At 40.6% G+C, this 71391-nt stretch overlaps 9 protein-coding genes across 10 annotated transcripts in view; 4 read left to right on the top strand and 5 right to left on the bottom strand.

Moving 5' to 3' along the window:
- Window positions 1-530: 530 nt before the first annotated feature.
- On the top strand, window positions 531-905 carry LOC308366845 (histone H2B 1/2-like; the record flags this gene model as incomplete). Its single annotated transcript, XM_080840607.1, has 1 exon — window positions 531-905. The coding sequence occupies one exon, from the start codon at window positions 531-533 to the stop codon at window positions 903-905; it is 375 nt and encodes a 124-aa protein (XP_080696733.1).
- Window positions 906-1600: 695 nt separating this feature from the next.
- Window positions 1601-2101, bottom strand: LOC308366869 (histone H3.2; the record flags this gene model as incomplete). The annotated part of the gene is made up of 1 exon (XM_080840647.1): window positions 1601-2101. The coding sequence occupies exon 1, from the start codon at window positions 2009-2011 to the stop codon at window positions 1601-1603; it is 411 nt and encodes a 136-aa protein (XP_080696773.1). The 5' UTR covers window positions 2012-2101.
- Window positions 2102-2793: 692 nt separating this feature from the next.
- LOC308366826 (histone H2A-like) lies at window positions 2794-3171 on the bottom strand (the record flags this gene model as incomplete). The annotated part of the gene is made up of 1 exon (XM_080840583.1): window positions 2794-3171. One exon carries the CDS (start codon window positions 3169-3171, stop codon window positions 2794-2796), a length of 378 nt encoding a protein of 125 aa, XP_080696709.1.
- Window positions 3172-4779: 1608 nt separating this feature from the next.
- On the top strand, window positions 4780-5091 carry LOC308366853 (histone H4; the record flags this gene model as incomplete). The annotated part of the gene is made up of 1 exon (XM_080840625.1): window positions 4780-5091. The coding sequence occupies one exon, from the start codon at window positions 4780-4782 to the stop codon at window positions 5089-5091; it is 312 nt and encodes a 103-aa protein (XP_080696751.1).
- An 899-nt stretch (window positions 5092-5990) lies between these two features.
- On the top strand, window positions 5991-6365 carry LOC308366833 (histone H2B 1/2-like; the record flags this gene model as incomplete). Its single annotated transcript, XM_080840594.1, has 1 exon — window positions 5991-6365. One exon carries the CDS (start codon window positions 5991-5993, stop codon window positions 6363-6365), a length of 375 nt encoding a protein of 124 aa, XP_080696720.1.
- Window positions 6366-9756: 3391 nt separating this feature from the next.
- Window positions 9757-18046, top strand: npm1a (nucleophosmin 1a). Of its 2 annotated transcripts, none has more exons than XM_080840535.1 (11): window positions 9757-9827; window positions 11148-11227; window positions 11447-11566; window positions 13999-14092; window positions 14298-14401; window positions 14850-14893; window positions 15226-15295; window positions 15464-15544; window positions 15702-15827; window positions 16976-17050; window positions 17423-18046. In XM_080840535.1, exons 1-11 carry the CDS (start codon window positions 9788-9790, stop codon window positions 17471-17473), a joined length of 885 nt encoding a protein of 294 aa, XP_080696661.1. In that variant the 5' UTR covers window positions 9757-9787; the 3' UTR covers window positions 17474-18046. The 2 variants fall into 2 exon arrangements, with proteins under 2 accessions (XP_080696661.1, XP_080696662.1); XM_080840536.1 differs by having other exon boundaries at window positions 15705-15827.
- A 3687-nt stretch (window positions 18047-21733) lies between these two features.
- LOC308366757 (cytochrome P450 3A30-like) lies at window positions 21734-28491 on the bottom strand (the record flags this gene model as incomplete). The annotated part of the gene is made up of 13 exons (XM_080840500.1): window positions 21734-21838; window positions 22113-22275; window positions 22466-22692; window positions 23054-23214; window positions 23368-23452; window positions 24527-24654; window positions 24851-24999; window positions 25349-25437; window positions 26007-26120; window positions 26828-26927; window positions 27996-28048; window positions 28158-28251; window positions 28418-28491. 13 exons carry the CDS (start codon window positions 28489-28491, stop codon window positions 21734-21736), a joined length of 1542 nt encoding a protein of 513 aa, XP_080696626.1.
- Window positions 28492-31758: 3267 nt separating this feature from the next.
- On the bottom strand, window positions 31759-48938 carry LOC308366737 (cytochrome P450 3A30-like; the record flags this gene model as incomplete). Its single annotated transcript, XM_080840477.1, has 13 exons — window positions 31759-31869; window positions 34642-34804; window positions 34999-35225; window positions 35596-35756; window positions 36043-36127; window positions 44318-44445; window positions 44664-44812; window positions 45193-45281; window positions 46089-46202; window positions 46873-46972; window positions 48477-48529; window positions 48684-48777; window positions 48865-48938. The coding sequence occupies 13 exons, from the start codon at window positions 48936-48938 to the stop codon at window positions 31759-31761; spliced, it is 1548 nt and encodes a 515-aa protein (XP_080696603.1).
- Window positions 48939-53230: 4292 nt separating this feature from the next.
- Window positions 53231-71391, bottom strand: part of LOC308366745 (cytochrome P450 3A30-like) — a gene marked incomplete at both ends in the record, with an annotated part of 19993 nt that continues 1832 nt past the window's right edge. The window contains 10 exons of the mRNA XM_080840488.1: window positions 53231-53335; window positions 53541-53703; window positions 66470-66696; window positions 67144-67304; window positions 67450-67534; window positions 68372-68499; window positions 68689-68837; window positions 69062-69150; window positions 69857-69970; window positions 70362-70461. Coding sequence (XP_080696614.1) covers window positions 53231-53335; window positions 53541-53703; window positions 66470-66696; window positions 67144-67304; window positions 67450-67534; window positions 68372-68499; window positions 68689-68837; window positions 69062-69150; window positions 69857-69970; window positions 70362-70461 — 1321 coding nt within the window. The remainder of the gene's footprint in view (window positions 53336-53540; window positions 53704-66469; window positions 66697-67143; window positions 67305-67449; window positions 67535-68371; window positions 68500-68688; window positions 68838-69061; window positions 69151-69856; window positions 69971-70361; window positions 70462-71391) is intronic.

A 71391-nucleotide genomic window follows, 5' to 3' on the forward strand; every position in this document is an offset into this window, starting at 1 on the left:
TTAAAAGCAAGCCACCTCACCTCGCCCGGCTGCGTACGGTGCGACGGCATTGTTGCCATCGTAAATAAATGTTGTCTTTGGACCGAACTTTTGTGAACGTATAATACTTGGTGTAACATTGGGCTTATACCACAACTCACATTTATATGTCCGTAAAAATGGCAGACTCTCCAGAAACAAGTAATTGATTACGCAATCTAAGGCTAGTTTATATGTATATCTATGTTGCATTTATTTCGTAGGATGTAATCCATTTCTACGAAAAGTGCGGGGAATGAGACAAAAGAGATAGGGGGAGGGGGTCGGGTAACTGCTGATCTGTGGGAGGGGCTGGAGTTGTTCATTGACCGTCCCCTTTGCTACAAATTGACCAACTGTGCCTGGGCGATTGGTGTTGGAGGGAAATGACAGAGAATTCTGGACACAGGAATTCTGGAGTGACGCAGTCAGTCATTTGCATAGAACTTTGTATAAAAACGTCACAACCTCACTCAGGCAGCTATATTCTGTTTGCCATACAGTGATACATCATGCCTGAAGTAGCGAAGCCAGCACCCAAGAAGGGATCAAAGAAAGCAGTGACAAAAGCTGCAGGAAAAGGAGGCAAGAAGCGCCGAAAGACCAGGAAGGAGAGCTATGCCATCTACGTGTACAAGGTGCTGAAGCAGGTCCACCCCGATACCGGGATCTCCTCTAAGGCCATGGGAATCATGAACTCTTTCGTGAACGACATCTTCGAGCGCATCGCTGGAGAGTCTTCCCGTCTGGCTCACTACAACAAGCGTTCCACCATCACCTCCAGGGAGATCCAGACCGCAGTGCGTCTGCTTCTGCCCGGTGAGCTTGCCAAGCACGCCGTGTCTGAGGGAACCAAGGCCGTCACCAAGTACACCAGCTCCAAGTAAAAAGTTATCTTTACGCACACCATCCCAAAGGCTCTTTCAAGAGCCACCCACCTTTTCCTTGAAAAGTCATTCCAATGCTTTATGTTTCCTGTAAACCGTTTAATTTTCTCCACACTTCCCCTTACAATAATACAAGAATAGGGTGAGTTTGACTAAAAAGGTCATGGTTTCTTTGCGAATGAATGTGAATGGCGACCCCAAGCGTCGCTGTTGTGATTCAGTGGAATGTGTCCAAAAAGCTTGTATTTTCTTAGCCAGTGGTGAAACATTTTAGTGGTGTATAATCCTCAATAAAAATACGCACTCAACTCTCACAGTGGAACTGTTGCTTTGATACACCATGAAATTGAATGTTGAGCACGTACGCCACCAAAGAGTCATGCTTAAAAATGTTGCTAGTAGGCAAATGTTGCATTAGCATATCTGGAGTGTTCCACACATATAAAAGGATTTTAAACGTGCTTGTGAATTAAGCACGTTGCCCATGGATGCAAAGTTTTATATTCAAGACCTGGCAAGCGTGATGACTGTAACTTGTGAAAGTAAAAAGGTGCATATGCTGCTTAATATTCATTAAACACGTTTTGAAAGGTCACAAAATGTAACTAGAATTTAGTGCAGAACGAAATAGAGCTTTGATCGACAGTTTGGTGGCTCTTAAAAGAGCCTTTTGATTTCTGGAGTGAAGAATGAACTTAAGCACGCTCCCCACGGATGCGACGGGCCAGCTGGATGTCCTTGGGCATGATGGTGACCCTCTTGGCGTGGATGGCGCACAGGTTGGTGTCCTCGAACAGACCAACGAGGTAAGCCTCGCTAGCCTCCTGAAGAGCCATGACGGCAGAACTCTGGAAACGCAGGTCGGTCTTGAAGTCCTGAGCGATTTCTCTGACCAGACGTTGGAAAGGCAGCTTGCGGATCAGCAGCTCAGTGGACTTCTGGTAACGGCGGATCTCTCTCAGAGCCACGGTACCGGGCCTGTAACGATGGGGCTTCTTCACGCCACCGGTAGCTGGTGCGCTTTTACGCGCAGCCTTGGTGGCGAGCTGCTTCCTCGGCGCCTTGCCTCCGGTGGATTTGCGAGCAGTCTGCTTTGTTCTTGCCATGGTAAAGTCTTCTTCGGTTTGAAGTGTATCACAGAGCGGAAAGCGGGATTTTTAAGGGCCTACAATCCAAGCCTGCCCCATGTCTCCGCTGATTGGACATCGTAAGAGCTTCAGAGCGGTGTCAGCAATTCAAAAATACAGAGACCACCCCCCTGGTATATAGTTGCCTTTGTCACTTAAAAAATTCAGTGTAGGTCCAAAATAAAACACTTATACATACTAATACACTAAAATATGCCATAAGTCGGTTACACGTAAAAATAACCACGAATAGAAAATGCTGGACACAAAATACTCACCATACTTTATTTTACGAATTCACAATGTATTTTCGTAAGCAGGACATCGTCCATACTTTCATTAAATGGTATTAGTGTTTGAATAATGCGTTTTAAAGACCGCCCATATCACATTATGGGTACGGCACACAATTAACCCATGGTTTGTCTTTTGCCCACACTGGCGAAAGATCCCGCAGCCTTGCTACGTACACTACTATAATGAAAGTTCCCTCAGTCTTACTAAACACATACTTGTAATGCATCTACTCCTATGCAATATAGGTACTCTTATGGTTGGTCATAGTTCTCCTTATAATTTTGACTTGGATCATAATCGTTTCACTGCAAACATGAGGGTCGGATTTTACCGTTTACATTTCACCACTGAACGACATGTTAAGGGGAGGGGAAGTGGCCTTCTCAACAGCTTGGAATGTACTTTTAAAAATGAATTGGGTGGCTCTGAAAAGAGCCTTTGTTTAATATTTTAGGGGCAGAGATTTACTTGGATTTCTCGGTCTTCTTGGGCAGAAGCACAGCCTGGATGTTGGGCAGCACACCACCCTGAGCGATGGTCACTCCGCCGAGCAGTTTGTTCAACTCCTCGTCGTTGCGCACAGCCAGCTGCAGATGGCGGGGAATGATACGACTCTTCTTGTTGTCACGGGCAGCGTTCCCGGCCAACTCGAGGATCTCAGCAGTCAGATATTCGAGAACGGCGGCCATATAGACTGGAGCACCAGCTCCTACACGATGGGCATAGTTGCCCTTGCGGAGCAGCCTGTGGACACGGCCCACGGGGAACTGGAGTCCAGCCCTGGAAGAGCGAGTCTTGGCCTTAGCTCTAGCCTTTCCTCCGGTTTTGCCTCTTCCGCTCATATTTTCGAATAGGTTTTCTAAAGACTGAAGGGTGGGGAACCACAGAGGGTTGTGAATTTATACACCTCAAGCTCAGTGCTGCTCAGAGCCTCAGTGGTTAAGGATAGAATGCTGGGAGCCAATCAACGTGTAGGTTTGTGCGGGAAACCAAAGGCACTTCAGTTTGGCGCCTGCTTTGTTGTGATTCTCCTTGTTTACTGTTTTGGGTGTATGGAGAGAATGACTGTAAACACTTTTGATTAGTATCCATTGAGGTATTATTATAATACTCATACCGGTATGCCTTTAGGTTTCATAGATTTAGAGTTTAACAGATAACTGTATGTGCCATCTATAAATCTGTAACTCTGTGCTTCTGAAACAAAAAAATAAGAGCTTACAGCTTTGCTGAAATGTTAAATGTTTCCGCAGACAAACATCAGAGTTTTCAGATGAAAGCCCAGGTGTCTTAGTAGGCAACTTTACCATACTGTAATGCCACTTACTTATAAAGTAACTATTCAACATATATGTAATTAAATGTAATTATTTTTACTTGGAATTATTCTGGGAATAAACTGTACAAGAATAGGGTGCAGTCTGTGCATCCAAAACCCCAGCAGAATCGAACAGGTAAGTCCCATTTGGTGCAGTCAAAGAAGAATATGTCACAATGCATATTTCCAAAAACTCACACCTTGCAGGACATTTTCACCCAGAGATAAACAACCTGGCTTGGTCTTGGCATAGTAGGCCGTTTCCGCCAACCATATTTGTTGCCCAACGTTGAAGACTGCAGTATTACGTAAAGATTTAGCTTTGAATGCATTGAACGTTTCAGCAAAAAATGTGTTATCATGACCTATATATATTTTGAAATTGGTAATAATGGTCAGTAGTCGATTGCTTTTGTCCATGGAAGATGGAAGATGTGGGGAGATCAGTTACCTACACTGTTTCAGTTCAGTTCAGTCTGCAGACTTGAGTCTGCCAGGTATTCTCAACTGCCAAGACCAAGCACACTGTTCCCATATGTCCATTGGCAGAGACCTATGTATCCAGTGTTTCAGAAGAAAAATCACATTCTGTATTTTGTATAGATGTATTTGAAAACAATAATTCTAAAAGCACAAACAAAAAAATGCAGGAATTTAAAATCATTGCAGTGTTTATAAGGAAGGTAGATACAATGTGATATATTTGTAAGCCTGTGTGAGAGTTTGAGTCAGTCATAAATAGTAGTAGCCTAATTAACAAAGTCAGTGAGAAAAAAAAAGGTCTCTACAAACACCAAAACACATTTGGCTTAATCTGTTCAAAGCAGGTATCATGGACACTCGTAGTGAATTAATAAAATCATAAAAACACTTTCTGAAATGTATCGAAAAGTATTACAATGTATCTATTTCAGCGCTACTATGTTTAGTCTCAACGCATGTGGATGGGCATGTCACAATGACGTAGTGTTTGCTGCATGTTCGCGCCAATATCATCAAGAAAAATAGGAGGGACAGACGAGGAGGAATGCTTATATAGTCTTCAAATAGGTCCGCCTAGTGAGTACAATTACACATGCTGGCCACAGTGTGGACATTCGTGATTGATCTGCTTAAAGCTTAAACTTTGAAAATGAGTGGAAGAGGTAAGGGCGGAAAGGGACTCGGCAAAGGGGGTGCCAAACGTCATCGCAAGGTTCTTCGTGACAACATCCAGGGCATCACCAAGCCCGCAATCCGTCGTCTGGCTCGTCGTGGCGGTGTGAAGCGTATCTCTGGCCTCATCTACGAGGAGACCCGTGGTGTGCTGAAGGTGTTCCTGGAGAACGTCATCCGTGATGCCGTCACCTACACCGAGCATGCCAAGAGAAAGACCGTCACTGCCATGGACGTCGTTTATGCTCTCAAACGCCAAGGTCGTACTCTGTACGGATTTGGTGGTTAAGAATAAGTTATCCCATCAAACAAACCAAAGGCTCTTTTAAGAGCCACCCACATTATAATTGAAAGATTTTTCCAATGTTACTTAAGTTAAACTTTGAAGAGGTTAAATTGTGTGGATGTAAATTAAACTGTATGTAATTAAATCAGACGCATGTGTCTTGGCAGCCGATATGAAAATTAATCGACTGCTAATTATATAAAATATTGTATAACTCCTGATAGGCCTGCACCATGCCAAGAACATTGGCATCAGATGCACTGTTCTGTAAGGAATTCAATGTTAAACAGCCCAATATGTGCGGCTTCTACAGGCTGTTAAATGCTTAACCATTGAGCGCATTTCCGGCGGTAGTATAATGAGTAGTCTTGCAATTATGTATCTGGAAAAGGTTACGCGCATACCACCATATAAGCATACACTACAGCTCCATTCCTTATTGTGAGCATTTAACTCCGCTGTTTGGTAAAACATGAGAAATTGTCTTATAAGAAGTTAAAGACGTCTGTAACATAATGGCGCAAATGAATGGAACCATTGTGGTGCAAGTAATCTTTGAATGATTACTAAATCATTACTTCGTATAAGGCTACATTTATGTGGGGGTCTTATAAACACCTTAATTGCAACCATTCACGTCAACTCAAAAAGTGCGGGAAGATGAGAAAAGAAAGCTCGTAGTGCATAGTGGGCTAAACTAACCTACTCTGGGCGGAGCCGGTTTAGCAGATGGGCTGTCTCCTACGCTTCAAAGTAACCAACCCTCGCCTGTTTGTTTTTGGAGGGAGATGACTCGGGATTCTGTGTCGTTGCCGGCTTGAGTGACGTGTTAGGGCGTTGTATATATTGGTGGCGCCTGGTCAGCAGGTACTTCCAGTTTGAGTATTCAGATTGAATACATCATGCCTGAACCAGCCAAGCCTGCCCCGAAGAAGGGCTCCAAGAAAGCCGTGGTCAAGTCCACCGCCAAAGGAGGCAAGAAGCGCAGAAAGACCAGGAAGGAGAGCTATGCAATTTACGTTTACAAGGTCCTGAAGCAGGTCCATCCCGATACCGGTATTTCCTCCAAAGCTATGGGCATCATGAACTCTTTCGTGAATGACATCTTTGAGCGCATCGCTGGAGAGTCTTCCCGTTTGGCTCACTACAACAAGCGCTCCACCATCACCTCCAGGGAGATCCAGACTGCAGTGCGTCTGCTTCTGCCCGGTGAGCTTGCTAAGCACGCCGTGTCTGAGGGAACCAAGGCAGTCACCAAGTATACCAGTTCCAAGTAAAGTGTCTATCAAACACACCCAACGGCTCTTTTAAGAGCCACTCACATTGTCTTTGAAAAAGCAGTTCTAATGTTTTCACATGTCGTTCTCGTCTAAAGTGTCGGCTCGGTGGCTGCGTCTGGCTTAAATGTTACGTTACTGTTAAAGGTGTTATATTCTGCAACAAGCGAGTTCGAATGTTTCAGAACAAGAATTGTATTGCCGTTTCAATGTGTTCAGTACACAAGATAGTCGATGTAATGTTCTTACCTATCGTACACCTGCCATAATGATTCGGTTGTTGAACGTTGAAGGCAACTTGCCAAATGTAGGCCTATGGCATGTAGGCTAATGTAGCTTGGACTTGTGTGAAGGATATGGAACCAGGGGGAGCTGGACAGATGGTGTGTTGGGAACCATTCAACCATGTCTGACTAAAATTATTTCTGCTCTTGGATGACAAATAAGTACTGTAGCTTGTCGAAACGGCGAGCACTGAACATATAGTAAAGCGCGATTTAAAAACAGCGGCGCGCGCCTAAAGTGACGTTATTTTTGCTAGCGTTTCAGCTGGCGCACACCTCCGTGTCTAAATTCGTCACTATGATCTATCGGTGCGGGACCACTGATTCCCAGATGGCACAGAATTGGGAAAGCTAATACATTACTAACATTACCCTTATGAAGACCTGAAGGTCAAACGTTTTGCATTTAGGCCAAAACATGAATAATGGTGACCCAGTTAAACTGTCATGTTTCACTGTGCTCTACCACACACAGGACACAGGTATTCTCCTGAAGAAAATAGCTGGACAAAAAAAGCCACTTCTCCATAATGCAGTTGAGAGCATCTTTTGTTACCATTACAACTCATATTAATCTATAGTTAGTGAGCAGGCTAGTTTTCCTGGCAAACTAGCAATAAACAGAACCAGAAACTTTAAGAACCCTTCCAGCTTAATCCACAAGTGAATTAAGGTGATACAGTTCAATTATCATGTCATATAGCCAAGGCTATTTCACCGCACTCTAGTTAGCGCAGTACCTCTTCTTATTGATGCTTCCAGTGGTTAATGCAGAAATGTATGGTGATGCAGTTAACTGTCATGTATACTTCAACTTGCTGTTTGCACTAACAGAAATATTATATCAGAGATATTGCAATATACTTGTTACTCTCACACTGTATTTGTCTGCAGGTTAGTATAGGTGTATTAGGTTAGCATAGTTTGTTATATGTGCATTATATGTTCTAAGTATATATGTCAGTATTATATGTATAGGTTTTTATAGGTTTAGTATACTGTATTGTATATTTATCTGTATAGGTTATTATATGTTTAATACATGTAGATTATGTCCAGAGTTCTTGTATGTTATGTTATTCTATGTTATGTTATGGTAGGTTGTTGTGTGGTGCCTTGTCATAAGAATTGCAGTGCCCAGTCTGACCCTGTGTCATTCTGTGCATCTGACAATAAAATACTTGTAACTGTTTTTTGTAACTGTTTTAAGAGTCGGGGGGTTTGGAAGAAGCTATCTTGTGTGGAGGCGGCTCTGCCAGGAACCTCACTGCTTTCTTTGCATGTGGTGCCCATTTCAGCAGAAATTAATGCCTGTCTGCGTGCTCAGCTGCGTGTCACTGCTGAATCAAAGGACCCATTCTTTGGGGTGCTGCGAGGAGGGGGCTTGTCAGTGAGAAGCTACTGCCTACCACCTATTAAAGCTGCTGCCTCGCCGCCTATTGAGGCTGCTGCCTCGCCACTCATTAAAGCTGCTGCCTCGCCACACTATTGAAGCTGCTGACTCGCCACCTATTGAAGCTACTGACTCGCCACCTATTAAAGCTGCTGCCTTGCAACAATTGGTGTAGTGGTCCCTGGAGAAGTGGGTATACTCTTAATTAGCAATTTTTGAAAGCAGCACATACAGCACAGGATAAACGCCCTGTTGTAGAAGTGGGTATACGCAATGCTGACTGAAAAATAAGTGGGTATACTCCGTATACCTTCGTATACCCTGGACTACACCACTGCTCGCCACCTATTGAGGCTGCTGCCTCACCGCCTTTTGAAGCTGCTGCCTTGCCACCTATTGAGGCTGCTGGGGGGGTTACTTTTGAGTTGGTCAGTCTCTAGGTGAACATCAGGCTTGAATTTGATATTGACAGCAGCAGAGATTTACAGAAGCATGACGTCTTCGTTTTGGCTGATGGAAAATGAGGCTTGCTGCTGCATTTTGCGTCATCAGATGAGGGATGATTGTTCTGATGATTGATCAGATTCTGATGACTGATCTGATGGTTGATAATCAGCAGCCCATAGCATGGGAGAGAATTGGTGTGTGCCTGCACAAGGAGTTGGTGGGCACGTTACGGAAGATAAATTCACTTATGTCACAGAGGACGAATCTGCATGATTACACCGCCATGATGTCCATTCAGAGAATACTGCACTAGCGTTCTCGTATAGCTAGCGCATGGGTCTAGTTGTTGTTGCATGAGGTGGTGCCATGAAGCATTACATAGTTCTCGCAAGATGTCTTACGGCCTGTACCCTTACATAGTGCACTACCAGCCGTGCTGTGGCAGAGGCACAGACACCATTCTACGTATTATAAGTCATTGAACCATCAAAAGGAGTTTGAAGCTGTTTTACATTTTTTAAAGGCACCCAGTGCAACTTTATGTAAACATTCAATGAAAAATAAACATTCAATTTCTAGTCTATTACACGTAGTAAGTTTCAATAACTCCATATCATTACATATCGACATTCAAGGAGCAAAGATGAGACGTCGTTGTGTGGTGAGAACTGATAGAAAATCGTAAACAACAACAATCGCCGGTGGGGAGAAGCCATTTTTCCATTGACTGGAAGCCTGCTTTATTTATTGTAGGTTACAAAAAACAAAGAAAATGGCGGTGATTGTTGTTGTTATCGATTTTCAATCAGTTCTCAGCACACAACGACGTGTCATCTTTACTGCTTGAATGTCGGTATGTAATGGTATGGAGTTATTGAAACTTACTACGTGTAAAAAAGACTAGAAATTGAATGTTTATTTTTAAGCCTCGAAAGTTGCACTGGGTGCCTTTAAGGTAAAATTGCTACACAATGTCACCTTAAGAAGATGACATTGTCACATATGGTTGTATTTTTTACATTAGAAGAATTACACACCGTGTCACACACTACATGTAATTACACGGTCAAGATCCTTCTTGAATAAATCTATAATTAATGTTACCAAATATGTTTTTATTGTAAAAACTTACAATGTGTGTGTGTCCCTGATACAATGTGGCAGACGAACAATCCGAATCTCCCTCCCCCAAATTTGACGTCCGTCTTCCTACGGAGGCGTGGCTACAGTCAGCATCCTCTCACTCAGGGAATTTACTACACTTTCTCGAAGGGTCACATCAGCACACACCGGAAAAAATGGATATGGGTGAAGCAGGACCACAGACGTATCTCTATGGTAACTATGAACATCCCTGATGGAAATGTGTTGATTATTTATTTCAAATCAATATAATAATAGTATTCCCTCAGCTCTGCTGTACCAGCTTATCTGTTAAAAGGAAACTACTTGGTGAGGTATGTTAGCTGCTAGCTATGTTAACTTACTTACCGGGCAGTAAAGGATGAACTAGATTCGGACTACGGTTATAAATGGTATTGTTCTATTAATTAAGTTAGTCGGTGCATTAGTGAGTCTCTCAAAACGCTGGTTTTACAGGTTTACGATTGCTCACTGGGTAGCAGCTGCTAATACTCGGAGCTAGAAATCATGGTCACAGTTTGCTACCCAAGTGCGTTATTGATACAATGCAGAAGTTGGCACTTGCTATGAAGTTTCACAATATGAAAAGGGCATAGTAACGTTATTTAATAAAAAGGTTATCTAAACGTTAACATTCACAAACGTTATCTGCTCAAAATTTGAGAGATGCTGGAGGTAGTGGGGGAGAGATTTTTCAGGTCTCATGTCACCCGCATTCAGTGGCTCTCAAATTACCAGACACGTGTGTCCAGGCCTCCACGTTTTAGCTAGGCTAGCCTGCTAGCTATCGACTAATAGCATGAATCGTAGCTTGGAAGACAGTTATCAGCTAAACAAGTTTATTGGTTACATACATTGTAAGCTAGTCACGTATACTAAGTTGACTTGTATAAAACGTTTAAAAAAGCTGACTAACTATATAAAATGGTAAGTTGTGGTTCACGTGGAAACGTAGCGTTAGCCTGCCGGCATGAACCATGCTTTACGGTAAGGTCACGTCACAGAAAACGTTTTAAGCTGGTTAGCTCCAAGATAACCCTTAAAAAACTTTCCTGGCTATTAGTTCTTAGTGATGTGCAGTTTTTAATGTTCGCTTGTAAGAGGAAATATCTTTAATATGATGTGTTAACAGAAATGCAGTCAACAGTGTGTTAGCTTGCTAATTAGGTTAATTCGCCACCTAGCCGCATAAACGTAAGTTTATAAACTGTCTCTCTGTAAGAGTAATATTGTTACTGTGAATGTTCTGATGTCTTAAATATTGTACTGCAAGTGCGTAGTACGGAACATTCGCTATGTATCCAAAGCGTAATTTCCTTGGGCCAGCTCTCGGTTTCCCCCGTTATGTTCAGGCATGTCTCACACCACGTGGGTTGAGATGGGCTAAGGTTACTGAGCCCTGGTTACCTTAGTTAACCCCGGTGCTATTCGGAGTTAACTGTTGACTCGAAATTGCCTCGTTTGATTCACATGAGCACTTAATATGTTTTTATTCAACATTTTTCTTCTCATTAGGATGCGAACTCGTAGCCGGAAAAGAAGTGAAGTTCATCCCAGAAGATGAGGATGTGGAGCATCAGTTGTCCATTAGAATGGTACGTTCAGTACACCTCTGTATGAGATAAAGGTCAAGACCACAAAAGAGTTTTGAACCTGGGCCCTACTTTAATCTCTTTTGGGCTCCAGCATTTTGCTAGTGCCACTTAATGATTGAAATCAGTCCAGTGTTAAAATTTCTTCTAATATAGAAACACGTAAGCAACAAAGAAGTGGCTGTGTTTTAGTCTTACGAAACATGTTATCTGCCCGCTCAGGTGTGTGTTGACCCTACCACAAAAGATGAGCTGCAGCTTGTGGAGGTGGAAGGAATCGGTGCAGAGGGAACTAAAGTCACAGCAGTGCTGGCGGCCCTTAAGCCGTCCACAACACCCAGTGTAAGTCATTTGGTTGCCTTCAGAGTACACATACCCTACCGACTCGTCCACACTAGTCAAGGCCAGTCAGCTTTTATTGTCCATTTCCACATATGTATGTTGTCGTGTAAAAGACCGATATCCTGAGAAAGAACAAACATTTTGAAATAGGTGTATAAATAAAACAAATACAAAATGTCCCCAGAGGGTTATTCACATTTTCTCACTAAAAGGCTGGAAACAATCTAATTATACAGAGAGTAAACATGGTTAAGACTGGCCACTTGTAAATATTGAGCTTTAAAAACTAGGAATTTAAGTGTTACCGTCTTCTCTCAGGGAAAATTCAGCAACTGCTTTCCACAGGGTACCCGCGAGGTCTTAAAAACTTGAAAAAGTCTTAAATTTAGTATTGATAATTTAAGGCCTTGAAAAGGTATTATATTTTGTGAACCGGTCTTAAATTTCGTCAACAGGTCTTAAATTTCGTTCATCAAGTCCACATTTGTTTATTGTTCGTTGTGACAACGAATCTTAGTACACCCAAACGTCGCATCCAAAATACCAGGCAACCTGTATATGACTCTGAACTGGCTGAGATGCTGACACGATATAGGATAAAACTAGCTGCGCTAGCTAGCTAGACAGTTATCTAGGACACTGCCCTGTCAGGGACAGGGTAATGCTAGTTAATAAGCATCTGCTATCACAGGCAACAGTGGAGCGGGGCTTTTGGGTGATTAAAGAAATTGAAACGTCTAACATTTAAGAACACACTGTTGTACAGGGATGCAAGAACAGTTTCAGCGACTCCCGTTTTTTTCACGGCAGTTTGGGTGACTTGATTATAATTTCATCAACACTAATTCTGGATTGACTCCACCAAACATCAAATCAGCAGCGATTATTTCCCAAACCCTCGAAAGCTGTTGCAATTGAGATTTTAACTTACTTTCTGTTTGAAGATAAGGTATCATAGTGTTGAAGAATGGGTTAGTTGAAATTGGACAACTTTAAATTCATATATGAGATTGAACAACATAAACCCCTATACAGATAAAATAAATGAACAAGGATAGCAAAACCGATTGAAAACGGCAGAAAGGCGTGCATGACAGGACGTCAGATCAGTGACACAGGCAGTTTTTTCCCCATTATATGTGAAGGCTGAGATATTCATAACACTTTATTCAGTCTTACTGGTGGTCCTTTTGTAATACCAACAGGTGCACTTCGTTGTTGCTATGTACTGTTCTCACTACGTGTTTAGCATTACATCGCATAACTATGTTTCTTGATAACAGCTGTTGCCATTTCCACGAGAGGAACATTTGAATGATGTCAAAGTAAAAGTCCAATACTAAACGGTGTTTGTTTCCATAACAACAATACAAGTAATATACATTTAACAGCCTATTTTGCTACATTTTTGCTACATCTTTTATTTGGCATGTTGGTGAGGTTATTATTTTAGAGGACCATTTCTCAATGGTTATGTTATTTAATGAATGTTTGTTTATTAATAACTTATTTTTAACAAATAACTCAATTATAATTACAAAGAGGGAAATTCGCAACTCTATCACAACTTCCACTTGCTTCCGCAATTTAATTGCAACAAACACCTCAAAAACACAGCAACTTTAATGGAAAAGCTCCCACTATAATAAGTTGGCTGAACTCATCATACTGGATGAACAGATTGCTGCCAAAAGCGCAGAGCTCCAAAGGCTGTAGGATCTGTTGTATTACAACCGCACACAGGTTCACCCACAGACGTATCCAGACACGCATGCACACACACACATGTACACAAACACACACTCACACGTCCACCCCTCATAGTTATTGTTTTAAATGGTTGTCTTATGATTACATTTATTTTTTTTTTTTTCATAAAATTATGCATATCAGGAAAGGTGTGATGTTGGTCTTAAATTTCATCTAAAGTGGTCTTGAAAAGGTCTTAAAAAGTCTTAAATTTGAGATGAAAAATCCTGGGGGTACCCTGTTTCCAGTATGTTTGGCAAATTTCCCGCCGCTGCCTGTAGAATGGCGAAATTGACACTAGGGGGAATGCTAACATTGTTCCACAGCAGCCACACTGACATGGCTGCCTGCAGTCTGCAGAATTATTTTTATAATCGGCCTTGTGAGCGCAGATAATCTAAATCGGCCAGCCAATTAATCAGTTGACCACTAATGATGATGTACATACAGGGGAATGAGCTTTAACTTCTCAAGAACCACAGTGCAACATAACACAATATAGGAATATAATTATAGCTTTGTGTCCGTGTCTCCTGCCTGCTTGTTCTTTGAGGCTCCTCCTTGGGACTTTTGTCATCAACTTCTTGCCAATGTTTTTTTTTTTTCATATTTATTTATTATATATATTTTGATTGAAAAGTACTTATTTTGGACATGTCTCTCTCTCTCTCTCTCTCTTGTAGGTGTGTGTGGGTGGCCTTGAAATTACACCCCCAGTTATATTCAGGTTGAGGTCTGGGGCAGGTCCTGTTCACATCAGCGGACAGCACCTAGTCAGTGAGTACCTGTTCTGCTTAAATGTACAACTTTTTAGTTTTATTTTCAGAATTACTTGACTAAATGTCACTGAATCCAGTTATTTGAAGTGCTTTGTTTTGCTGCTGCAGTTTTACTGCTTTTAAGTGTCCAGTCCAACTCTGAAATTTGATAGATTAATGCCCTGGTAAATATTTGTTCTCATCTACGTTTTTCCTGTCACCAGTGATGCCAAGCTTTGATGATGATGAGATGGGGGAGGAGGAGGAAGATGAGGAGGAAGCCATCACCAGCCTGAAGCGAATGGCACCAGCTGGAATGAGGCCTATGGTATGTTTGTTTTGCAGGGATCAATGTAGCGGACCTAAAGCGAATTCCATTTACATTTAGTCATAAAGAGGAAGCTTTTGTCCAAAGCGACGTACAAGGGAGAGAGCTTCAAGCTACGATTAATATAGAGCCCTAGTGTAACAATAAACAAATACTATTTTACAAAAGAAATAGAATCAAAAGTGTAACCATGTAACAGCTATAAAGGCAAGTTAAGTTCTAGTAGAATTGCAAGAAAGGATGTGCTCTCTGAAGAGTTGGGTCTTCAAGAGCTTTTTAAAGGTAGAGCGGGACGCCCCTGCTCTGGTAGTGCTAGGCAACTCGTTCCACCAACGTCTTCAGCCCTGTGAAGGCATTGTCAAGGAGCCAAATGTGGCAGACCTGTATCAGCAGCACTATCCCATAATGCAACTGTCTCTGAATTTGACCACTTGGTTCCTCTTTACAGAAAAAGATGAAGATGGACGTGGATGAAGATGATGATGACGACAGGTGAGTGTTTTTGGTGTTGCACAGTGCCTGAACCGATGTGGAGGCCACTAGATATCTTTTCACAAGAAAACTGGCTTCATTCAAGTACTTAAAAAGTACCAGAGAGAAAAATAATGTTCTTCCCAACCCTTCTGCGAAGAAAAATTGTTGTGAAAAGAGAGTGTGTAACTACTTTGTAACATAGTATATAGTCAGCGCATGCTCCAGATTTTCTGTTGTCTTTTGCAAGTGGAGTGACTGATTTGAATAGGACTGAAATAGATGTTTAAGCTTATATCAAGAGGAATGGCACGTAGTTATATTGACATGGTATATGTGCTTTACTACTCCAGTGATGAAGATGACGATGATGACGACGACGATGATGACGACGAGGAAGAGGAAGAAGAGTCTCCTGTGAAGGTGTGTGTGAGAAGCATTTTATCCCCCCCCCCCCCTTCTTTCCTCCCCCTTGGCAGGTGGTACACCCAAAAGGAGTATACCACACATCTTTCCCCCTGGATTCGTTGTCACTTGTGGCAGTCTCCTGCTTGGTGTTAATCAATAAATGGCCAAATGTGTTTGTTTCAGCCAAAGAAGGCACCGTCCAAACCACAGACACCCGTAGCACAGAATGGCAAGTCACACAAGCCCGGCACACCAGCCAAACAGGTGAGACATCCGGCCTCATCGATGAGCTCACGTGCTTAGTCACATTCCTTTGTTGCTCGTCACTCTTAAAGCTTGAAGCAAACATGAAATTCAATCACGTGTCCAAAGGGAACTCACGTGAACCGAGCCTAAATCGACGATCCGTTTTGCTTTGCAGCAGAAGACCCCAGACAATAAGAAGAAGGACAACAAGAAGCTACAGTCCCCCAAAACCCCCCAGACACCACGTGTCCCCCCAACCGTGGCGGAAATGAAGGTCAAGATGATGGCCTCTGTGCAGAAGGTTTGTATCCCCTGACTTTGCCACTGTGGTTGTTATAGGTGTGGAGCATTCAACTCACACAAGGGTACCTCACATTGGACTGCATTCAGAGATGTGTGTGTGTGTGTGTGTGTGTGTGTGTGTGTGTTGAATGGTACTGATGTGAAGTGACTAACTTAGGTGAGAAGTATTAAGTCTCTTCCCCCAGAGCCAGTTGGGCTGCAGGTATAAGTTTCAGTAGAAGTCGGTGTCTTTGAATAACTGGATAGAGAATAGTCCTGAAATAATGCCAGCCATAGTTTCTGTAAACCATTAATTACTGGTTTTTACCATCTTTAAAATGGTAAACATAATTTTTGTTTCATTTGCAATACTTAAAGGGTGCCCCTTCCCGTATCAGCAGCCTGACATCTCATTGATGCTTAGCCTGCCTAACTAGATGTTGTTGCATTGATGATGGTGCACCGCGGTTATGGGGGTCTAACTTCATAACAGCTTGCAAAGTGCTTATTTGTGACTTCATCAAGATTTACCAGACTTGGCTATACTGGCTTAATGGCCTGTGAGTGCCCTTGTCAAGCACGCCAGATGGGGGTGGGGGGGGGGGGGGGGGGGGCTACTCTCTGCAGAAACATATTCAGATGGTGCTGAGTTGTCAGGAGGAAGAGTGTGAATTTTGACACTTCAACTTTCAAATCCTGTATGGAAACGCTTGAAATCTGCATGAAGGCAAAATAAGATTTTGTTTTCAATGCAAAGCAGTATTTTGTATTGGGCCTCCATTTTTAACATCTAATGTTGAGGTTTTACTCAATCATTCCTGTTTGTTTTGCTTAATTATTACGATTTATTGAATAGTCAAACTGATATGAGGGCATTCTGTGTGTCATATTTGCCTCAGTTACATAGACTGTTATTGAAACATGACTGGTGAGTTTCAGATTTGTCCAGTAAAATACATTATTTCCAGACACAGTGCCAGCAAGGTAAAATCCTTGTACCAAATTTGTTGACAGTCTCTGCTAGTTTGTTTTTTACCTGGTGTTTAATAGTCATTTAAGGACAAACTCAGTCAAAGTGGAGAGGATGGATACTAGTGTGACTCAGTACATCCTTACCTGTTGGACAAACTGGTTTTACATCATACTTTTTTTCTTTCCTGTCTGCAGGGGATCTCGCTACCTAAACTCCAGCCCAAGTTTGAAAACTACATGAAGAACACTTTTAAAGTGGCCGAGGCCAAGGTATTTGTCCAGTTGAATTACAAATGTTGTATGCATGTAACTTTGACATTTCAAACCCGGCCCCAACTAAATTCAACTTTCAGTATTCTTCAATGTTCAGAGAATTTGTGCAAGACTGACTTTGACATTGAGTTGTCGTAGAAGCCCTCTTCAATGTTTTTTTTTATGTGGAAATATCCGATACTCTGCATTAGTAGTAGTACATAGTAAATGTACTCATTAGCTTTTAACCCTTAAAATGGTAAGGCACATGTACACCAAATTTTCAGTTTAAAAAGGATTTGGCTTTATGATTCAAGAAATGATAACAAAAGATCAGTACACAGTTTTTGAATTGGAATCTAACGTGTTGTCCTCCTGGATTCTCCCTAGACCATCGATGAGCTGTGGAAGTGGAGGCAGACCGTGGACGAAAGCAAATGATCAGTCCTCTGCAGAATTGTTCGGTTGTCATTGTTTTGATAAATTATTATTGTTTCTCACCCCCTCCCCCACTTTTTTTTTTTTTTTTTTTTTTTTTTTTTAATTCACCCCCAAGTTCGAGCCGTGATTACGTATTCTCACTGCTATATTCTCAGCCTGCCTCAGAACGAGATTACTGTCTACATGTCCAAGTGGATTTGACCTTTCACCCTGCCATCAGCCTTATTCACCTGAGGACTAACCTGAAAGAGGAGGAAGGGGAATCGCGTCCAGTATTTGTTATTTTTTTTAGTTTTTTTTTTAATTAATTGTTGTTTTGAGTCATTTGTGTGAATGGAGTTAAATCAACATTTATGTCAAGGGGGGTCTTCAGTGTTCCTGTACTGTTGTACTTGAGTTTGAAGCCTTTATTGCTCCCCTTCACATCATGTTTGTTTGTTTGGTTGGCTAATTATGCTTTTCTTCGCTATCCGGTCCATGTTCGCTGAATGAGGTTTTATATGTGCCCTGTTGGGTGCCAGGACCCCTCGGGGTTACTAGGGGATTGGGGAGGGACATGAATAAATAATTCCACTGAAATTGTGATTTAGTTTGACTGATTCTTTCAATTGGTGCATCTTTAAAATACATGATAAGATACACACACACACATATATATATATATATATATACGTATATGTATCTCATTTTGCTCCATTAGGCTGAAATGTGTCTTGGAAATACAATCGCAGACACTTTCCTGGGAGAGGCCATTCTCTTTATTTTCATGCCAAGGTTGTCAGTCACATGGATTGAACAAAACTCTAACCTTCCCATGTCTCCTCATTCATAGGCTGTATCGCCAATGAGAAATGATTAACTGCTACTGTTATTACAGGCCATGTTGATGAGACCACGCCCTTTTGCAATGAATACAGTAGGGTGTGAGAAGTAACAATCAAGTTACAGCTTCTGCTGTTACATTTGCCTTTAATTGTCTTTGCATGTAGTCAACTATACCTGGTATTTATCTGAAGATAACATTGACTACATTTGTGTCAAAACAAATTCCCTAGTAGTGTGAAGGTTTTTCCAAATCAGGCCCTTCAGAGGCTGGTGCTGCAGCATTTGAGAGTTTGAGTCAGAGCAGATGAGGGGTACAGACAGCTGTATCTAAAGCTGGAGTCTCTCATCGAGGAACTGGGCGAGAAGGGGAACAGTCTTTCAGAGGCGTAGAAGAGGGAGAGTGCATATCTGCACACTCTTTTCATGTCTGCCATGACTAGTTACAAAGTGACAGTTCAGCTATCCATGTCATTAAATGTTTCAAAAGGGATGTGAATGTGTGTCTGTCAGACTCAATACTTTGACTGAGGAAGTGCAGCATCTGAGGAAACGGCTGAAGACAAATGAGTCTCAACTCTTGATTATGAGTCTTGATCATCAAATGAAAGTGAGACTCATTCATCATGGGCGGAGGCAGTCTTCATCCTCAGCATTAAACACAGCATCATATTGGGGCCCATTTCTGTAAAAGAGTGCAATCTAATGCGTGCGCTAGTGTTGATATTAGTTCATCACATTTCACAACCTGCTATTGATTGAACAACACTAAATCCTGTAATGTTTATATGTCTGATGAAGACATTTATCTTACTTGAAGCCTAATTACTAACACAGCATTGTGTGGGATACTATTTTATTTACTCATACATTCATAAAATATCAAATGTCAGCTGAAACCCTTTAACTAATCCAGCATATTACAAAATGGTAACAGTTCTTTGTGCCTTGACACTGGCCAGAGCTGTAGCCTACAGTTGGTCTTCTTCCTGTCCAGTATTATAGTTTATTGTATTACTACACATAATTGAGTCTTATAGAAGTTACAGCATAGATAATAGTTGTAATTCATATTGCATTTATATCCTGTTTGAGAAGGTTGTATGGCCAAAAAGCATAGAGAGGAAACAAGAGATTCACGCAGGAGGCAATCTTATTTATTACAATTTGCTGCTTGTCCTATGAACGTCATACAAGAGCAGGATTTACATATGAATACTTCTCGCTTGATAAATGTTCCGTTCAGTGTTGTAGTGCTCTGGCACAGAGACCTTTATACAGACCCAGGTTAATCATTTCTAACAAGGAGCCATTTGCTGCTTGCCCTTTGACTTGCTGATTTTTGGCAAAGATTGTTCATTTACTTGCATTAACCAACCTTCCAATTTTCTTTACATTGTTTTTTTTTTTCTGAACCATGCACAGTAACTCTTTTTTTATTTACATTAAAATCCATCCTCTGCATGGCTTTGTACAAGTGTAGGAAAATATGTATCAGTATTTGGTGGGGAAAGGAGTTTTGTTTTTGGTTGGGAAAAGAGTTTTGTTCTAAATTAAAGTCGATGATGTCCTTACTCCAAAAAAAAACGGGTTGCACCACATCTGACTACCTACACACTGACCACTGATCAAAATCATCCTGAGTCATCCTGGCATATCATCTGCAGTCACGTGGTCTGGCTACACACACTCATGCGCGTGCAAACACACACACACACACGCACACGCACACGCACACACACACACACTTAATTGCTACAGCTGTGGAACCTTTGTACACAGTAGCTGGACTCTTACTACTGTAAAAAAAAAAAATCAGTTTGCACACTTGCATATGGTTATGAAGTCTCCAGAAAAGTAACGCTAACAGAGGGTTTTTTTGTCGTATACAGTGACATTTCATCGTTCCTGTAGGTCCTGACAGTCGTGCTCTGTAAATGAGAAATGGGAATAGTTGGGACCGAATGCCAAAAGAGGGCACTCATGCGCCAACATCGCTTCAGGGGCAGGGGAGGGAGGGGTGTATTTGATTGGTTCTTGAGCTCAAATATCAACAACAGCTTTTGACCACTACACACAACATATTCATTCCAAGGACAATAACAGACATGCATAAATCAGAGGACAGACACAAAAGGTGAAGAAAAAAGTCAGTGTATTTAAGAAAAACTATTAACAAAATTAACAAATTAAAATGTGCAAAAAAAATGCCAAGCAATCCCTCACATACAAACATGAACATTGAGAACACAGAGCTGTATAAATAACATTAGTAAGAAAATATGTTTTAGATTAATATAGCCCTAAGATGTCAACAAGCATCATAAGTGCCTTGATAAGCCTTCCATGGGGTCGAGAGGACATTGATAGCCCCCAAGACCAGAGCAAAGGTTAGATGATTCAATCATGTCAGCTAGAGTTCTTTAATCAAGATCTGCCAAGTTTGTTGTTGAGTGAGTGTGTGTGTGTGTGTGTGTGTCTGATTCTGTGTGTGTGTGTGTGTGTGTGTGTGTGTGTGTCGGTGTCTGAGTGTGAGTGTGAGTGTCTGATTCTGTGTGTGTGTGCTTCTGTCTCTGTGTGTGTGTCTGTGTTTGTCTGTGTTTGTGTCTGTGAAGACTCACATCACTCAACTTGTGAAGAAAGGTCAGCAGCGACTGTTTTTCCTCAGGCAGCTGAGAGGTCTACAGGTCAGCCCCCCCATCATGGTGCAGTTTTACAGTGCTATCATTGATAGTGTGCTTACATTCTCTCAATCGGTCTGGTCTGACTCTGCCTCCTCTAAGGCCAGGTTTGAAAGAGTCGTACGGGCACCAGAGTGCATCAATGGCTTCCCCCTTCCCTCCATCAAGGACCTTCACAGCTCCAGATCCCTCAGGAAAGCAGTGAAAATCACGGCAGACCCCTCACATCCTGCCAAAAGTCTCTTTAATCGCCTACCTTCTGGACGGCGATACAGGGCCATCATGACAAAAACTCCCCAAGCAATAGCCCTCATTAAAAGCTCTTGCACATGAGCTTTATGGCACTTTATTTAACATTACCATTGTTGCACTATCTCCATTCTTATTGTTCTGCTCATACTGGTACTATCTTGTATTGTTGTTCTGTTTTGTCCTGTTGTTCTATTTGTGATGCTCCAGCCTGCATGGAGAATACCAAACCAAATTCCTAGTATCTGTATACATGGCGAAATAAAGTTGAATTGAATTGAATTGAGCTAGACGAACCGATATAAACATGAGTAGCAACCATACCAAACACTGAATAATTGAAGCAAGAGCAAGACAAAATGTGTTCAATTATTTATCAAGGGCAAAGACACTGGGTCCGGGTCTTGCTAATTATGTGTGTGAAACCACTGTTTAAATTTTTCCATTTGGGTGAATCAAGTGGCTGATGAGTGACAGGTCTGATGGGACATCCGGTGCGTGTGGTCGTTCAGCCTCTGGGGTTCAGCTGCGCCCCAGATGACCGAGGGACCAGCTGCAGCTTGATGGGTCTCTTTGGAGACATGAGACCCAAGGAGTCCAACTCCAGTGGAATCTGTGGGATGATTGGGGGAAACAATAATCAATCCTGAGTATCACATCAAGAGTTAAAGAGACTTACATCCAGCAGATTTGCCTTGTAAACACCCTGATAAAAGCTAGTTAGAAGACAAACTTTTTTTCAAAAATGTTGTGGGTATATTTATTCGCAGTTTGCAACCCCGACATAGAGAATAGCCGTGGCCGCTGGTGGTTGAAGGGTGGGTAACCGTCCTGTCAAACAAGTAAGCAAATCAATGATTAATGTCAAATGAAGGTGTTCCTCTCACCTCAGTCTCAGCACAGGTAGTGATGGTAAATCTCTGCAGCAGCTCCACGATGGCCAGCTTTATGCTAACGAGAGCGAAGCGCATCCCGATGCAGTTCCTTGGGCCAATTCCGAACGGCATGTACGAGTATGGATCAATGGTGTCCTTGTTCTCCTTATTGAACCTGAGGGAATGACATGAGACAGTAGCAAAATACATACAAATCTTCAACTACTGTTATAAAGTGAAGTGGCCAATTTGACCTGTATGTTATCTTGATATATAACAATTGTTTGTATTCTTTAAGCAATCCGCAGGAAAGCTGTAAAGTCAGTTCAGTAGATGAGCTATCTCTCTCCCCCTCTCTCATGTACCTCTCTGGTTTGAAGTTCTCAGGTTCGGTCCAGAGTTCTGGGTCTCTGTGAAGGGCATAGGTGGGCACCATGACAACCATTCCCTTGGGGATGATGACACCGCAGATCTCTACCGTCTTCTTGCAGACCCTCTCGAGGCGAGCAGCAGGAGGGTACAGGCGCAGCGTCTCGTTGATCACGCAGTCCAGGTACTCCATCTGCATCAGAGCTTCATACTTGACTTCAGCCTGGAGAACAACAAGAGCACAAGCGGTTCTCACAGCAACTCAACCTAGAACATCAGCATCTGGCAGGGTATCTTGCACTGGTAATCTTGTACATATCTTGCACAGTCCAACTAGCTTATGCCACTGTTTCAGGGTTTTCTATAAAGTCTAAACCAACAAGAACAGTTGTGCGGTCAGTGCAGGTCCTCAAATACAAGCTAATCATTATTACTGGCTTTGTTTGTGTGATACAAAAAAATCATCCTCATTACCATTTATCTTCACCATTACTTCCAATTACCAATGATTACACCACTATGAAATGCTTATTTTGTTTATCGAAAAATCTAATATCTCCCTGGCTCAGAGGCAGAAAGGTGACCTTGTCTGGGAAGACTTCATCAATCTCGTCGTGGAGAATCTTCAGGGTATCTGGGTTTGTGGCCAGAAGGTAGAACAGGAAATTCATAGTTGCACTGCTTGTCTCGTAGCCGGCAAAGATGAAGATCATTGCTTGAGACAGAATCTCATGGTCACTCAGTCCTAGGTGAAGGACACAGATGGTCATGAGAAAAGTTATTGAAAGTAAATTAACAGTAAGTAGCACATGGATACTAATGATCTGAAATATCTCTGGTCAGAGAATTTGGAGGGGTATTTTCTTTGTCACTGCCATTCAGAGAGAGGGGGCGATGCCTTTGTTAGTTACGTCCCCGTGTCCATGGTCCTCTTTCTGTGGAGCCTGGGAGTCCACCATCAGCTGTAGAAAGTCCACCCGGTTCTGCAGACATTAAAAGGCATGCAGGCACAAGGATGAACTTCACCTTCAGCAAATGGAGCAATGGAACAGAGACTTGGCAAAGTATAGTAGTGATTGCCTAACTGAGAAAGCATTCAAAAATGCTTTCTTTCATCATCCACTTTATATCTCTTTATATAACGGGCCTGCCGGCATGCGTGGTAAAACCACTACAGATGATCCAGAACGCGGCGGCGCGTCTGGTGTTCAACCACCCAAAGAGGGCACATGTCACCCCGCTACTCACTGAGCTCCACTGGCTGCCAGTAGCTGCTCGCATCAAATTCAAGTCACTTATGCTTGCCTACAAAGTACTTACTGGATCTGCTCCCACCTACCTAAATGCTCTTGTAAGGGCAAATGTTACACCCAGGACGCTGCGCTCATCCAGTGAGCGTCGTCTGGCACTGCCCCCGGTGCAAGCAAGGCAATCCAGACTATTCTCAGTTGTAGTTCCACGTTGGTGGAACGACCTGCCTAGCACTACCAGAGCAGGAGCGTCCCTCTCTACCTTTAAGAAGCTCTTGAAGACTCAACTCTTCAGAGAGCTCCTCCCCTCCTAACTGGCACCTTGGCTTAACCTGCACTTAAGCAGTAACAGGCCCGCACTTCTTTTTTATTCTTTCTATGTCGTCTTCTATTTTTTTGAAAAAAAAAATAATAAGCAGTATTTATTGTTACACCAGGTTTTTAATGCTCTTAGCTTGATCGTTCTCTCCCTTGTACGTCGCTTTGGACAAAAGCGTCTGCTAAATGACTAAATGTAAATGTAAATGTAAATGTATATATACGTATATGTCCTCCAGTCAGAAGTACTTGGAAACACAAGAGCACATACATTCTTATATGTATGTGTGTATGTGTGTCTGTGTGTGTATGTACAGTATATCTACTTGTGTGTGTTTATATATACTGTATATTAAATCAAGACGGGATAAACAGTGTGTTTGTATATGTATACATGTACGGACTGTATATCAGTCATATATTAGTGGAGTATGTATGTATACATGTACGTGTATCAGTCATATATCAGTCATCCAGACTACCACTGACCTTGCTAGAGTTGGTCACCCTCTCAGCCTTAATGGTCTGCAGTGCAGCGTAGAAGAAGTCCGTCACAGAAATGGGGAAAAGTGCAAAGTTCATTTTGTCCAAGATAGGTGCCATGAAGGGGAAGAAAGCTGAAGGGAGACAGAGAACAGCACATGTGACCACAGACCACATTGATTCATTTCCCTAAAGACACTGCAGCACAAACTAGCTTATTTACAGACATTCCTTTTCAGTTCTGAAACTCCAACTCATTCATTCACATCCGTATACGTATATCTGGGTTAGGTTAAAAACACAAGATTGGGTTTGTGTGGCTAGACATACCCACAATCAGGAAGAGGGGGTTCAACAAGTCAAACTTCAGCATTTTCTTGATGTTGGTGACAAAGGGGTCTTTAGGGTTGTTCAGGGAGTCGATGTCCACACTGAAAGATGTGCTGGTCACCACATCCATGCTGTAAGCCCCAAAGTACCTGAAAACAGGATGTTATGCTTCAAATTCTGTAAGATTGTGTTTCTATAGAACTCCATGTCTCTCTCGCTCTCTCAGCCTCCCTCTTCTGTTCAATAATTCCTCTCCCCCTATATCTGTCTGTCAAGAATATTTCTAGCAGGAGTGACATATCCATGAATACGAAACGGATTGGTCCTTACTTCACAATGATTTATTCTTCACCTTAAAGCTATGGTCATTAATAAATAAATAATGTGAAGAGTTCCAAAGAAACCTTGGCTTCGTAATAATGTTGAAGCCTCACTTATTGTGACAACACGTCATATTCCCCCTGGAATTCCGCCCAATTAGTCCACAGAAACACTCACTCTTTAGTGTCTGATGCCTTGGCCAGATCTGCATCCTTCTTCATGCTGTTCACCAGGTTGTGCGAGTGTGTCTTTATGATCCCAAACATCTGATAAGTGAGAAACAGACACACATGTGTTGGTCTCTTCTGACCCTGTACGTATGGCATTATCAGATATAAACCACTACTTGAGTTTTACAGTATATTGCATTATCAAATGTTTTAGGCTGGTCATACCCAAACTATATTTATCAGTAACTGTGTGTGATGCCCATCTTCTGCTCTATGATTTAAAAAATATTCTGAGAATTTTAAATTTTGACCACGGAATTATTATAGGGGCTGTCAAGGGTGCCGCTAATTGATCAAAAGTTATCACCAAGGAGGACAGTGGAGGAGGAGCGAATAAGAAAGAGAGTGTTACAGAAGAGACCAAGAAACCTTTAAGTGGCCACTGGTGAAAGAGGAAGGCATTGTAGAAAAATAATGAATAGTGGCTGACATATTAACAGAAGGGTTACACGTGTGCATGAGAAATGTATTAAATGTGTTAATATTTTCTGAGAATTGTAACGTCTTTGAATCATGAAAGGGAGGAGAGAGAGAGAAAGAGGGAGGGAGAGAGAGAGAGGGAGCGAGAGAGAGAAAGAGGCAGGGAGAGAGAGAGAGAGAAATACCTCCTTCAAGCGGCCACTGGTGAAAGATGGAGACAGCACGCTACGAATCCTTTTCCAGTCTTCATCCTCAGCATTGAACAGAGAATCATACATGGGTCCATTGAGGCCAAAATCCTGTAATAGAGCACATTCTAATTCAGATTAAGATTCACTTAATTTGTCCTTATTTGTCATCTGCCTGATTACCTGCACCTGTCCCGCCCTCCGCCAATATACAAACTCCTCATTCCCTTCACTCCTTTGTCTGGCCACTTGGATACAAGGCCTTAATTCCGTAAAGTAACAAGTTCCTGACTACGTCTCCCCTGATCGTCCCTGCTCCCTGTTTTGACTTCCAGGTCTTCCGTTTATCTCCTGTCTTGTTCCGATCCCCTGTGCTCTTGCTTTCCCATGTTTGATTTCCTCTTTGCGTGTTAATTTAGTTTGCCTCCGTTTGCTCTTTGGACATTTATCTTCTGAGCGTTATACCCTGTTTTCACATGTATCCCCCTGTTCTCTGGCTGTTTCCAACTAAAGATTCCCTGTGAAATCCCCTATCCGAGTCCTGACATCCGTTATACTACACTTCAGATTTACAGGACATGGATACTATCATTTTATCTACGGAAGATAATGGCTGAACGCTGCAATTGATGTAGCTCTGAATTACAGCTTTTGGTTTTGACACTAGTTGCAAGATGCTGTGTGAAGCTAGGCAAGCATTTACACCTTACATTTACTTTTAGGCAGAGACAGATATTTTTTAAGGATTTAGTATATTTGAGAAGTGCAGAAGATGTTGTGGAAGAGAGGTGTCCTTCTGAGCTCCCACACAACCATACCCGTCTATTGGTGAAAATCGAGTAGCACTCCTTGACGAGAATGGTTTTGATCAGCTCTGTGTTGGTGATGCAAAGAACAGGCTGCCGGCTATCATAAATTCTAGGGAAAGAACAAGACACAAAAACGTATTCCTAGGCAAAAAAAAGGTATGGTACAAGATATTCTTTGTACAAGATATGATTTGTAGGGCTGGGCAGATATGTCCCAGCAACTTAAATTGTTAGATGTCTGTTGCTGCCTCTACTGTCTCTTTTTTTTGTGATAATGACAAAACAAAACAAATTACTTTGAACTTTAAATTATTAGCTGTCTTGCTATGTCTTGTGTTGCACTTGCTTGATGTTTGGCTGTCTTAGGGAAGTTGACAACTCGCTAGCTTTTCCATCATAGACATCCATACCACTGTTATTTACATAGGCTGTGACCTTATTGGGGTCATCCCTGTCTCACGGAGATTTGTATATTTTCCAAATGCTCAAAGTCATCGACCTGTCCTGTCTCAGGCTAGCATCCAAATAAATTAATCTCATGTCCACTTCTTTTGGCTTCCGCCTTTGTTTTTGCCGGTTCCATATCCTTCAGCTTAACACGTGTCCCACTGTCCATGATTACAGGATGTCGACGCGCAATTTGTATTGAGGACAGTGGCCTCGCGCGTAATGGGGCTTTAAGTGGTCATTGCTCTGCCTTTCTTTGTGACATCTTATCTTATAAGTCAAGGGCAGGTGCAGCTGTGCTGTAACACAATATCTATGAAGCTCGCATATTCATAGTTGGGTAATGGCCCAGACACACCAAACCAGACAATAACGATCTGACTGTGACTGCGATAGGCGTCGTCTGTGTCTGGGCCAAACAGTTGCGCTTGAACACACCTGAAGACCACATCCGAGGGCCAACTAGCACGTTCTGCGATATTTCTTTGCAGTTGTGTTTCAGTGCAAATAATTACTCCCTACTTGCATATATGGTAGTGTGACAGACGCAGTTACTTTTCACCACGTTAGCTTGTAAAGAGGATTTGATGTAAAAAAAAAATAATTCACATATATAACATCGGCTATGTCAGTTAATTTCATGATTTAACTTGATTTAACAATGTGCATTCTTAGAAAGCTTTTAAGACAGTTATGTCTTTTTAAAAACTGTGATTAATAACTTTCTTACCCCCAAATCTTTCCATACTTCTGGAAACACTCCCAGTCAAAATTGTGGAATCCCTGAAGGTAAAGCATTGATAAACACATTTGTATTGTATTTACATCTATATCTAAACTGTTAGCCAGTGTGTGTGGCGACATTTTGATTCAATATAGAACACAAACCAACCTTTGTGTAGTTCAGCATATTTCCAAAAAATAGCACGGGCTTTGGACCGGGTATCCCCAATTTCTTGAAGACTCCATATGGCCAGTATCCGTACCTATGGCAACAGTGATAACTTTTTTCTATTTTTTGCTAATATTGGATAGTTTTTCTTCGAATTTGACTACCTTTTTGGTCTCAGTAATTTACAACACACTGTATGCTACTAGCATTTGTATGACCAATTCGATGTTCTGTATACTTAACAAATTAATTTCACTTACACCACAAGCAGGCCCAGGAATAGCAGGAGCAGTGACCATGTCTGCGTTGATAAAAAGGACAGATAACTCAACATCTTCGAAACCTGAAGAGCTGGATTTCCGAGACTGTATGAGTGTCCCCAGTGTGCTGAATATCACGCTCAGTGCTGTGGCGCTTTGACACAAATACCTGCCGATGCTGGTAAATCATTAACACAACGAGATGTAATTTGCTGCTTGTCCAATGAAAATCATATAGGAGGGAGTCTCTTTATCCCTGTCTTTTTTGTCATTTAAAAAAGTCCCAAAGTCCTTGTAGAACCTGATAATGTAATAATTTCCTGATAACGTAATAACCCTGATAATGTAATAAAAAATCCCTCATAAGTCCCTAAAAGATGTAATAAAACCTGATAATGTAATAATATCCCAATAATGTAATAAAGTGCATTTCCCAATAATGTAACAATCGCCATACCAATAATGTAATAAAATGTTACATTAATGGGAAGTTATTACATTATCAGGTTAGCCTCAATTTTTTTCAAAGAACCTGATAATGTAATAAATTCTTGATATTGTAAAAACTTTGGTCAGTGCTGAAATGTTGTGACACCAGTTATTCAGACCAAGTAGTGATGCTGTGTAGACAACCACCCACTATTGTTTTGCTCGTATTTTGATCCCAATGGTATAGGCCTTTGGGCCTCATTTATAAAACGTACTTACGCACAGAATTTATCTTAGACTGTGCGTGCGATCAAATCCACGTCTAAGTACAGATTTATAAAAACCGTCTTAGACGTAGAAAAGGACGTATCTCTACGTCTGGTTTTAGTTCGTGTAAGTACATTTCCTTGTGGCAATACTGGAGTACTGCAGGAATTTAGAACTCAAAGCGCCGACACGCAGTTTCATTATCATCATCGTGCACCACCGTCACCATTAGGGCGAATGTTTCGCTCAATAAAATCAATTAAACTATTAGAACAATTCACACATGAATGAGATTCACGTCTAATAGGTATTCCGTTTTTATTTCACAAGTGTAAAACATTTCGCTCAATCTATAGCCTATAGAAAGTCTAATAGTGGCTTAGTTTTCATTAGGAGATATAGCTGCATTGGCGTTGTTAGAGGATATTGCCAACTGCGCAATAAGGAGAGAAAGGGTTTTTTCGTGATCGCGCACACTTTTTGACACAAGATGATGTATGCCCGATGTTCTTCGCAGTATTATCACTTTATATGCCCGTAATGTATTAGATTTCCATACAGTGCCCAGGAAAAGCAATATGTGTAAGAGGATTTCCTGCGTAAAACAGGGTTCCCAATGTATTTTCATCCAGATTGCGCACACTCAAACAGCCTAGGAAGACCACTTTAATACAGCACATGCCCGTGCGCGGTTGGTAGTGGAGCACAGCAAAGGCATGCCTAAGGGAAGGTGGCGATGGCCAGCGAGACTCCGATGCTGGAGCAGCAGTGCGACAGTTGCGGCCGCTGGTGCTTCGGAGACGTGCCTTCTACATGACAAATACTTTGCTTTTGCCATTACGCCACCAGACAGGCTTTTCTAACGATGTTTTGGCCCGCATCTGCTGTTCCATCAGCAGAACGTCGATGTCAGCCTCACTTTAATTCTTCTGTTTACATGTTTCTTTCTTGCTTGCCACTGTCACAGAGAGTTTGTGCATTGAGGATGCGCTCTGTTTGTGCATTGATAATATGCTGATTAGATTAAATAGGGGCGTTTTGAGGGCGGAGATTCAGTTGCGCACAATTTCACGACCATTTGTGATTTATAACCGAAGGATTGGCGTACACGTGTTTTTTGTGTGTACGTCTGTTTACTGTGGATCTCACTTACGCTCATTTCAGGAAATGTCTTAGACAAAATGTAGGATGGTTTCTACGCAACGTTTTATAAATGAGGCCCTTAGCCTCGCAAGCCAAACCTGTACAGCAAGAAGCTGTACAAGGGTCTGGCACAACACGATTTTCAGTGTGGGCGGGATTAACGGTTGTCTGTTAAATTGCCTCTGCACGCAATGCCACGCAATAGGAATGGCGCTACAACCAATCCAATCTATAACATACCAAAATGTTCTTATCTTTTCTCTATTAGTTGATTACCACTGAATATCCCTTTCACCATTGTAAAAATTGTGCATTCGCAATCATATAAAATATATACTGTATCTGCTAATAGTGAAGCAGAAGGTCTCTGGACAGCTTCACTGTTTGGACCTCTGAAACTGGAGACCTGATGCTACAGCACCAACCAAAGTTATTACAATATCAGGTAATTATTACATTATCAGGTTCTGCAAAATTGAGGCTAACCTGCACTTTATTACATTATCAGGGTATTATTACATTATCAGGTTTTATTACATGTTTTAGGGACTTATGAAGGAATTTGTATTACATTATCGGGAGTTATTACATTATCGGGAAATTATTACATTATCAGGTTCTACAGTCCTCGATTATAATGTATTACTTTTTGTCGAATACAGTGAAATTGCTTCACGTTCCTCTGGGTCCTCACAGTCTAGCTCTTTGAATGAAAGCAAAGTAGTATGGACAAATCGCCAATAGAGGGCACTCATGCGCCAACATCGCTTCAGGGGCACGGGAGGGAGGGGTGTATTTGATTGGCTCTTGAGCTCAAATATCAACAACCTTTAGCCAGGATCAAAGATTGCACCGTTGAACCACTACACACATCAGATTCATCCCAAGGACAATAACATACAGGCATAATAAGTTAACAGACACAAAATCTGAGGGAAAAAGTCTGTGTATTTCACAAAAGAACTAACAAAATGACCAAATTAAAATTAACCAAACCAGAGACAATGCTGGCATGCAATCACTCACATACAAACTTGTACATTAAGAATACAGAGCCTTAAAGAACCACACTAGTAAGAGCATTTGTTTTTATTAATGTAGCCCTAAGATGACATAAGATGTCTACAAGCGTCATAAGTGCCTTGATTAGCCTTCCATGGGGGTGAGAGGACATTATTAACCCACAAGATCAGAGCAAAGGTTAGATCATTCAAGCATGTCTGCTGAGAGTGATAGCTAGAGTTCTGTAAACAACATCTGATTAGATAAGTCCCTGTCAATTAGTTATAAAAAGCTTACATACAGATTTCATACTAAAATGGCATAATGCCCACCAAACTGCAAGGTAGGTCATATATAAAACGTATACTTTTCAAATGTTACTTCATATCAGAGGGGCCATAGTTATGTGTGTGAAACCACTGTTTAAGTTTTTTCCATTTGGGTGAATCAACTGGCTGATGACTGACAGGTCTGATGGGACATCCGGTGCGTGTGGTCGTTCAGCCTCTGGGGTTCGGCTGCGCCCCAGATGACCGAGGGACCAGCTGCAGCTTGATGGGTCTCTTTGGAGACATGAGACCCAAGTTGTCCGAGGCCAACTCCAGTGGAATCTTAAAGATGATTGGGGAAATGAATAATCAATAATAATAACAACAATAATAATAATAATAATAATAATAAATCCTGAGTATTACATCAAGAGTTAAAGAGACTCGCATCCAGCAGATTTGCTTTGCAAACACCAACAACAGTACAGTTGCCCCTGATAAAAGCTAATTAGAAGATAAATATGGTAAATGTTTTTTGTTTTTATTTTACAATCAAAGTATTTATTGGTTTTTCATGTGAGAAACATGCAACTTACACCTCACATTTTACCTCTCATTTTACACTGTACACACACACTACACAATAAATCAGGGCAATAAAGACTGAGAAAAAAAAAATACAATTGAAATAAATAAATAAAATGAAATAGAAAAAACCGGGGATGTTGGTTAGATCGAATAATACTTGAAAGTAGTTAATTATGGGGCATTAGTCAGTTGAAATTGAATTAAATGTGGGAAGTCAGACCAGACCTGGTAGAATTTACCCCTACCATCATTCAATCTTGCAATTAGATCTTCAAAGGAGGCTGTATCCGTCATTAGCTTCAGCCAGTCTGTAAAACTAGGCCTTATTTGGCTCTTCCAGTGTCTAAGGACAATTCGTACTGCAGTGATAAACCCAGCTAGTGCCAGGGCAGATTCAGCTTTAAAACACCTCTGGTGGTAGAAGGGACCTATCTCCAAGCAGCCACAGTCGTGGAGAAAGCTGTAGTTAACCACTCTCCAATAGTTTGAATGATTTGTTGTCCAAAAAGGAAAAACTAGAAGACATATATTGTCTTTTATTAATCCCAATCTATGAACCTTAACTGGTGTATAATAGTATCTGTGGATAACCTTATAGTGTGTACATTTACTAATTGCACAGGCCATCCTGCATTGAAAACCACCTTTTCCCATGCCTATTCCTCAATGTCTGAGTTCAAGTCCCTCTCCCAGATTTGCCTTAAGGGATCACAGTGACCATACATACTATCTGCCATGATCTTATAAAAAGCAGAGGCTGTACGAACAAGCTCCGGCACCTTAAAATAACAGAGCAGCTTATTTGTGTCTTCATCAAGTGAGACTTTCAGACTTGTTACACAGCTCCTCAGTTGTAAATACTTCCAAAAATCTGCTTCATCCCTTAGATTGAATTTTTGTTTGGGTTCCTCAAATGACTGGAACAGGCCATCAGCTTAGCCTATTAATGTTTTGGTTCAGCCAGGTGGTCCCTGCAAAAGGTTTCCTCCCTACTTTAATTGAGGGAATTTTCCAAATGGATGAATACATTTGTGAAAAAATTTGGACTCTGTTTCATCTGTTTCTGTTTTGACGTGCCATGTGTTTTTGTTGTGGAAGCCATGTGCTACCATGTGCTCCGCCCCTTGTCCTGTCTTTGTTCTGTTTTCCACCTGTTCTGCTCCTCACCTGTGCCCAGTGATTACCCTGCCTATTTAAGCCTGTTCTGCTCCTCACCTGTGCCCAGTGATTACCCTGCCTATTTAAGCCTGTCTGGCCTCATGTTCCCTGTCGGATTGTCGCTTCTGTTGTGCTACCCTGTTCCGTGAGTTGTCTGTTTTTTGGGAAAGTAACTTTGCCTGCCTGCTTAAGTCTCCTTGAAGAGATACTTTTTGAACTGTTAGCTTAGCTTTTTGTGTTTTTCGGCATGGAAGCATACAGTGGTCGTGTGCCCTGTTTTTGTGTTTGCCTTTTTGATCCTCTGTGTTTTTTGTGGAATAAATCCTGCTTTAATCGATCTGCGTTTGGGTCCTCGTTTGAATCCTGACACATTTGCTTATACTGGGATATGTGCAGTTGCTTCTGTACTTTTGCCCATGTCTTCCTGCAGACCTGCAGGATTGGGTTTGGATGGGCCTTTTCTTTAACGCTTCAATTTTTGTTTTTATTGTTGTCAAAACTCTTTGAGTTTATGTCCTAGAGACATATAAAGAAAACCCACATGAACCTTGAACCCTTACTTTTAAAATATATACACTTCGAAAATAAAATATAAATAAGCACTTTGAAAGGAGAATAGAGCTGATCTCTTGCACATTTCAGTCTGTGAGTGAGGTTTCTGCTCCTAAGGACCCACCCATTAGCAAATGCCAGCTATTCATATGGTGAGTAATGGTGATTCGGTGATCTCTATTGGCTATGGTGTGGCGAGAAAGACACACACATTTTGGAGAGGCACAGGTCCCTCAGCTATTATAAATATGTAGTAGTGAAGCCACATACACTTTCTGAATGCTAAACTCACATATGTATAGCCAACACCTATGTTTACAAAGTTCAGAGTTCAAAAGTCTTGGTCCGAAATCTTTACAATGTTTTTTTGTACAAATTCTGAGCAGCTCTGAATGGTTTCAAGGTTTTCGTAAGGGTGGTTTTACATTTAATTTAAATACAATTTGATTTTTTCTTTTACTCGAATGTTGTTATTGCTGATGTCTTCTATAACATCATCCTAAATGCCACTTGCGCATCAATACTTTTAGCTAGGGGAAATATACAAAAACATCAAGGCATGTGAGACTTCCTAAAAAAGTCAAACAGGCCTCTGTCCCTGAAGGGTTTAGAGCTTGTGACATAGACTCTATGTGGATATATTATGTGCGGGTTGCAGATAGAGAATAGCCAGGACAGGTGGATCTCCCGCTTGCCCATCACCCATAAAATCAAGGTTTATCGCCACAATGATCACCAATGTGGCAGTTTAAATCTAATGCTTTAACACAAGTCAGCAAATCGATGATTAATGTCAAATGAAGGTGTTCCTCTCACCTCAGTCTCAGCACAGGTAGTGATGGTAAATCTCTGCAGCAGCTCCACAATGCCCAGCTTCATGCTGATGAGAGCGAAACGCATCCCGATGCAGTTCCTGGGGCCCATTCCGAACGGCATGTACGAGTACGGATCAATGGTGTCCTTGTTCTCCTTATTGAACCTGAGGGAATGATACGAGACAGTAGCAAAATACATGAGAATAGAAAACAAATCTTCAACTACTGTTATAAAGTAAAGTGGCCAATTTGACCTGTATGTTATCTTGATATGTAACAATTGTTTGTATTCTGTGTGCAATCCTCAGGAATACTGTAAACTTAATTCAGTAGATCTCCCCCCCCATCTTGCATGTACCTCTCTGGTTTGAAGTTCTCAGGTTCAGTCCAGAGTTCTGGGTCTCTGTGAAGGGCATATGTGGGCACCGTGACAACCATTCCCTTGGGGATGATGACACCGCTGATCTCTACCGTCTTCTTGCAGACCCTCTCGAGGCGAGAAGCAGGAGGGTACAGGCGCAGGGTCTCGTTGATCACGCAGTCCAGATACTCCATCTGCATCAGAGCTTCATACTTGACTTCAGCCTGGAGAACAACAAGAGCACAAGCGGTTCTCACAGCAACTCAACCTAGAACATCAGCATCAGGCAGGGTCGGGGGGCCCTTGCACATATCTGGCACTGGTAATCCTGCACATATCTTGCACTGGTAATCGTGCACACATCAAGCAAAGGTAATCTTGCACAGTCTAACTATCTTACGCCACTGGTTCAGGTTTCCCTATGAGGTCGTAGACCATCAAGAACATAACAGTGCAAGTCCTGATTTGCAAGCTAACCATTATTTCTGTCTTTTTTTTGTGTGAAAAAAAACATCCTCATTATCATTTATCTTCACCATTACTTCCAATTACCAACGATTCCACCACTATGAAATACAGAGACAGAAAGGTGACCTTGTCTGGGAAGACTTCATCAATCTCGTCGTGGAGAATCTTCAGGGTATCTGGGTTTGTGGCCAGACTGTAGAACAGGAAATTCATAGTTGAACTGCTTGTCTCGTAGCCGGCAAAGATGAAGATCATTGCTTGAGACAGAATCTCATGGTCACTCAGTCCTAGGTGAAAGACACACGGTCACAAGAACGGCAGTGCACCTGTATGCCAAGATTATATTTCATAAGATTACACTGCCGAGCTTTTTATTTCAAGACCCTTTAATACTTTATCAGCTTTATTATGTTTCTCAGACTTTTACAAAATATACATGTTGGACCTCTCAAAAAGTTCTTGAAAGTAAATTAACAGTTAGTGGCACATGGATACTAGAGATCTGAAATGTCTCTGGTCAGAGAATATGGAGGGGTTGCTTTGTCACTGACATTGAGAGAGAGGGGGCGATACCTTTGTTAGTTACGTCCCCGTGTCCATGTTCCTCTTTCTGAGGAGCCTGGGAGTCCACCATCAGCTGTAGAAAGTCCACTCTGTTCTGCAGACATTAAAAGGCATGCAGGCACAAGGATGAACTTCACCTTCAGCAAATGGAGTATAGTAGTGATTGCCAAACAGAGTAAGCGTTTAAAAAATGGTGTGGGTTGGACACAGACAACCGTATTTTTCATCATCCACTTTATATATATACTGTATATATAAACACACACACATATAGTATATACTGTATATATAGAGACCACTTCAAAATTATCAGTTTCTCTGGTTTTACTTTTTATTGGTATGAGTTAAAGTAAAGTTAACATTTTAGTTTTATTCTATAAATTACTGACAACATTTCTACCAAATTTCAAATAAAAATATTGTCATTTAGAGCATTTATTTGCCAAAAAATGACACTTGGTCAAAATAGCAAAATAAATGGAATGTTTTCAGATCTCGAATAATGCAAAGAAAACAAGTTCATATAGATTCTTAAACTACACAATAGGCCTACTAATGCTTAAACTTAGGAAGAGATCAGAAATCAATATCTGGAAAAACCGCATCTTTTTTGTTATTTTGACCAATTGTCATTTTTCTGCAAAAAATGCTCTAAAAGACAGTATTTTTATTTGAAATTCAGTAGATATGTACACTGTAAAAAAACAACCTAATTTTACAGTTAATAACTCTACATTTTTACAGTGGTTTTCTGTTTTTTGAAATTGTATACAAAACTACATATAATAATGGAGGTTAACTATAAATTAAAAACACGACTCCTATTTTAAGGATAATGCCAATAATGACAAATTACATGGATTTCAATTTTTTTTACAGAAAATAACTGTATTATTTATACATACATTTTCCATTTTTCTGAAATACATGCAAATGTAAATAAAATTACACTGATAATCTGTAATTTAATATGTAGCTCATTATATTATGGTTTATGTACATACTAACAATTTAGCATGATTCTATGTAAATTTACAGTGAATTCTTCACTAATTCAGCATAAACATTTTTGCAAACCCATTTTCATTTAACCTGTTATGGCCGGTTCACACTACACGATTTCAGCCCGATTTTGCCCCGATTTCTTCGTCGCCGACGAATTTGCAGGATCGGGCCCGATTTTGAAAAGTCTGCGACGAGGTGAGGTCTTGTAGTGTGACATGCTTGCGACCTGCGATGTTTTCGTCTGCGACGTTCGAAAACCCCACGACGAAAAGTCTGGCATGTCAGAATTTTTGGGGGAATCGCAAGGACGTATCCATTGTTGACATAGCGTAAACCTAGCATAAACCTCACTCTGGCCTGTATAACGAATGTCCAGCCTGATAAACTGTTATTATTGTAAATGTAGGTTACAAAATGTTGGTTTTAAAGTAGTCTATTTCCAGTCTTACCCGGAAATTTACGTTTGATAGCCTACCTCAAAAGTTTACGTAGCCTATCTAAAGTAGCTAGCTGTTACCTAGGCAATAAGATACAAAGATTCATGATCTTGTAGTGTGGCCAGTCTTCCGACGAAGACGAAGCCCGAAGTCGTGGCTCGGTAATCGCATAGTGTGACATGGTAGATCGTGAGGGAATGTTCAACAATCGTGTAGTGTGAACCGGCCATTAGAACCTTGATGTTTTTTCCTAAATGACCTAAAAATTCCATGCCCAAATGTAAAGGCTTACTTTTGAGTTTTAGGCACAGTATGGTGGAAAATTTCAATTTGATGTTACAGAGTACCCGTCAAGCTATGAGTACCATATATGATATCTGAAATTTTAGAAAGATGTCGATAACCTTCCCAAAATGTAGGCGCTCCCTATTTTTTTTCATTTACATCTAGATTACTGTGGATGTAAGTAGGAAAATGAATAGAAATGCCCAGTTTTGTCATATAATTGTGTGCCCCCAAGGGTATGCCATCACTTGAACAAATTTGGAACTGATATCTCATCCCAATCAAAAGTTAGAAGATAAATAATCGGTGATCTCTCCATATACTCTTCCGTGACTTTTGCTGCTTTCTGATTCTACCAGACTCTATTTCAATCTTCTCGTCATCCAACCGTTGAAGCTCTTCCAATACTACTGTTACCCCATAAAAACATCTTTTTGGGGGCTGGCTCTCTGTTTTATTTTTAGAAGCCATGATGATGTAGAATAAATGTGTTTTGTTGTGCACCTGCATTACGTTATAGAACTGTCAAAACTTGCGTGGCTAAACGGCAAAACAAATGCACGTGAATTACTGATTACATCCCACCTTCTCTGTTGTGCACTCGGATATCTTTGCATCTCATTGGTCTACAGTCATGATTGACACATGTGTGGACCAGTCAAGGAAAGTATTAGTTTATGTTTTTCACGCACAGACTTAGCAGAGTTTACCATAGCAACCATGGACATATGATAGCAACAAAATAGTCTTGGGTGCGCGCATTGTGTCAGACTGACAGGTCAGTCAACCTATGATATTAGTTACAGGTTCCCGTATCTTGCTGGCTGATTGGGTTATCCTGATAAGATAAGACTCTGTAAAAGGTCGGGATAGCCTTCACGCTTAGAGCAAGATGTTACTCATAAGAGGACTCAGGAGGTTGAAGATGTTAGAAAGATGGGTATTTTTATTAACCCAAATAAGGCACAAAGGCAGTTAAAACACTGACAATACTAAATCAATATAAAAAATACAGTTTTCACTAAGGACAAATGCATGAAGCCACCAACAAATAAGCAATTCACATAAGACCACATGTATAAAAAGGACCATTAACTGGTCAGTGAGAGTCCTTATTAAACACGATCACTCTCACTACGAAACAAAACAAAAGCAAATAAAAGGACCAAGGTAACTAGCCCATCGTGAGAGCTCCAAGGACTTACGTCCTATTAAACTGGCAACTTTCCTGAACAAAGAACAAAGGTAAGTTTAAGTAGCCTTGACAAGCACCTTGAATTGGCTCATACCAATCATTGATTTCAGGTGTGTCAATCAGCAAGGCACCAACACCTGTGGCTCACAGCAGCCATACCTAAACAATCAAACTCCCAATCAACTAGGAAACACAGACTACACATGGTAGCAATTAGGCTTGGTGCCGGCATAGCCGACACATAATAAAGCAGCCAAATCTCATTAAACATAAACTCCATATATCGCGCCATCTTCACAACACAAACTTAGACACTAAACACCGGTTGACAAACGGTATGATATATGACAATATGATTATTGTTAAACTAAATAAACAGAAAATTTCAGAGACAAGACATTGAATGTGTGCTGATTTTAACTGAACAAAGATCAAACATGTAACACACACACACACCAAAACACCTTCACCCAGTCCACAAAAGCAGCAGCCTACAGGCTGCAGTGGTGGGTCACACAGGTGCCCCGTCACAGACTCACTTTGTTCATTCGGTTAAAATCAAGCCACCCCTGAACTAAACACCACTATACATATTTGGGACCCATTCTAACGGCATCGGCAAGCCTGGTCTAGTCACACAAGAGCATTGTCCAAATTCCCTAATGCTGAATGGGCACTAAATCCAACAGACCCACTCCAAAATCTTGTGGAAAGACTTCCTATAAGAGAGGCAACTGTTATAGAGTAGTTTTGGAATGAGATGTGCGTGAAACTCATATATGTGTGATGATCAGGTGTCCCAATACTTTTGACCTGACCTAACCTTGGATCTGGCTGGCCCAGAGCAATGCAGAACAATAAAGACGAGACAAGGGGGAAATTACTTTGCAATGGACTGACTCACTCCATGTAGTTTAATATGAGTCTGAAGTCAAATGTTTTAACTTTTGTGGGTAGAGGCTATTGTGATGTTCCTGCTGAGCTCCGCTCCGGCCACGCCCCCTTCAATCACACAAGCACATACACCTGTTTCACTCTCACTCATGCTCTCAGCTGCATGTCATCAGTATCATTCACCATCCCAGCTGCACTGCATTCAGGTCCCAAATCACATGATCACACACACCTGATTCACTCCTATATATAACCTGCACTCCCCTCACTCCGTGTTTGGTCTCGTCGCTACAAGGGTGAAACCTTTGCCCAAGTCTTCTAAATCTGTGGCCCACTCTACGTCCCTGGGATTCCGCCTTCCGGCCACCGGCAACTACAACCCCATTGTCAGCTGGCTTCCAGCCCAGCAAGCTCTCTGTCCGTGGGCGTCCAGCCCCGCAAGCTCCCTGTCTGCTGGCTTCCGAGTCAGCCATTTCGGTGCCGGCAGACTTTTAGGACTGCATTATCCAGAGTGCCGTGCATACGGCACCGGGAGTAATGTGACTGTCTTGTCCGGCCTGTAGCCATGTACCTCTGTTCTTTGCCCTTGCGCACAGTAGCCAGAGTGAGACTCTGTGCGATCTTTAGTTCATGTTCCTAGATCTTTGTGTTAGAACTCTGTCTGTTAACCCTTTCGTTGATTTGTATACTCTGTTTGTGTCCTGTTCCCTGTCTGTACTCCATCAATAAACTCTGCATCACCTGAAACTCTTCAATCACAAACCCTGCAAGTCAATGTTTGAAATAATTGTCTTCCAAAATAAAACCATCATTTTACAATCTTGAGCATGTGTCAGCACTTTATTGAATGTGTTTGATCATAAAAATGTAGGAGCAATCTGGAAAATTACAGTTTCTCTGCTAAATGTGAATTGCCGTCACTTAATTGAAGGTGTTTCATTGTAATAAATGAGGGAAAATCTGTAAAATACCAGTGTTTCTCTGCAAAACTGTTAGGGCTGCCACTTTATTGAAGGTGTTTAATCTTAATTAAAGAAGCCTGACTTAATGAATGGTGTTTGTTCGTAATAAATTAGGAAGAATCTGTAAAATAACAGCATTTTTTGCTAAACTTGTAGTACTGTCACCTTATTGAAAGTGTTCGATATTAATAACAGATACAAAAATCTGTAAAATAACAGTTTTTCTCTGCTGAACTGTTAGGGCTGCCACTTTATTGAAGGTTTTTAATCTTAAATATCGAGGAAAACATTGTAAAATAACAGTGTTTCTCTGCTATACTTTTAGTACCCTAACTTAATAAAAGGTGTTTGCTCGTAATAAATTAGGAAGAATCTGTACAATAACAGTTTTTCTCTGCTAAACTGTTAGGGATGTAACTTTATTAATGGTGTTTGATTGTATTAATTGAGGAAAAATCTATAAAAAAAACAGTTTTTCTCTGCAAATCCTTAAATGGAAATATCTGTAAATATAGGGTTTTTGCACTTTATTTGAATTAGGATGTTTTACTTTAATTTTGCGGTTTTTGTTTGGCAGCCGTAGCTGCCAGTAATTTACTGTTTTTTTACAGATTTTTTTTTTACAGTGTAGCTAACGAAAGCTAACGTTAGCATTTTCGTGACCGATCTCCTATTCACATTTAATTAAGTTAACAATGAACAGTATTCATATGACCAATTATCACGATGAGAACATTTAGCAGACAGACTGCTATTGTCTTGTTCTCCAGACACATGCAAAGTGATGGTGGGGGTATACCGTTAAGTGCATATGCATCCTCAACAGCTGGATAATGACCAGCCTGATTTCAAAACCACCTTGTAATGTCATTTTCGTTTCTTTTCATGGCACTTTGGGGTAGGCTATTTGTAACCCTTTTCTGAAGTCCTTGAAAACGTTTAATTGTGTATTTTGTGTGGAAGCGAGTTTTCTAGCGTCTCAGTGGAAGAGATATACGAGACCAATTTCTTAGTTACAATGCGTTCTGCAGCCAAGCGATCTCTGAATCGCCAGAGCCTAAGATTAACTAAATAGTACAGGTGTTCATCAGCCCTTTGGGCCAGACATAAGGCATGCTTGTTTAACTTCCCCCACGGTGTTCGTACACCGAATTGTATTCAACCCGTGCGGGGGAGACCCCAGATCTCACCCTAGGCAGAGCGGTGGCAGTTTTAGGTTATAACTATTGAATAATCAGCGGGCCAGCAGCAGTTGCCAGCAAGCTAGCGCTGATTGGCTAGTCAGTAGAGGATACAATGTGTTGATTGGCGCTTTAGAAAATCTGCCAAAAGCTCTGATTGGCTCTTTAGAAAGGCAGTAAAGACATTGCCAAAAAGATTTTGTAATTCGTAACAGAAATCCGTATCCCTATCCGTAATGCGTAACTGAAATCCGTATCTGCAAATAGATTTTGAAAGTGAAGATAGTTTTTGAAAGTGTAAATAGTTGTTGAAAGTGTAGATAGTTTTTGAAAGTGTAGATACATTTCGTATTTGAAATCTGTATCTGTAAATACATTTTGAAAGTGAAGATAGGTTTTGAAAGTGTAGATGGTTTCACAGATACTAAATCTATGTTACATATACAAAATCTATATTACAGATTACAAAATATTTATGGCATTGATCTGATTCCATAGATATGTTGTCAGTAGTTTGAAGAATGAAACAAAAGTGTTAATTTTACTCAAACACATACCAATAAATAGTAAAAAAAAGAAAAACTGATAATTTTTTAAAAGTGGTCTCTTAATTTTTTCCGCGGCTGTATATAGATACATAAGACATTGTATAGCCTGCCAGTCAGTATTGGAAAATAAATTCCGGCAGGACAAACAGGACCCCGACGCGCAGTGGAGTATGTATGTATATATTTTACCTCTATATATCGGTAAAGTATGTACGTATATACAGTATGTACATGTATAAATCAGTCATATAAAAGCGGAGTAAGTATAAATATATATATATATATATGCATATATGTACGTCCATATATCAGTCATATATCAGCGGAATATCTATGTTTATATATCAGTTATATATAAGCGGAGTATGTATATATATGGGCCATTCTACCGAATTGATGCAAAGTCATGTCGGATATATTTTGAATTTTTTTATGGTTTTTTCCCAAAACTTTGACCGTATGTATATTGTACCATATCTAAAGTACACATATCTAGTAAAAGAACTGTCAAGTTTTATATTGTATTTTCAGAATGTGTTGGAATGTTTTTCCTCTTCCAAAAATTGTCACTACCGAAACATCACATTTACTATAGTAAAAAAGTATTATTATTGACCTGTTCAGATTGTGTTTCCTTCCCTTCTCTGAAGAGTATTTTTAAAAATATTTCTTGAAGATTTTCACAATGAAATCCATAGAAATGAATTTTTTACCAAATTTTCAAGGTCAATTTATCTGTTTCGGTAGTGACTGCACTGTTTCGGTAGTGACTGCACTGTTGGATGGATGTTCATTTCTCTCCCAAAATCATCCAAAAGGTGCTCTGGGCCTCCCTTAAGTCCACACAACACATTTATTTAAAAATTATGGGATTGAACTACTTGCCATTTCATTTTGTCACTACCAAAATCATCTGGTCACTACCATATGTTTCGGTAGTGACTGTTTCGGTAGTGACAATTCTAGCTAACTTTAAGCATAAATAAAGAATTCTAGCAAGCACACGGCTTGCAAACACATCTTTGAAGAGGTGTACACACATACAAACATAAGATTTTCCATGAAACCCCAAAAGGTTTACTTAATTGAAGAAAACATGCGTTTCGGTAGTGACAATTCTTAAGGTTACACGTCGATTTTCAGACTTTGGAACACATTTATATAAAAACTATGGGATTTAGCTACTTACCATTCAACCATGAGGGACAGAGATGCAGTGTCACTGCATGGTCAAAAATGCAGAGTCCTGGCTAAAACACAGGCTCAGCCTATGGACTAAAACTCTTGTGTTTCGGTAGTGACATGAAAACTAGGGACATGATTTTTTGAGTATAGTAAATTGATTTAAAAATTAAACCCACAATAAATCTAAATATTCCAAGTTCTGTTTCAACCCAATCATAAAGATCTTTGAAATTAAATCATTGAAAAAAATCAAAAAAAATTGAAAAGTGTTATTTAAAGGCATTGAAATTTAGATGTCAGGGTTGGGGACAGCTACTTCCCAATAGAAAGTACCCTATAAATGATGATTTTGTATATATTTAGCTTATCACTATCTCATGTAATGCATTGGGTTTATATAGACCATAACATTTTCTAATTTAATATCTATGCCTAAATACCTAATTGTTTTGTAAATAGATTTTATTGTTGAGGGACTGCATATTACACGAATTCGGTAGAATGGCCCATATACTGTATCTACGTGTATATATCAGTCATATGTCAATCATCCAGTAACCCACATGCTACAGCCACACAGACTTCCACTGACCTTGCTAGAGTTGGTCACCCTCTCAGCCTTAATGGTCTTAAGTGAAGCGTAGAAGAAGTCCGTCACAGAAATGGGGAAAAATGAAAAGTTCATCTTCTCCAAGATGGGTGTCATGAAGGGAAAGAAAGCTGAAGGTAGACAGAGAACAGCACATGTGACCACAGACATCACTGGTTGATTCTCCTAAAGACAGTGCAGCACAAACTAGCTTCTTTACAGACTCTGTGGATCGAATTCAACAGTCACATCCATATTCCTATTCACAGTCGTACTGAAACTCCAACTCACACATTCACATCCATCTGTAAGTTAAAACACAATATTGGGTTTGCGTGGCTAGACATACCCACAATCAGGAAGAGGGGGTTGAACACGTCAAACTTCAGCATTTTCTTGATGTTGGTGACAAAGGGGTCTTTAGGGTTGTTTAGGGAGTCGATGTCCACACTGAAAGCTGTGCTGGTCACCACATCCATACTGTACGCCCCAAAATACCTGAGGAACAGGAGGTTTTGCTTCAAATTCTGTAAGATTGTGTTTATGTATCTACATACTTTTCTCTCACCATCTCTCTTGTTTAATCTCATTTTTCTATTGTTTTCACCTTCTCTCTCGCTCTCTATACTTCCCTCTCCCGACTCAAATTCCTTCCCCCCTATATCTGTCTGTCAAAAATATTTTTCTGAATACGAAACGCACTGGTCCCAAGTTCACAATGGTGTATTCTTCACATCAAATCTAAATGGTCCTTAGTAAACAATGTGAAGAGTTCCAATAGAACCTTGGCTTCGTAATATTGTGAAAGCCTTGCTTATTGTGATGACACGTCATATTCCCCCCTCCTCTCCTTCAAATTAGTCTACAGAAACACTCACTCTTTAGTGTCTGATGCCTTGGCCAGATCTGCATCCTTCTTCATGCTGTTCACCAGGTTGTGCGAGTGCTTCTTCATGATCCCAAACATCTGATGAGTGAGAAACAGACACACACGTTGGTCTCCTCTGACCCTGTAGGTATGGCGTTATCATATAGAAAGTGTAGCGAAGTTTGAGAGCAGTCACCCCAATTTATGGGGTACAAAACCTGCACCCTGATCCCAGTGCCAAAGACAAGGCACAGTGGTTTGGCAGGCAGAGCACATACTCAATTCTAGTGACCCCACTATGGCACATAAAGTATTATTTGTGTTATGCTGGTCATACCAAATCAATGTTTATCAGTAACTGTGTGTGATGTGATGCCCATCTGATGGTCTAAGATTTCAAATTTATTTTGAGAATAATTCATTGTCACCACGGAATTATAAGCTATGGCTTATAAGTATATCATGAATGAGATTGTACAGACTAATACATCTGTTAAAACAAAACAAGAACATTTGAAAGCCTATCACTCACACCCATGACAAGTCAAGCCATAAGGATAGGAAAGTTATAAAATGGTAAGATTTCCCTCATCATACTGCCTATGCATTATATAGGGGGCTGTCAAGGGTGCAGCTTAATTATCAAAAGTTATCACAAAGGAGGACAGTGGAGGAGCGGTTAAGAAAGAGAGTTAAAGAAGAGACCAAGTGGCCACTGCTGAAACAGGAAGGCATTGTAGAAAAAGCATTCATAGTGGCCGACACATTTACAGAAGGGTGACATGTGGATGACAAATGTAATAAATGTGTTCAAATGTAAAATTGTAACATCTCTGCATCATGAAAAAGGGGAGGGTGAGAGAGAGAGAAAGAGAGAGAGAGAGAGAGAGAAAGAGAGACAAAAACCTCCTTCAAGCGGCCACTGGTGAAAGATGGAGACAGCACACTACGAATCCTTTTCCAGTCTTCATCCTCAGCAACGGACACAGCATCATGCAGCGGTCCATTGAGGCCAATATCCTGTAAGAGAGCGCATTCGGATTCAGATTCACTTCATGTGTCCTGGAATGTACGTACAGATATTAAAAGAATATAACATACAGTAAATAAAGACAAACCAGGTAAACAAGTAGGAGCTGGAAACATGATTAAATAAGTATAAATATTTAAGATGGTTTTATGCAGCAACACACTGTGGTGTTAAAAGAGAGACAAGTGCTGTCTATTGCACTTAATGAAAGGAAGTCTTGTTGGGGTGACCTTAGTTCACCCAGTTCTTGTGCTGGTGTTATTAAGTCCACAGATTCATGTTCAACAGGCCACACCTGTGACAATCAGTATCAGCTCATCAGATTTCACAATGCTTTGCTCTACAACACTATCATTTTAATAAACATCTTCCTGGGGAAATAAGTGAAATGGAACGAGTAAAAATTGCTAAATAATTTTAACTATTTTAATTACACTTCAGATTTACATATATAGATATTATTAGTTTATCTACGGAAGATAATGGCTGAACGCTGCAATGGATGTAGCTCTGAATTACAGCTTTTCGTTTTGACACTAGTTGCACGATTCTGTTGTCCTTAATCTAGCTAGACAAGCATTTACACCTTACATTTAACTTTAGGCAGTGACAGACTTTTTAAGGATTTAGAATGTAGGTACAGAAAATGTGGTGTCGTACCCGTCTATTGGTGAAAATCGAGTAGCACTCCTTGACGAGAATGGTTTTGATCAACTCTGTGTCGGTGATACAAAGAACAGCCTGCCGGCCTTCATAAATTCTGGAGGAAGAGCAAGACACAAAAAGGTATTACTAGGCAAAAAAGGTATGTACAATATATGATTTGCTTGTAGGGCTGTGCAATAATCATGATAAATTAGACATGTGAGGTGGAGATTTGTTTGTTATTGATGTTAAAGTAACATTATATATCTATTATATTATGTTACCTTCAAATAACAGCTTCAAAATCATTTTGGTGTTACACTGATTTATAATACAGAGAATGGCTTTTGTGCTACTGTAATGTAACTTTGAAGTACAGGCCGCAAGACCTCTGCCAATAACTATGTAATGCTTCATGGCACCACCTCACGCAACTGCCACTAGTAAACAAAACTGTACCCAGTTATAGTAAGCAGTTTATAAAGATGATGACTTAATGTCATAGTAGGCCTACTATATGTTTGGCTATTGCTAGGTAACATTGTAAGTAGGCTCAAGTTTATGTTTTAAGAGTGTATGTTGAGCTTTGAACTCTATCTTGTAAGTCTACATCCTTCTTTGGCTTCTGCTGTTGTCGTCGCCAGTTCCAAGTTCCGTCACCAGTTCTGCCTATCTTTGTGACACCTGCTCTAATAAGACAAGGGCAGGTGCAGCTGACAGACGTATTACTCGGCAAAAAAGGTATGGTACAAGATATGATCAACTTGTAGGGCTGGGCAATTCATCACGATAAATTAGACATGTGAGGTATGTTTGTCATCGTTGTTAAAGTGACAATGGTACAATTCACTGAGAATAACAGCTTCAAAATAATGTTGGTGGCACAATGACTTGATAGATGGAGAATGGCGTCCATTACACTACAACATATTCTTTGGATATGTTGACGTTCATCTTCTATGTCAACTGTAGTCTAGTCATATTTGTGTACAATCTTGTGACATTGCTATACCTTGTCAGTCTACATGCTTATTTGGCTTCGGCTGTTGTCTTCGCTGGTTCAATATCCTTCAGCGTGTCCAGTCCACAAATACATGTGTAGGCGATTTGTATTTAGGACAGTGGCCTCGCGCGTAATGGGGCTTTAAGTGGTCATTGCAGTGCCTATCTTTGTGACAACTGCTCTGATAAGACAAGGGCAGGTGCAGCTGTGCTGTGACACCAATGTCTAAAGTTCGCTTTTTTTTGGTTGGGATGGGCGCTCTGGAGCAGGTTATCATCAAGGATGTCTCTGTACATTGCTGCATTCATCTTTGACTCGATCCTAGTCTCCTAGTTCCTGCCGCTAAAAAAAACATCCCCAGAGACACACCAAACCGACAACAAAGATCTAGCGGCGAAGAAGGCTGACTGTTGCGTTGTCTGTGTCTGGGCCAAAAAGTTACACACGAACATCAACTTTGTACCTCCTATTTAAGTTATAACTGACTCTTAAATTACATATATAACATCGGCTATCAGTTCATATCATAATTTAACTAATTTTTTTAGTAAGAGTGCAAAAGTAATTAAGACAGCTGGATTTGTCTTTTTAAAACTGTGATTAAAAACGTTCTTACCCCCATATCTGGCCATACTTCTGGAAACACTCCAAATCAAAATTGTGGAATCCCTGAAGGGAAAGCACTGGTTAACAAGTTTGTATTGTAATTTACATCCATTTCTAAACTCTTAGAAAGTGAAGACCTACATTGGTAAGTTTACTTATCAGTAGCCTACAACTAACCTGAGGCAAACATTTGTATCAATATAAAACACAAACCAACCTTTGTGTAGTTCAGCATATTTCCAAAAAATAGCACGGGCTTTGGACCGGGTATCCCCAACTTCTTGAAGACTCCATATGGCCAGTATCCGTATCTATGGCAACAGTTATCACCACTTCTTCAACTAGTTTTTGCTAATATTGGATAGTCTTTCTTAAGAAAAGAAACGAGTTTCACTTACATCACAAGCAGGCCCAGGAATAGCAGGAGCAGTGTCCATGTCTGCGTTGATAAAAAGGACAGGTAACTCAACATCTTCGAAACCTGAAGAGCAGGATTTCCGAGACTGTATGAGTAGCCCCAGCGTGTTGAATATCACGCTCAGTGCTGTGGCGCTTTGACACAAATACCTGCAGAGATACACTGGTAAATCATTAACTCAACGAGATATAATTTGCTGCTTGTCCAATGAAAATCATAGAGAAAGAGGAAGTCAATACCCTATAATGACAAAGCGAAAACAGGATTTCAATTTCTTCTGCAAATATATTAAAAATATTACAAGAAATTATGTTTTCACAGCCTTTGCTTAATACTTTGTTGAAGCACCTTAGGCAGCAATTACAGCCGCAAATTGTTTTGAGTATGATGCTCCAAGCTTGGCACACTTATTTTTAGGCAGCTTCTCCCATTCTTCTTTGCAGGACCTCTTATGCTCCATCAGAATGGATGGGGAGTGTCGGTGCACAGCCATTTTCAGATCTCTCCAGAGATGTTCAATCTGTTTTAAGTCTAGGCTCTGGCTGGGCCACTCAAGGATATTCACCAGGACCACAACTCCTTTGTTATCTTGGCTGTGTGCTTAGGGTCATTGTCCTGTTGGAAGATGAACCATTGCCCCAGTCTGAGGTCCAGAGCGCACTGGAGCATGTTTTCAGCAAGGATGTCTCTGTACATTGCTGCATTCATCTTTACCTCGATCCTAGTCTCCCCGTTCCTGCCGCTAAAAAACATCCCCACAGCACGATGCTGCCACCACTATGCTTCACTTAAGGGATGCTATTGGCCAGGTGATGCGTGGTGCCTGGTTTCCTCCAGGCCTGAGGCTTGGCATTGTGGCTAAAAAGTAAAATCTTTGTTTCATCAGACCAGAGGATTTAGTTTCTCATGGTCTGCGTGTCCTTCAGGTGCCTTTTGGCAAACTCCAGTTGGGCTGTCATGTGCCTTTCACTGAGGAGTGGCTTCCGTCTGGCTACTCTACCATACACGCCTGCTTGGTGGATTGTCTTTCTGGAAGGTTCTCCTCTTCACAGAGCAAAGCCGGAGCTCTGTCCAAAAGTTCAAAGTTCAAAGTACTTTATTTGTCATTGCCACAAGACAACGAGACAGTAGAGGCAACCAGACTTCTTACACAGCTAAATAATAATAAATAACAATTAATAAATAGATTCATAAATATCATACATAAAATAATAATAATAAAAATAATAAATGCAATATATTTCCATATCTCCATATTTCCATATTAAGGTGCATCAAGTGTTAGAGTGCACAGTCAAAGGGGGGCGGGGCGGGCTGGGCCGGGGGGAGATGAAGGGGGGTGGGGGGGTGGGGTGGGTAAGCTGTTGAGGAGCCTTATTGCACAGGGATAGAAGCTCTTTGCCATCCTGGAGGTGCGTGCCTTTTTTGATCTGAACCTTTTCCCTGATGGGAGTAACAGGAACAGATGTCAGAGTGACCATCGGGTTCTTGGTCATCTCCCTGACTAAGGCCCTTCTCCCCCACCGGGCGGCCAACTCTAGGAAGAGTCCTGGTGGTTCCAAGCGTCTTTCAATTACGGATGATGGAGGCCACTGTGCTCATTGGGACTTTCAATGCTGCAGAAATTGTTCTGTACCCTTCTCCAGATCTCTGCCTCGATACAATCTTGTCTCGGAGGTCTACAGACAATTCCTTGGACTTCATGGCTTGGTTTGTGCTCTGACATGCACTGTCAACTGCGGGACCTTATAAAGACCGGTGTGTGCCGATCCAAATCATGTCCAATCAACTGAATTTACCACAGGGGGACTCCAAACAAGTTGTATAAACATCTCAAGGATGATCAGTGCAAACAGGACGAACCTGAGCTCAATTTTGACTGTCATGGCAAAGGCTGTTAACACTTATGTACATGAGATTTTTTTAGTTTTTAATGTTTAATAAATAAATCATTTTTTTTTTCACATTATCATTATGTGATATTGTGTGTAGAATTTTGAGAAAAAAATGAATTTAATCAATTTTGGAATAAGGCTGTAACATAACAAAATGTGGAAAAAGTGAAGCGCTGTGAATACTTTCCAGAGGCACTATATGACACATCGAATAAGCGACTTGCCTTTTTTTTTTATTTTTTTAACCAATTTAAGTTTTATTGCTAATGGTCCACTTAATCAATATGAGAACATCACTGACTGCATTTTTAAATTATGGTCATCAACATAGCAACATGGCGGCACATAAGTAGCTCTGATCTGGCTTTGTTTCCCAGTTCCACGTCTGCGCTGATAAAAAGGACAGGTAACTCAGCATCTTTAGCTCTAGAGCAGGATTTACATATGAATACTTCCTGCTTGTTAAATGTCCCGTTCAGTGTTGTAGTGCTCTGACACAAAGACATTTATGTCATCTTGGGTCAATCATTTCTAACCAGGTTCCATTTTTTGCGTGCCCTAAGATTTTTTTTATTGCGATACACTATATACAAGAACATACAGACAAGTGGTCATCACATCAGCCATAAAACAACATAAAATAAATAATATTAAATTAAATAATAAATAACTAGACGTAACGCAAAGCGTTACAAAATATGACCGCCGAACTGTTCAGTAGGTTTAGGCACAGAATGAGTCATTGTTGTCAGTGTGTTTGTGTGTTGTTGTGTTTTTTGTGTGTGTAAATTGGTTTGTGTTTCATTTTTATGTATTAAAGGAATTATTTGTGATAGATTATAGATAGATAGAAATAGAGAGACACATTTTTAACTAGGTGGCGCTATACATGTAATGACTGGTTATGGTATGGGTTGACATGGCCCCTTAACACAAGCATACAAGAACAATTTGGCCCTCCTATGCCCTACGGTTCTCGCTGTCGCAAGGCGTGTCATAATAAAGATAAACAGGACAGATACATTATATGAATTGGAAGCAAAAGTTCAATACAACAAGAAAAAAGGGATGATACTATTCCACGTGGAAGAGCTCTCTGCACATTTTAATCGTTCTGTTACTTTTGGTTGTGTTTATTATGTCCAGCGTTATGTACTTCTTTGCAAATTCATGTTAGAATCTGATCAAATTAGGGGTTCTTGCTTGCCCTATGAAGTGCTGTTTTCCGGGGACGTACGCACACACACACACACACACACACACACACACACACACACACATACTTAATTGATACAGTTGTGGAACCTTTGTGCACAGTAGCACAGACTCTTAGCACTGATAAGAATGTGCGCACTTGCATATGGTTGTGAAATCACCAGGACTCAAGTCCCTGGGAAGTTTAACGCTATTCTCAGACAGTTAGTCCTTGATAATAATCTATTACAGCTTTTGTCGAATAGAGCAAATTATGTTCACATTCCACTAGGTCCTCAGTCCATCTCTGTTAATGAAAGCAAAGTAGTTTGGACAAATCACCAATAGAGGGCGCTCATGCACCAGCAAAGTTTAAGGGGCACAGGAGGGAGGGGTGTATTTGATTGGCTCTTGATCTCAAATACCAACAACCTTTAGCCAGGATCAAAGATTGCAGCTTTAGATACCACCACACACAACATATTCACCCCAAAGACAGTAACATGCATAAATAAGCAGACACAAAATGGGAAGAAAAAAGTCAGTGTATTTCACAATTCATTGAGAACATAGAGCTGCAAAAAGAAAAAAAAAGATGTCTGCAAGCATCATAAGTGCCTTGATTAGCCTTCCATGGAGGTGAGAGGACATTATTAACCCACAAGATCAGAGCAAAGGTTAGATCATTCAATCATGTCTGCTGAGTGATAGCTAGAGTTCTGTAAACAACATCTGATTAGATAAATGCATTTACAACTCCAGCAACATAGAACGAGCCCAGGTCAACAAGCCTATTTCTCGAACCTAAAGTCTATGTCCTTTAGGATACAACGGCTGGAAACGATCCCCACTGGAGCTGGGGCCACAACATAATTACAAAGTCAGTTTACAATCACAGAAAAACAAGACAGATTGGAATAATCCATTGTGGAGCAATGGGAAGTTTAAAAATCACGGCTCATATAGAAAAGGTCTGGAAAACATATTTGGATCACATTTGTCACGTACAACACTTGCATGATAAATCAGAGGGAAAGAGCTTACAGATTCCATCCTTAAATTGCAATATGCCCTCCAAAGTGCAAGGTAGGTCATATATACGAAACGTATACTTTTTATATGTTACTGCATAAAAAAGGGGCCATAATTATGTGTGTGAAACCACTGATTTTGTTTATACAAAAGTTTTTCCATTTGGGTGAATCAACTGACAGCAGCACTGACAGGTCTGATGGGACATCCGGTGCATGTGGTCGTTCAGCCTCTGGGATTCAGCTGCGCCCCAGATGACCGATGGACCAGCTGCAGCTTGATGGGTCTCTTTGGAGCCATGAGACCCACGGAGTCCAACTCCAGTGGAATCTGAGGGATGATTGGGGAAATTAGTAATCAATAATAATCAATCCTGAGTATTACATCAAGAGTTAAAGAGACTTGCATCATCACCATAGAACATCAAAATCAATGTTAATCACCAAAATGATCACCGATGTGGCCATTTAAATCTAATACTTTCAAACAAGTCAGCAAATTGATGATTAATCACAAATGAAGGTGTTCCTCTCACCTCGGTCTCAGCACAGGTAGTGATGGTAAATCTCTGCAGCAGCTCCACAATGCCCAACTTCATGCTGATGAGAGCGAAACGCATCCCGATGCAATTCCTGGGGCCCATTCCGAACGGCATGTACGAGTACGGGTCAATGGTGTCCTTGTTCTCCTTATTGAACCTGAGGGAATGACATGAGACAGTTGCAAAATACATGAGAATAGAAAAAAAATCCTAAACTACTGTTATAAAGTGAAGTCAACATTTTAGCTTGAATGTTATTTTGATAATAGCAATTGTTTGTATTCTGTAAGCAATCCTCAGGAATACTGTAAACTTAATTCAGTAGATCTCCTATGGAGTAAGGAAGCTGTCAGAATGTTCGTGTGTATAAAATAGATATGCGTGCATATTTTTTGAAGTTGAGCAGAAAATAAATATTTGTAAACTCTTACAAACACGAAATGCAACTTCACGATTAAGATTTCTTTATTACGAATACGAATTCACGAATTCCAAACACGAAATGCAACTTCACGAATACGAATTCACGAATTACAAACACGAAATGCAACTTCACATTTACGGTTCCTTCAGTACGAGTACGAATTCACAAACGTGACTAAACTGTCAAAAATACGTCACCACTTCCATACGTCACCACAGACATTATTATTGAGCAGAGGATACATCGATCCCAGAGGTTAGATTAGCAAAGTTCGTTGATGTTAGGGGACGTCGTTTAGCTTTCCACCTGCGAGATATAACGATAACGTTAACGTATTGTGATCATGTTCATGTAGGCTACAGTGTTGGTGTAACGTGGTAGTAGTAACGTTAGCAGAGACGGTTTGGTTCTAAAGTGTCTAGTAATAGTATGCTGATGTACAACTGTAGCCCTTTTGTACTTTTTATTGACATACTTTTTGGGTGATATTTCTGTCAACCCTCCCGTGTATCCAAGGATTAATCCGAATGTTTGACATTAAGCCCGTGTTTCCGTAACCGAAAAAGTCTTGTATATATCTAAGCAGAATAACATGTGAGAGGTTGTTTGTGGACATCCTCGCGGGTGTGGTTCGGCCGCAGGCATGAAGCTGAAGGCTGAGTTTATATTATCGCCACGGGTGAGGGTCAGAGTGCTCCCAGTCCCACCTCCCAACGACTAGGCAACCAACTTTTAAGTGTGCTCTGGCCATGCTGAATGGGAATTTGAATATTAATAGTGACATTTTTGGATGCACTGCCTGTTGGATGTACAACATGCACTGCCTTTTGAGAATGCCAACAACGTAAGAGGGTATGTCAGTGACCGTGGATGCAGAAGTGAAAATGAATGCCTCCTGATTGATGACGTACTGGAAATAGTCCAGATCCAAATGTGGCCGATCCACTATCTCCACTATTCGGGTTAACAGGCTTCCAAATAATTTAGTCAACAGTGATTCCTGAAATATCAGATATTTCAGTAAGGTTACCCATAAAGCACATTAACATTATTTACATAGGCTATAGATGCCAATTCAGTCTATTTCGCTTGAAGTTGTTCTGTTTGCTTTTAATGCTGGTTGAATTCAACTGAAAGCCAATCATGGCATGCTGCTAGATTAGGGTGACCAGACGTCCCGATTTTACCGGGACCGTCCCGATTTTGAGTTGCGTCTCCCGATCCCGGAAAAAACCTGTCGGGACGCTAAAATGTCCCGGTTTACACCAACCACTGTGAAATTGTCCCGGTTGTCAGCGATTACATAACCAATGTGATCCTATTATAGCCTGATCATTAACTAAACCCATGCTGAAATACTAATAAAGGGTCCAGCGTATGATTTGAACAATGTGTGTTTGTGTGTCAGTCAATCGTAGCGGTCTGCGTCTTCAACCTGTGCAACCAGCGTTACAATGTATTTGTTTGTAATGTCTATTCAACGACAGCCATGATAATAGCCATGGAGTTTAGCTCAAAGTAAATGATGCAGGGAGTGAAATTGTAAGTAGTAGCCTACAGGTAGTAACAGAATATGGCTGAAGTTGTTATCTGTAGTTGTGAACGATTGTTACCCGCTCAAATTTAGGTTTACTTTAGGTAATCGTTATATCTCGCAGGTGGAAAGCTAAACGACGTCCCCTAACATCAACGAACTTTGCTAATCTAACCTGTGGGATCGATGTATCCTCTGCTCAATAATAATGTCTGTGGTGACGTATGGAAGTGGTGACGTATTTTTGACAGTTTAGTCACGTTTGTGAATTCGTACTCGTACTGAAGGAACCGTAAATGTGAAGTTGCATTTCTTGTTCTGAATTCGTGAATTCGTATTCGTGAAGTTGCATTTCGTGTTTGTAATTCGTGAATTCGTATTCGTAATGAAGAAATCTTAAACGTGAAGTTGCATTTCGTGTTTGTAAGAGTTTTGATGGATTGTAACAATTAAGTAAGAAGAAATATAACATCATTTAATTAGTTCAAGGGGTTTTTAGTCACACACACACAGCAAACGTGTAAAGATGAGTTAGAAGGGGAGGGTCATTAGACAGCCTTCTGATTGGTTGGAGTTAGATTACAGGGGGTCATTTTATTGGGTGAGGAGTTCAACCACTCCTGAGGAAGATGGGAGTGTCTGTTTATGTTTTTAAATATGAGCCCGCGAACGCAGCTCTGCAGAATTGCTGCCGGTGGTTTTTCTCTAATTGTGGCTTAAAGATCTGCAATTAAATCGCACTGAAACCAGCATTTGTAATCCATCTTCTTATTGTGAATTAGTTTATAATACTCAGAATCCTCCACAACATATTTTGGTAGACCACGACGGGATACTGAAAAGACGGAGAAATCAAACTCAGCCCACACTTGAATTCGCTCGCATTCTGCAAAAGGCCTCGCTTAAATTTAAAGGTAAGTGAATGCAGTAGTGTGTGATTTCGAAGTGGGTTGTGTGTGCTCTCGTATTGTCTTCAGTAAAAAGGACCGTGTGGAGTTTGGATTGTAGATGGGAAGTTTCAGTGTGGTTGTAGTTTTTTTTTATTCTTGGGTTTCTTTTGTTTGACGGTAAAAAAGGGAAAGTAATAGGCCTACAGCCACGGAGGCTGGTAGTAAGTCCTAAGCCAGGAAGGCTAAATCTCACGGGAGATAGGATTTTTTTATTATCTACGCGTTGTGTGAGTGTGTGACTGCGAGGGTTGAAAAAGGAACGTTTGTTTGGGATTTGTGTGATAGGGATATTTCACTGTTATGAGATAATTAAAGATCTCTGTAAAAAGCAGTGCTTAAAACGGAGTATTTAGGGATTGCTCCATAGTGTGCATGTGTGTGAATGATAGTTAATTGTATTCCTAGCTTGCAGTTAAGATCTAGCAGCCTACTCGTGTGGATGACGAACGCTGTGAAAATCTTTCTGGTAATTATATTAATATCACATCGCCATATTTTGCATTTAACTTGATAAACTTACTGAAGGGATTCAGGAGCCAAGTCATTTTGAATTGTTATTAGAATATTTTGACAGTATATGAACGCAACGAGATTTCAGTTCATTCCAGGTAAAAATCTGGGTGGATGGCTAGTTGTAATGAGCTTGTAAATTGCCGTTGTAATCCTTATTGAAACCATAGAACACAGTTCGGGTTAATTCGTCTTGTTTATGGGTAGGAATTGGTTGATTTCGTGATTATTCAGGACGAAGGCTTGAATTTGTGGTATTAAAACACGAGCGACGTACTGTTTAACGTGTTTATTATTCTAATACATTGATATTAGTACCGGCGACGCATATTGACACTTTGTAGACACGAAGGAGATTTGTGTGTTGTTGGAAATAACAATACTAGGCTGGCTGTTATTTGTCTGTGAGGAGGTAAGCATTTTGTATACACGTGGGTTTTAAAAACGAAGACTCGACTTGTATTGTTGGCTGAAGGCTTGATTTAGATTGGAATACTGTGAATAGTGTGGTTGGATTATTATTAGGAGACGTGGTAACTATATATACTTTAAAAACGAAAGTTCATAGTTATATAAACTTTGTAGTTGGAGAATATATATTATTGCGAAGTGGGGTGTATTTGCATTTCTTTGTTGTCCACGTGGAGGTGTGTTGTATACTCCTTTGTTTAGGAAAGGTGGGATTTTCAGATCCAAGGAAGTATTTCTTTGTGAGCCTGTGTTTCTGTAAGGGGGGAAGGTGGTTCCTCAGATCTCACGTGCAGTTGTTAAAAGTTCAATTGATAGTTTTATTTTGAGATGGCTTCAGTGGAAGTAAAACATACGCCTTTAGAGGTAGTAATTGAATTATATCCATTAGATGGAAAGTTGGTAAGGCATCACTGTAAAAAATGGTCAAAGAGAACTGAAAACCACAACATTTCATGGCCTGATCAGGGTTCATGTGATATAAAGCTTTTAACTCAGATGGAGGGTAAAATCTTGGATTACAAAATTAAGGATAAAAGTAGAAAGAGGAAAATGAAAAGACAGAAGGAGTTATATACTTTAACATTGTTTATGACAGTTGCTAAAGAAAAGGAAATTAAGCACAGGCAAGATTTATCACAATCTACAGAAGGGACTGAAAGAGCTGAAGGTGATATGGGGGCTGGAGAAGAGTGGATGACCCGGGAATTGTTTGATCTGGAGGAATGCGTGAGCAAGACAGAGGACAGTTTGCCAGGCCACATGTCTGAGAGGAGTGAAAATGTTAATTTAGAAGTGGGGGTAGTTCCTCTGTTATCAGAAGATGTGGAGGGAGATGAGGATGATGGTCAGTTAACAGCAGGGGCACAGGAGATGCTTAGAATGGATTTGTATTTGGAGAAACAAAGAGCCGAAATGAGGAATATCAAACACAAGGTTAAACAGTTAGAACATTTGGTGATGGAGAAGGAGAAGGAAGAGAGGGAGAGAGATTGTATGAAGTCACCAGTCAGGAAAGTGGATTTGATTATGCCTTTAATTACAAAGGGAACTGGTTCTCAATACCAGCCATTCGGGCACACAGATTTGGACGGTTTACTATTACGGCTTCCTACTTTACAAGAGGGAGCGGGGATGTGGATAAGAAAGTTTGAAGCGGAGATGATTGGGAAGCGTTTAGCTATAGGAGACATTAAGATGTTACTAAATCAGATTCTCAATAAAAAGACGGCTACCGAGGTGTTGGATAGAGTGGGACTAGGAAGCATTATGGGGGACTCACTGGTGAATGAGGCATCATTCGATAATTACAGAAACAATGTGTGGAGAGCTCTGAGAGTGGCGTACCCGAATAAGTTGTCTCTGTCAAGTTTGTCTATTAACAGGTTAAGATCAGATGAAACTCCCGCTGCATTTTTGGAAGGGGCTGAGGCGTACTGGCGTGTGCAAATGGAGACAGACGTACATATTGATAAGGGGATGCAGCAATTAATGAGGAAGGCCATTATTGAAGCACTTCCAGTGTTGGTGAGAGAAAAACTGGAGAAAAACGATCGGATTGCAATTATGTCAAAGGCTGAATTTAGAGATACTGTTACTCATTTTGTTAATGCACAGAGGAAGATTGATGCTGAGTTGAAAAAACAAGCTGGTGAAAGACAGAGGAAGTGGGTTCAGAACCAGTTGAAAGAGGAGGAAGGGATAAAAAAGGGTCAAGTACAGGCACTGCGAATAGGCATATTTGCCCAGGCACAGCGGACAACACCATTTTCACAAATAGTACATGATCCATCACCACAAATACATAGGCGGCCATATTGGGAACGGCCACCTCAGCCTCATCTTAAGAATCAGGCCAAAGAGTGGGGAGATAGTCAGGTAAGACACAGAGGGGGTGGAGCAGGCAGCAGCAGCAGGCCAGGCATTGGAATGGGACAGAGAAAAAGAGATGAGCCCCGGAAGTGTTGGGTTTGTGGCCAAATGGGACATATTTCTAGACATTGTGTTAACAGACAGGAGGTGGGAGAACATAGAGACATTAAGCCACAGGTGGGTAAACCCGGTGGTTTTGGCTCCATGTATTAAGGGTCATTGTTAAATTCAGGTTTAATTCAGTTTGATGGGAGAGAGAAACAACACCGGGTTATTGATTTAAAAGAACCCATTTCATCTCAAGTTAAACAGATGTATTGGATAGGTTTATTTGGCTTAGAATGGGAAGAAAGGATTTGGAATGAGTGGGGACCTGTTATTTATAAGTGGCATGGGAGTCTCAGAAATCATTGTGTTCAAATACATTGTGCTGTTATGGTAAAAGATGTTATTGGTACAGGAGGGAATGATGAGTGCGATGAGAAATGGAGAGAGGCATTATATGGAAGGACGGTGGTTTGGCTAAAGGTTAAGTGTATAGTTGTGGGACCTGAAGGCGTGGCAGCATTGGTAAGATTGGACCCATCGTTGTACACTTTAGCCCGTGATGTTGGAAACATAACACCACACGTTACACTTAAAGTGGGTCTTGGGTTTAAGGAGAGCGATGTTGGTAAAATGATGATGAGAGCCATTGCCAGCATGTGGCTGCCTTTGAATGGATTAGGAAAAGGTGACGTGAAAGTGTCACAGGATAACACCTTAATGCAAATCAGACATTCAGGTCGCTTAACGGGGGAGCCTCAAGGAGTCAGAGTGATTGAGTGAGAGAGTCTGGGGAGTAATATACAATGAGTGAACTTTGCAGGAATCCATACTGTTTATATGATGGTCATGAAGGAATAGTTTTAGTTATTAAAATGTTAATTACATGGGTGTTGATTGAGGATTGTAGATTGGTAGAATGAAATTAGGGGTTTATCTTATTGGTATAGTGATTGGAATTGGATTATGAATAGGACTTAGTGGGAATAAAAAATAAATAATTGAATAATTGGATAAAGTATGGCTATATGAATATTGGATAATGAATTATAAGGGTTGGTGATTGCTCCTTGCTAGTGGTATGTTTTGAGTTTCACACATGGGATTATTAACAGTTTAAGAATATGAAATTAGGTTTACTGGGGAAATACATGTTAATGATGAAAGGCATATTGGGTTGAAAAATGAATTTTATATTGGATAAATGCTGGAAGTTGGATAGTTGCAGCTAGAATACAAGAATGTGATTCTAATTACAATATAAATATTGTGGTATATAGTTAGTTAGGTTAGGGGTTCTGGTTTAAAACTGTTTGATAATGATCTGTGTTGAAATCTCTTTGTTGCAGGCCAAACAGCAGGAGAGAGAGTGAAGGAGATTAGAATATGCGAGGGCATCGGGGGTTGTAGTAGAACGCTGTGGAACTGGTTGATGAGACAGAAGGGTTTATTTATAAGCAAGGATAGGAATTATATGAATTATGCTATGGTGTAAGAAGTTGATGTTAGAATATGAACTAGGAATAAAAGATGTAATAAATAAGGGGGTAACACATAAGATAAATCCTGAAATAACATTAAGAACAGGGAAATTAGATGTGCATTTAAAGATAGAAGAAAGTGGACAATGGGTAGACAAAGAAAGTAAGAATGAGAGGGTAATGTAAAGTAAGAATGGGAAGGTAAATGGAAAGTTAAAAGAGATATAGAGAAAGAGGAATAGGAGATGTAATGTTTCGCTTAGTTTTCACATACAGATGAGAGGAGTGACAGAGAGAGAAGCTGTGCGCAAGCACAGTGGAACCTGGAACCAGGTTGCGGGATGGATTGAAAATATTTAAGGTTGTTGTGAGGAAATATGTATGTGAAAATAACAGTGATTTTAAGTGTCTTACAGGATTGGTGAAAAGAATCTCAAGAAAGTGGAGAGATGGTTTGTGTTTTCGTTGGTTGATGGGAAGTAGGGAAGAAATGGTTTGATTATTGATCCAGGTGTGAGTGGGGTACTTTAGTATTCGAGCCTACCAACGTCAGCCTTTGTAATTATAATGTAACTAAGGGGGGTGTGCCTTCATGCTTTGAAAGGCCATGTGTGCATGATGTCTTGCTAAAACAGTGTCCTCAACAATTCAGTTAAAGCCAAGCTTAGTAGTAAAATTATATTCTGTACATATGTGATGACATTAGGTCAGGGGAATAGACCAAACATATTTCAAAAGGGTTAAAAAAGCAGGCGTGTTAAAATATGGAGTTGCTATTGTGGCCACATGGCAACTTCATACATGTTATCTGCCTTGTCTATTTACACACTTTTAGTTTTAAGTGTGTAAGGGGGGAGGATACAGAAAATTAGATTTATGGGTTTTTGGTCATTCATATATGGGAAGTAAAATTTTGCATAATGCTACGGTTGTAGCATCTATATTGATGAATAAAGGAGTAAAGATCGACCTTGGGGCATGTTATGGGGTGTGAGTACAGGTAATACTCACTGATATGCTTCTTTATTCTTTTTATGGTTCAGGAATTTGATTACCTGAGCTCAGCGGTAAAATAAAGGTGAAAGCCCTGGATTGGGCCGCTGAATTTCATTGTTTCCTGGATGTATTATACTGAAAGGTATAAGTGTACAGGTAGTGTACTATATATGATAAGGTATAACTAACATAGACATTACAGAAGAGTGATGGATATATTTATATGATGGGTAAAGGTATGTCTGATGACAGAACTGAAGCCAAGAGATGGTAAGTGTCATGAGCTGTGGGGGAGATACTGTAGCCAAACTGATGGTAGTTTATTTAACCCATTTCTGCCTAAAACGCCTGCTAAAAACGCCTGTTAAATCCTATGCTATTCTATGAGAAAGTACCTCATTTCCTGAGGGTTTTCTGAGAAAACAGTAAGAATTGTCAACGTCTACAAAAACCTTAATATCTAAGCCTCTGTAGCACTTAGAAACATGAAATAAGATGCATTGTGAAGGTAAGAACAGCAGGTTTTATTAAAACCTGCTCCCTGAGCACACAAACAACAATAACATTTGTAAAAAACTCTCAAACACACAAAAACAATATAAATCAATGATATAAAATACAATAAATACAATTTTCAAGTATGCAAACATTATGAGGGAGGGGAAGAGGGGGAGAGAGGGGGAAAGATAAATGGGGAGGGAGGAGAGGAGAGGGATGGAGACATCCTGGGGTGGAGCTGGCCTCGCAGTTCACATGGAGCATGAAGCCATGGCGGGGTTAACGTTATCCTGGAGATGGAGATATCTGTAAAAACGTATGGCAAAGCATTCAATCATTGTATTATTATGAGACCCACCCTCTCAGCTGGTGCTAAGACAATGGCCTACTAGACTGTCTATAGGGTATAGGGGTTATAGGTGTTCATATGCCAATTGTTCAGGTCTCTTTGAGGCACAGACAGGGACTACACATTCAAGTTGGATACACAATAAAGCTACACTAACAGAATAGTATATTTCCAGTTCCATCAATGTTATTTATAGTATTTATATTTATTCATAATTGTATTACTATTCATTATGATGTATTATGCTATACAGTTCTCCACGTTATTTTTCTTATCTAAAATCTTTGGACAAAAACGTCTGCTAAATGTAAATGCTATTTATTCATTATGCCATTATTGTATCTATAACTAACATTATTGCATGTATATATTATCAACCATCATCACCATTAGTAATCGCTATAGCACCACTATCATTACTGCCCATTCCGTTTTCTAAGAGAAGAGAACTCGGAAGATCGCACAAGAAAACAAAACATAAATAATTACCTCCAGATCATTGCCGGTTGTCCAGTCCACCTGGAATCCCTCCTCCTCTCCTTCCGTGCCCACAAAATCCCACTCCTGTGCCGTATCTAATGGATCCTCTGACACAAAGTCATTATCCTTCTCCCTCTCAGTCTCAAATCCTTCAAAATCTATGTCGAAATCACTGACATCGCTATCAAAATACTCCATGTTCACTGCTACTTCTTCACTGCTACTTCTCGCTAGCCAGCATGGTATCACTGAAAACAAGCACAGAATATCGCGTGGCTATCTGATTGATTGACGTGATTTTCAGCCAACCAAAGTTCATTTTGGTGGTCATCTGATCTTTAGCAAAGCCTTAAGACCCCTCCCATGTGTAATTTTAACCAACCAGAGTGAGTTATACGCTGCATTCGTCATGAAAACAGCACGTGTACAAAATGCTGCGCTACGCAGCAACCGGCAGGAAAGCCTGTAGCTGCCAAATGTGAGGACCCTGCCTGATGTGAGTCCGCCAATAGGATGTCTAGAGTCCGCCGCTGCCTGATGTGAGTCCGCATGCGCAAACACAAACGGTTTACGGCAGAAGGCTCAGGAGCAAACTATCCAAGACGTGCATTCTCATACATGGTTTAATATCAACGTATCTGGCTTCTCTTAACGCATAATGTAGGTTTATTTAACGTAGTGTTTTATAATTTTGTCAACGGTTTACAGCATATGGCTCAGTGTCAACATATGGGGCTATGTTGTATTACTGTTACTAGTAGGCTAATGAATGCACTGCTTAACTAATAATTCAATAAACATGAAGCTTAACATCATAAACCTTGGTGGATTTCAAACGTAAACAAATGCGCTTCTCATTCCACTTCATGCTGTAGCCTACACCACCGGCATTACCTGGCTCGTTGTACTACAATAGTGTCGCAAAGTTTGCGCATGCGGCCTCACATCAGGCAGGTCCTCACATTTGGCAGCTACAAATCCTATGCTGCGCTACGCAGCAACCGGCAGGAAAGCCTATGCTGCGCTACGCAGCATCCGGCGCCAATGGGTTAAGGAACTGAAGTTATGGTGAGTAGAGAATAATTATGGATAAGATGAAATGGTTTATATTTATATGTAAGGTAACTAGGTAAACTACTGGGAAGTTTTTAAGTCTACAAGGAGCAGTCATGCTGGGACACGAGAGTTAATTGAAGGAGCATGTGAGTGGAAAAACTGAATGTTTGTCAGCTGCATATAACAGAGGTGTGAATGGAGAGGAAATGCAGCTGGAAGTGTGAATGTCAAGGAAGGAATGGGGGTGTGAGTGTGCGAAGGGAGTTACTGAAGAATGGTTCAGCACACTTGCAGGTAAGTATATGTTTTATGTGGAATCTTTGTTTTATTCAAGCAGTTTGGGAATAGTATAGTATAGCAATAATACATTTATGGGAAATAGGCAGTAAAGTAATGCAAGCTCTGGATATTGTACAACACACTTTTGAAGTATGTCTAGGAAATATGTGAAAATAATGTGTATAGATTGTTTTTAATCTTTGAAATTATGTATACACAGGTGGACGCATATGGACTGGTCCAGTCGGGAGACTGTTTATGGGTTAAGGTTCTTAAAACCGTGGAGCCTCCAGCCAATAGGGCTGGGAGGTAGAAGGATTAATTGTGTTGTACTGTGTCAACTGTTTTGCAGGGCGTAGGATCACTAGGCGGTGGGACGACCACGATTCAAAGGAGCTGATGCTCTATTGGGGACCATTTGGATGCAACTCGACCTGGCTGAGAGGTTGCCAAGGTCATGGATATGCTGCAGAAGATGGATGGGTCCCATCCTTGAGGGAAGGAGCCTGATGGGACATCTTCAGAGAATGCTCTCTGGCGGAATCAGATGGAAGGCCTCATCAGTGGAACTTGAAGGAGATGCTTGTTGTGGGACATCTACAACAATTATACAACGGCGCAGAACATACATACATATTAGGACGGATCATCTGCATAACATTGCATTCACAACTGGAGCTGAATTGTTTATTCCTATATGTTTTTAAGTTTTGTTTGTATTGGTTAAATGAAGGATATTCTATAGACTTCGTGATACTGGTGTAGTTTTTTTCTGTTTGGTTTTCAGAAAAGTAGCAGAGAGAGGACAAGGAACGCAAGGGAGCCAGTGACATGATGCAAGGACCAGGCCATCATCATCATCGCCGTTGAGATTCATCTTACCGGTTGGACGGCAGTGACAGCAAGACATGAATGGGACTTTCATGTTATACACAACTGTATCAGAAATGAGAATAAGAGATGCATGATGTCACTCACAGCTCGCGAAAAGGGGTGTCGTCGTACGAAGACGAGGCAGCAAGAGAATTTCCCCAAGATATAAATTTGAAGATTGAAGAAAAAGGGGTTTTCGCTCTTGCCTGTGAGGTCAAGGAAATGCCATCTAGGATGTCAAGAATACCAGAAAGGACATTCATACACATAAGGACTGTTTCAAAGGCACAACACTGCATACATGACTGGATGTTTATTGTTTTGTATTGTATGTTTTTATGTGAACGTATATTGCCCACCTGAGAATGTAAACATTACTGTGTGCTCATTTAGGACTGCCCTAATGAGACTGTGGTATAGTATAGGGGGTTTTAGTTAAATTTTGTTTAGAGGGAGTGAATGGACTGTTTAAAATAATGCTAAAAATGGGTTTTGATTTATAGGAGTTCAAAGGTAATTGTTTCATCATATAGGGGATTGATAGTGTGTATTTGATAGAGTAATGAAGATTATGTTTAGTGTGTCTGGTCAGACACAAAGGGGGGAATTATGATGGATTGTAACAATTAAGTAAGAAGAAATATAACATCATTTAATTAGTTCAAGGGGTTTTTAGTCACACACACACAGCAAACGTGTAAAGATGAGTTAGAAGGGGAGGGTCATTAGACAGCCTTCTGATTGGTTGGAGTTAGATTACAGGGGGTCATTTTATTGGGTGAGGAGTTCAACCACTCCTGAGGAAGATGGGAGTGTCTGTTTATGTTTTTAAATATGAGCCCGCGAACGCAGCTCTGCAGAATTGCTGCCGGTGGTTTTTCTCTAATTGTGGCTTAAAGATCTGCAATTAAATCGCACTGAAACCAGCATTTGTAATCCATCTTCTTATTGTGAATTAGTTTATAATACTCAGAATCCTCCACAACAGTTTACAAATATATATTTTCTGCTCAACTTCAAAAAATATGCACGCATCTATTTTATACACACGAACATTCTGACAGCTTTCTTACTCCATAATCTCCCCCTCTCCCCATTTCGCATGTACCTCTCTGGTTTGAAGTTCTCAGGTTCAGTCCAGAGTTCTGGGTCTCTGTGAAGGGCATAGGTGGGCACCATGACAATCATTCCCTTGGGGATGATGATACCGCTGATGTCTACCGTCTTCTTGCACATCCTCTCGAGGCGAGCAGCAGGAGGGTACAGGCGCAGCGTCTCGTTGATCACGCAGTCCAGATACTCCATCTGCATCAGAGCTTCATACTTGACCTCAGCCTGGAGAACAACAAGAGTGCAAGCGGTTCTCACAACAACTCAACCTAGAACATCAGCATCAACCTAGCAACCTAGAACATTAGTATCTGGCAGGATAGTAACTTTTGGGGGGCCATGCACATCTTGCACTGGTAATCTTGCACATATCTTGCTCTAGTAATCTTGCACAGTCCAACTATCTTACTCCACTGGTTTCAGGGTTTCCTATGAAGTCCCAGCCTACGCTGCAACAAGAACACCGCAGTGTAGGTCCTCAAATACAGGCTAACCATATTACTGGCTTTGTTTGTGTGATACAAAAAAAAAACAACATCCTAATTTCCATTTATCTTCACCATTACTTCTATTTACCAAAGATTACACCACTATGAAATACTTATATATATAATATTCATTTTTTTTATCGAAAAATCTAATATCTCCCTGGCTCAGAGGCAGAAAGGTGACCTTGTCTGGGAAGACTTCATCAATCTCGTCGTGGAGAATCTTCAGGGTATCTGGGTTTGTGGCCAGAAGGTAGAACAGGAAATTCATAGTTGCACTGCTTGTCTCGTATCCGGCAAAGATGAAGATCATTGCTTGAGACAGAATCTCATGGTCACTCAATCCTAGGTAAAGGACACAGATGGTCATGAGAAAGTTGTTGAAAGTCAATTAACAGTAAGAATCACATGGATACTAATTATCTGAAATGTCAGAGAATATGGAGGGGTATTTATTTGTTCACCGCCATTCAGAGAGAGGGGGCGATACCTTTGTTAGTTACGTCCCCGTGTCCATGTTCCTCTTTCTGTGGAGCCTGGGAGTCCACCATCAGCTGTAGAAAGTCCACTCGGTTCTGCAGACATTAAAAGGCATGCAGGCACAAGGATGAACTTCACCTTCAGCAAATAGAGCAATGGAACAGGGGCTTGGCAAAGTATAGTAGTGATTGCCTGAGAGTAAGCGTTCTAAAAGCTTTATTTCATCATCCTCTATATGTGTGTGTGTGAGAGACTGTGTGTGTGTGTTTGTGTAAGAGTGTGTACAGTATATATACATGTGGGTGTGTTATATATATACAGTATATATATATATATATATATATATATATATATGTATATATATATATACGTATATATATATATATACATGTATATACACACACACACTGTATAGTCCGCCAGACAGTATTGAAAAATACATTCTGACGGGACGAAGAGACCCCCGACGCGCAGTAGAGTGTGTCAGTATATACAGTACCAGTCAAGAGTTTGGACACAACCTTTAATTTTTTTGGAGAACATTTTTCTTTACTTTTATAATTTTCTACATTGTAGATTTACTTTTATTTTTTTCTACATTGTAGATTAATACTGAAGACATTTAAACTACGAAAGAACACATATTGAATGATGAACTAAACAAAAAAAGTGTTATCTACCATGTAGAAAATAATAAAAGTAAAGAAAAAACTTCTCAAAAAATGAGAAGGTGTGTCCAAACTTTTGACTGGTACTGTATGCACGTCTATATATCAGTAAAGTATGTACGTGATTAAATCAGTCTTAAATCAGCAGAGTATGTATGTATATATGTACGTGTATAAATACGTTTTATATAAGCAAAGTATGTTTGTATATACTATGTACGTGCATGTATCAGTCATCTATAGGTCATCCAGACTATCACTGACCTTGCTAGAGTTGGTCACCCTCTCAGCCTTAATGGTCTGCAGTGCAGCGTAAAAGAAGTCCGTCACAGAAATGGGGAAAAATGCAAAGTTCATGCTCTCCAAGATAGGTGCCATGAAGGGAAAGAACGCTGAAGGTAGACAGAGAACAGCACATGTGACCACAGACCACACTGGTTGATTTCCCTAAAGACACTGCAGCACAAACTAGCTTCTTTACAGACTTCTTCACATCCATATTCCTATTCAGTTGTGAAACTCCAACTCACACATTCACATCCATATGCATGCTAGGCACAGCAATGCATGGCTATACATACCCACAATCAGGAAGATGGGGTTCAACAAGTCAAACTTCAGCATTTTCTTGATGTTGGTGACAAAGGGGTCTTTAGGGTTGTTTAGGGAGTCGATGTCCACACTGAAAGCTGTGCTGGTCACCACATCCATGCTGTAAGCCCCAAAGTACCTAAAAACAGGATGTTTTGCTTTAAATTCTGTATACGAAACGGACTGGTCCCAAGTACACAATGGTGTATTCTTCAAATCTAAATGGTCCTTAATAAATGTAAAAGTAATGTGAAGAGTTCCAATAGAACCTTGGCTTCGTAATATTGTGGAAGCCTTGCTTATTGTGACAACACGTCATATTCCCCCTGGAATTCCGCCCAATTAGTCCACAGAAACACTCACTCTTTAGTGTCTGATGCCTTGGCCAGATCTGCATCCTTCTTCATGCTGTTCACCAGGTTGTGTGAGTGTGTCTTCATGATCCCAAACATCTGATGAGTGAGAAACAGACACACGTGTTGGTCTCCAACGACCCTGTAAGTATGGAGTTATCATATGGAAAGTGTAGCAAAGGGAGAGAGCGGTCACCCCAATTTTTCAGTATAATTAATAATTATATGTGTTATGCCGGTCATACTAAAACTATGGTTTGGTGACTATCAGTTACTGTGTGAAATGCCCATCTTATGCTCTATGATTTAAAAATTATTTTGAGAAGATTTCATTGCGACCACAGAATAATTAACTATGGCTATTTAGCATGTTGTGAGATGTTGCAGACTAATAAATCTGTTAAAACAAAACAAATCATTTGACATCCTATCACTCACACCCATGGCAAGCCATTAGGATACGACAGTCATAAAATGATAAGATTTCCCTCATCATACTGCCTTTTGCGTTATATAGGGGGCTGTCAAGGGTGCAGCTTAATGATAAAAAGGTTATCACCAAGGAGGACAGTGGAGGAGGAGCGATTAAGAAAGAGAGTGTTACAGAAGAGACCAAGAAACCTTTAAGTGGCCACTGGTGAAAGAAGAAGGCATTTAGGTAGAAAAACATTTAATTGTGACTGACACATTCACAGAAGGGTGACACATGTGGATGACAAATGTTATAAATGTGTTCAAATGTTCTGAAAATTGTAACGTCTCTGAATCATGAAAGAGAGAGAGAGAGAGAGAAAGAGAAAAAGACCTCCTTTAAGCGGCCACTGGTGAAAGATGGAGACAGCACACTACGAATCCTTTTCCAGTCTTCATCCTCAGCTATGGACACAGCATCATACATGGGTCCATTAAGGCGGAAATTCTGTAATGGAGTGCATTCAAATTCAGATTCACCTAATTTGTCCTGGAATACATGTACAGATATTTAAAGAAAATAACACAGTAAATGAAGACAAACCAGGTAAACAAGTAGAAGCTAAAACCGGAATAAATAAGTATAAATACATTTAAATGGTTTAAAGCAGCAAAACATTGGGGTGTTAATTTCATTAAGTGCTCGTCTGTCTTCTAAGTATGTTGAGGTGACTTTAGTACGCCTAGTTCTTGAATATATGTATCAATGACAGCTTATGGTTTTGACACTAGTTGCAAGACTCTGTTGTCCCTAAATCTAATTGTAAGGATTTAGTATATTTGAAAAGTGCAGGAGATGTTGTGGGAGAGAGGTGTCCTGAGCTGCCACACAACCCTACCCGTCTGTTGGTGAAAATCGAGTAGCACTCCTTGACGAGAATGGTTTTGATCAGCTCTGTGTCGGTGATGCAAAGAACAGGCTGCCGGCTATCATAAATTCTGGAGGAAGAACAAGACACAAAAAGGCCAGACTTATTACTAGGCAAAAAAGGTATGGTACAAGATATGATCAGCTTGTAGGGCTGGGCAATTAATCACGATAAAAAAGACATAGAGATGGAGATTTGTTTGTTATTGATGTTATAGTAACATAATCTATATATCTATTATGTTACCTTCAAATAACAGCTTCAAAATAATTTTGGTGGTACACTGATTCATAATAGAGAGAATGGCATTTGTGCTACTGTAATGCAACTTTGAGGTACAGGCAGCAAGACCTCTGGCAAGAACTATGTAATGCTTCATGGCACCACCTCACGCAACAACAACAAGACCCATGTGCAAGCTATAATTCTCTGTATTCTCATTTGCAGTATTCTCTTTATCATGGCAGAGACGACGAAAAAAACGGTTCTGTTGTCCATTACTCTTCCTTACTGTGGGTTCAAAGCCTGACTTTTCTTTCCTTTGCCACTAGTAAACAAAACTGTACCCAGTTATAGTAAGCCGTTTATAAAGATGATGACTTAATGTCATAGTACTATGTTTGGCTATTGCTAGGTAACATTGTAAGTAGGCTCAAGTTTATGTTTTAAGAATGTATGTTGAGCTTTGAACTCTATCTTGTAAGTAGACATCCTTCTTTGGCTTCTGCTGTTGTCGTCGCCAGTTCCATATCCTTCAGCTTGTCAATAAATACACGTGTAGCCTACTAGGCTTCTGTCCATTAGGGCAGTGGTCCCCAACCACCGGGCCGCGGCCCGGTACCGGTCCGTGAGGCATTTGTTACCGGGCCGCACAGAAAGAATAAATAATTTATATCAATTCCGCTGTATTAATTATTAGCGTCTGAAAGGTGTTTTATTTTGAAAAACGACCGGATTTTCCCGGACGTCACATTCGCCTGTGCCTTTTGTCACGTCAAGA

This window comes from Sprattus sprattus (assembly GCF_963457725.1).
Source record: "Sprattus sprattus genome assembly, chromosome: 1".
Classification (NCBI taxonomy): domain Eukaryota; kingdom Metazoa; phylum Chordata; class Actinopteri; order Clupeiformes; family Clupeidae; genus Sprattus; species Sprattus sprattus.

Excerpts from the sequence above, each read along its gene's own strand:
- npm1a (XM_080840535.1), top strand. The coding sequence starts at position 9,788 with ATGGATATGGGTGAAGCAGGACCACAGACGTATCTCTATG. Across the intron at positions 11,567-13,998 it reads AGCCGTCCACAACACCCAGT|GTGTGTGTGGGTGGCCTTGA; the intron begins GTAAGTCATTTG and ends TCTCTCTTGTAG. Across the intron at positions 14,093-14,297 it reads CAGCGGACAGCACCTAGTCA|TGATGCCAAGCTTTGATGAT; the intron begins GTGAGTACCTGT and ends TCCTGTCACCAG.